At 40.1% G+C, this 60948-nt stretch overlaps 2 protein-coding genes across 2 annotated transcripts in view; one reads left to right on the top strand and one right to left on the bottom strand.

Moving 5' to 3' along the window:
• Window positions 1–781: 781 nt before the first annotated feature.
• On the top strand, window positions 782–19720 carry DCT (dopachrome tautomerase). The gene is made up of 8 exons (XM_042867785.1): window positions 782–1135; window positions 8746–9045; window positions 12032–12132; window positions 12837–13003; window positions 15697–15876; window positions 15971–16106; window positions 17132–17333; window positions 19539–19720. Exons 1-8 carry the CDS (start codon window positions 835–837, stop codon window positions 19718–19720), a joined length of 1569 nt encoding a protein of 522 aa, XP_042723719.1. The 5' UTR covers window positions 782–834.
• A 21750-nt stretch (window positions 19721–41470) lies between these two features.
• Window positions 41471–60948, bottom strand: part of GPC6 (glypican 6) — a 738606-nt gene continuing 719128 nt past the window's right edge. The window contains exons 7-9 of the mRNA XM_042867958.1: window positions 51052–51188; window positions 42409–42584; window positions 41471–41977 (exon numbers count right to left, since the gene is read on the bottom strand). Of these exons, the coding sequence (XP_042723892.1) occupies window positions 41775–41977; window positions 42409–42584; window positions 51052–51188 (516 nt within the window). The 3' untranslated portion in view covers window positions 41471–41774. The remainder of the gene's footprint in view (window positions 41978–42408; window positions 42585–51051; window positions 51189–60948) is intronic.

Below are 60948 nucleotides of genomic sequence, written 5' to 3'. Positions count from 1 at the left end.
TGTCAGCCAGACCAGCCCTACCAGTTATCTCTGATGTAATGATGGGGGAAGGATTAGGGAGCAGACGAGTAATACTAACCCTTTTAAAAACAATTAAATAATTTATTTTGTATGTAAAAAGGCTATTAAGATATGAATCCTTCTCCACTTGCCACTAAAATATTTATGGTACTGGAAGCACTGGAATTCTACAGTCAGCAGATGAAGTTTCCAATCCAAGTTGTTACTACTGGGTTTATTAATTTTCATTAATGATGCGCTTATATCCTCTGCGCTTCCAGTTCATTTTCTACTGTCTGCTGCTTTCACAGAAAGTGTTATCTAACAGTGAATGAACTACAAAAATAAGAGATTTTCCCCTTCTGTTTATCTCTGTTTATAGAGTTTTGTTTAAAAAGTTTCTTCAGCCACCTCACTAAAACGAGACCATCAGTTTCTCAAAGTGCATGAAAGCCTGACGGAACCTGGAGAAATAAATCCGAGGCATTCACCCTCTTGACAAGTTGCCAGAGCCCTCAGGACTTGGGCATCTTTTCTGCCCTTGTTGTCATGTGCAAAACACGAGGATTTACGCTGTGCTAATCCCTCTAATGAGGGCTTCTCCCAACCTCTACGTAAGCCCTGCTTAAAGCTGTGGCTGTAGGGCAGGCATTGCAGAGCCAAAACTCTGTCTTTTAAATGGCATTCAAGGCAATTAGAGACCAGGATTAAACAAACACCCGACACCAGCATCCTCAGCAGTGAGAGGGATTATCCCAGCCAGACCAGGTTGTCCCACAAAGGAGATCTCCGTGCTTCACTCACTTGGGTCTGGTGGAGAGGCTGCTCATAGCAATGAGTGCCCTGAGGTGGCTTTTTTGGGTTGTGCTGAGCTACCTGAGCTGCTGTAGTCTTCCCTGGGCAGAGGCACAGTTCCCCCGTGTCTGCATGACGGTGGAGGCCATTCGGTTGAAGCGTTGTTGCCCAGCCTTGGGGCCAGATCCAGGCAACGTGTGCGGGTCCCTGCAGGGCAGGGGATGGTGCCAGGGTGTGCAGGTGGACACCCAGCCCTGGAGCGGTCCCTACACCCTTCGAAATGTGGATGACCGGGAAAAGTGGCCTCTCAAGTTCTTCAACCAGAGCTGTTGGTGTACAGGTGAGAGGGGGGTGCGGGTTGAGGGGATGGGGAAGAACGTATCTGTGAGCATGTCTCTGTAGACCGTAAACATCCCAGGTGGTGTGAGGCATCGAGAAACCATCAAAGGGACTAGAAAACAGGATGTGAGGAGTGACTGAAGGTACTGGCATTGTTTAGTCTGGAGAAAAGAAGTCTGAGGGAAGACCCCATCGCTTTCTCCAGCTGCCTGAAAGGAGGTTGCAGCAAAGGACAGAGTCAATCTCTTTCCTCGGGACACAGATGATAGGCTGGGAGGTAATGGCTTCATGTTGCACCAGGGGAGGTTTAGATTGGATATCAGGGAGTATTTCTTCACAGAAAGGGTGCCCAGGGAAATGATGGAGTTCCTGCCACTGGAGAGATTTGTGGACATGGCATTTAGGGACATGGCTTAGTGGCAGACTTGGTAGTATTTGATGATGATGGTCTTGAGAGTCTTTTCAACTTCAGTTATCCTACAAGAGGGCTTTTAATATTATCATTTTCCTAAAAATATGATAAAGCTTATCGCTAAGATATGATAGTTCCTGTCTGGGGGTTCCAGAGCAAAAACATAAAGGCATTTTGCCTCATGCAATCTTTTGGGCACTGAAGTTTTCCTCTTGTCCTTCATCACCTTTTTCCATGGAGTTTTGGACCGTTCAGTGCTGTGTTCCAAGCTGATTCCTTGGGTCTACATGATTGCCAAAAGGCTACCCTGTCTTTTCTCTCTCTATTCTCTTGTTCCACACATGACTTTACATGGGCCTTTGTCTTCATGTTTTGGGAGGCAAAATGAATCAGGAAGCTGATGTGTTTGAAGGGTAACCTGGCCCAAAGAATTATTTTTTTCTAAGACTAGTTCACCAGTCCTGGCATCAGGGAAGGAATAGGAAGGAGAGGTCAATGTAGGCTAATGAGGCAGGTCCTTATTTGAAGTGCAGCCCTCGTTTAAGGAGGGTTAAAATCAACAGGAACCCAGACTCCGCTCAGACTCTTTGCAAGGCTGGGAGGGCATGGTGTAGGCAGTCAGGCAAAAGGCACGTCCCTAGCACTGATGGTGCCTGTTAGATGGATTTCAAAAGCACCTTGGGATTTCTTGTTGGAAATATAAAGTGGTTTGGAGTCCCCAGCATGGGGAAAAATAGCCTACTTTTCTTCCACCTAACTTTTAGAAATAGCAGACCTATTTTGTCTAAAATGTGCCTTGGCTCTCACTATCAAAAAAAGCTGTAATCAATCTGATAAAGATATAAGATTTTAGCCCATGAATTTAAATTTAGCAATTCTGTAATGAACTCAAAGCAGATAGGTGGTGACAGATGACTTACATACCTCCAAAACTAAAGTCAGGCATCACATATAGACACAGTCTCTGAGTTAGAAGAGTGCTAAAGCATGCTGGCATACACTAATATTTACACAATCTGAGTAATTAGGGCATCAAAACCTGGGATTAAGGTGGGGAGAAGGGCAGGCAATCATTGATTTGTTTGTCCAAATAAAAGTAAGCACCAGTATTTAATATTTGCTGGGCTGAGTCTTAGTTGATGTGATTATAATGCTGTGTAGACTCACTGATGAACAGTATTTTCCATAAGGGGATTCTAGATCTTGCAGGAAGTGCTCAGTCTGAGCTATCTGCTAGAAGCTTAATAGCTAAAGATAAAAGGATTGCTGAAAATTTGGCTGTATGTTGAAGAAAAATCTGAGAAAAATATCCATCTAGGACTGGCTTCTGAACATTTCTGAAAGAAAAAAAAGAAAACATCAAACACAAACCAATATTCATGATTGGTTGGTTATTGTTTTATTGATTATTTTTATAGTTTTCTCATGTTAATCTAATTTTCATATGGAAAAAAAAAAAAAAAAAGCATTTCCTTTCAATTTCTTGGCTTTAACAGAAAATATACGTTAGTCTTTCCTCCACTGGGGACAAATGCAACAGAATAAGATTAGAAAAACAGAAAGATCCAGTTTTTCTTCCCTTTTTTTTTTTTTTTTTTTTTTTTTTTAAACAAAGAGTCATGATCAAAAAGACAATTGCAAGGCTGTTGTCAGCTGCTTGCTGTATGTTCCTAGCAATGTATTGCTGACATCATCTCTAGGAAAAAGCTGTGGTTATGGCATGAATGTTGCCAGGAGGTAACAACGTATGCTCGGGGTAAATGTTCAGTTCCTGTCTAATTTCAAATTGAATCTATTGTATGTGTTCTGAAATTCCTTTAATTCAGTTTATATAAATTCTTAAACTGAAATGACATAATGACAGCTCCTGACTGTGCTGTAGTGTGTGAAGGGGAATGTGATCATTTGTTGTACTCAACGCATATAAGCTGTAAGTGTTGAACTGGGCAAAACATTGAATGTCCTGTTCTAATTAATCCTGAAAATGGACATTTATAGCTAGTTATACAGAAAAGTTATACAGCAATAGGATAGTTAAATTTGGTTTAGAAGAATACTATTTTGGAAGATTTATGAACTAAGTGCTGTTTTAAGTTCTAAAGGATGAAACTGTAGTGTATGGATCTGGTACAGCATTATAAGAAGCCCCCTACAGTAGTGAAAACATTACTGCAGTCAACAGTGGTTGTTAGTACAGGTCATGATGTTGATGCACTGAGGGATGCATCTTGAACTTTTTATTCAATAAGGAAATTCACGTGTCATTTCCCTTTGGACTTCAATTTTGACTCTGTCTTGTAGTGGTAACACCATGTCTTATCACTGCTAGTGATGCAATTTAGAAAACTGTCACTTTTAGCCTTGTACTGGTTCATGTTCATTAGGACCTGACATACTTGCATACGGTGTTCTGTCTGTCCTTGTGTGAACATCTGTGGGACCCAACTGGTGCAAATTTTGCAATATTACCACCATTGTTTCTAGTGCACTGAGATACTAAGTGCACTGATATTCAGATCTGTACACAGTTCCCTGGTCATAATCCACTGATTCAAGTGGATGAGCTGATTGAGACTCTGTTCATTTTGTGGTGTGACAACTGTGCATAGCCATCCAGAATGTGGCATGTCTTTCATGTCCCTGTCACCACAGCTGAAATGCACTCACTGTACTCATAGCCACTGTTTGGTCTCCATAACCATTCAGCAAGCATTCTTAAATGTCAGTGGATGCCATTTTTCACTCATGGAAGAATTCAGTGATACCCCTTTGCTTCATACATACTTCCATGTCAAATGCCATTTTGTCAGACTAGCCCTCTGCTACCATCTGTCACATGGCAACAAAATGTAATGGAACATTGGTGAGAAGGTTTAACCTCTACTGTCATACCATCAACATCCACTTCTGATGTCATGGGCCAACAGAATAAAGTAGGAGGCATTATTTTCAAAGCAGCCCTAACATAACAGGCCCTGTTAGCATCTGTAGTAAGTGCAGATCTTCCATAATCTACAATCAAAATGTTTGTCTGAAATAAATGCAGGAAGAGCTAGAAGAATTAACAATTTGTCTTATATGGTAGCAATCCTGATCCTACCTTTGAGATACTGAGTTATGGTTGTTTTTCAAATTTATTGTCTCAGTGAAAGTAACAGTCGTGACAGCTGCTCAGTTTTCAAGGAATTCTAGAATCATTTGGACTGGAAAAGATCTTCAAGATCATCAAGTCCATCCACCAACCCAATGTACTGAGTCCCATGGCTATACCATGTCCTGTAGTGCCATGTCCACACATCGTTTAAGTACCTCCAGGGTGGAGACTACCATTTTCCTGGGCAGCCTGTTGTAGTGCCTCATGGTCCACTCTGCAAAGAAGTTATTCCTGATGCTTTATCTAAACCTCTTGTGGTGGAAAGTAAGGCTGTTTCCTTACATCCTATCATTTGTAACCTAGGAAAAGAGACTAACACTCCCTTCGATGCAACCTCCTTTCAGTTAGTTGTAGAGAGTGACGAGATGTCCCCTTAGCTTCCTTTTCTTCCAGACTAAACAATGCTAGTTCCCTCAGTTAATCCTCAGGAGCTATTGTTTTCTGGTTCCTTCTCCACCTTCTTTGCTCTTCTCTGCACATGCTCCAGTAGCTCAATATCCTTCCAGTAGCAAGGAGCTCAAAACTGAACACAATATTCAAGGTTCCATCTCACCAGAACCATGTACAGAGGAATAATAGTTTCCAAAAGAAGGCAGAAAATGGTCAGTTAGGTGGGTTCATTATACCAAAGAAGAGACACTGAGTTTATGACATTACTAACTTATGTTACTCCTGGTGAGTTACTCTCATGTTTCCAAAGGCCAACCACATGCACTAGGGAGAAAAGTCTCTGTGAGCTCCTGCAAATACTGAGGTAAAAAGGAGCTACAGTGGTGTGTGATAAATAGTGTTGCCATACACCAGCAATGTGTAAGAACATATACCAAATATTATGTCATAGGAAGTGTCATTTTTGCAGTGTCATGCCCATGGATTGACTCAGTGGAAGAAGTAGCATTACATAGTGCCTTAAGAAACAGCCAGATGCGCCCAATTTGACCAGGAAGAGCGTCATTACTAATGGTGAGAACAGACACAGAAAAACTCCTGAAGTATATGATCCTATCTGTAGGTAAAAGAGTTAGTGGAAAAGACACCCCAGATTAATTTTTGTTCAGCAGCAGTGCAGTTGTTATTTCTAGCATCAAGTTATCTTTAGGATAGTTTCAGAGAGGTAGTACCTTGAATTGCTACATATTAGTCACTAAAGGCAGAAGGCATACCCACAACTTCCAAGACCCAGAAAGGGTCTTGGAAGGCTGTCTCTGTCTTCATGAAAATGTCTGTTGTGTGCTTCATCCTGATAATATGTATTTACTTCTCCTACTCCATTAGGAGTATATCACTGAGGTCCACCATTGCCAGAGTAGCAGACATTGGAATTAAATTGTAAGAAACTGAGATATACATTTCACAGTGCTATCATGCGGGAAGTCCACAAGACAATGAAGTTTTTTGAAGTCAGCTATGCATTATATCCATACCACTAGCCCAGTAGAATGTTTTAGAAACAACTACTGGAAAAGTCCTTTGGCTTAAACATAAAAAAACCTGCATCTGTCTACTGCAGTCATTTGTATTTGCAGACCTCCATCCACTTCTTGCTGTTTCAGCCACTGCATGGTGATAGTTCCATCATGCATGGAGATTGATGAAAGAAAATGACGAAAAGCATCTTTTGATTTCATGAAGTATTGTGTGCATTTCTGACAAGACAGTATTGCCAAACAGACATGTGGACATTAAAAATACATCCGACACAATCAACAGAAATAGTGAGAATGAAATACTTCTTTGCCTGGAGATAGACTCCAGCCTCTTCTAGTCTTCAGTCCTCTTTCTTGCACATAAAAGTTCATGTCTCATTGAAAAATGTCTGGTGAAGTGGTGGAAAAAAAGACCCCCAGGATTACACTGTAGATCTGACTGTAAAGGGAGAAAATCCCACAGAGCACCAGCTGGATATAATTAACACCAGTGTGAGGACAACAGGTAAGAAACCATTGGTTCACTTAACTACAGAAGCCACGCCTATAGAGCAAAGTTTCTTTTTCATGAAGATGACTCACAATTTCAGAGATTTTGCAAATCTCTTTTCATAGTCTGAAGAGGTGCATAAAGTATACCTAAATATGGCTGTTTAGAGATAAAGGATGCTCACTGAGAGGTGACTAGGACAAACCTGGTCTTGTACTAATTTTGTTTCTGTTAGTGCATCACTTCAAGGATGCACACAAACAATTCAATGTGATGCTTATCCAATGCTGCAAGTGGATGAAAGTGTGACTGCTGATCTCAAAAAAGGTTGTTGGCAGAATTTGTCATTGGTTAACTCCTACTTTGCCACTCTGCTCTTAAAAAGGATTAAGTTGTACCTTTGGATGTGAGGGACAACAGCTACAACTGTTTATTTTTTTTCTGACATAAGCCATCAGCCCCCTGAAATTATGCAGACCCATAGGCTTTTGATTTCTTCTTTGCTTGCTGGATCATGACAACCAAGTCCAGCTGCTCCTACCTGCACTGGGGAGGAATCTAAGCAATATACTTGGAAACTGTCTTTGTGATATGCCACTGGGTTTTGTATGATCCAAAACCTAATTAAAAATCTTCACCCTCGTGGTCTCTAAGATGGACTTGAGCTTCGTGACAACTTATTGATCTTCTTGCCTCTGAAGTAACCATAAGCTTTCTGAACCTGCAGTTAAGTTCTCATGACCTTTTGATATGACTCACAGGAATCTGTCACATATGTTTACAGCTCAACATCCCTTACCCTAGAGCTAGCCACAAGCTATATAGCCTTCTGAGTAACATCCTTCATAACCTTGGCAGTCTTTGAAATTGGTATTAGGCCCTATAGGCCCTGACAATCTAAAATTCTACTTTTGTGTTTTCTGTTGTTTTGCTCACAGACTCAAGCCTGTTGCCTAGGAACATCTTGCTCCTCCAGGAGCTCTTCACAAGCCATTTCTCCATTTCTGTATTAACCCCAAGACCATTTGGATCTGTCTGCACAGATATGTGTGGGAGCAGTGAGGTTTTACAGCATTTTGATAGAGAGTTGGTATAGTCATAGAGGAGCATGTACGTGTAGCTGAGGTTGGAGTGAGTTTCAGTGCACTTTTGGAGAACTGAAAAGAGATCCCAGAGGAGCCCTGGCTGTCTGCTCGCACCCTCCTTCCCCCTAGCACCAATACTCACCATCCCACACTGATGCTTTGCAGTCAGTACTCCTGTGCACGGAATGGAGGCAGATATGAACTCCTGGAATGACTGTTCCCCTCTCCTCCAAAGCAAAGGGAGTTGCAGCAGAGCCATTCTGCTGCTTCTGGCACTTTGCTATGGTGGGCAGAGAGCCACAGAGCCTGTGCTTTGCTTAAAGCAAGCTCTGTTTCTTCAGGATCTTCCATTGCTTTGGAGGATCCAAGTTAATAGAGGAGAGCAGAGCTGATTACTTGCCTAAGGAGTGATGCCAGTGGGGAATGATGGTGTTGCACTATTTCTCAGGCTCCTGTTTCAGCACTATTTAATTCTTAACATTCCTAAAACGTGACTAGCAACAACCCTGTGCCTCTACCAGACTGTGCTAGTTCCTGGATACACTGCTAACAGACATTAATTTTTCCTAGGCTTTGTCCTTAAGAGAACTGTTTTGATTGTTAGTGGACTTTTTTCTGTTTTGTTTTTTTTTTTCTTTTTTTTTTTGAATTTGATCCTGGAAGTCTGGGAGCACTTGAGAGCCAATCAAGCAAAGCGTTTAATCACCAGCTTAACCTGGAGTACTTAGCCCTCTGTTCATCTAGAGACTTAGACTCCTCACATGCCTGAAGGCTTCATGGAGCTCTTAGCGCCTTGGGGCATCAAGCCCATTATCCAGTGCATTTCCTCCCCAACTAGCTGAGTGATTCTTGGCCCTGACCCTGCTCTGGGACGCAAGCCATCCTTCTAGTTAACCAGCTGGCAGCTGCCAGTCTGTTCAGTTGCTACCCCTTCCAGGAACTGAAATGTCTGGGAAAATGAAAGATAATTCGCAATTCTCCTGCATTTCAATGTTAGTTCCTTCTGATTCATAATTTCACATCTTCTCTCTCTATTCATTCAGGCAACTTTGCTGGCTATAACTGCGGTGACTGCAAGTTTGGTTGGACTGGCCCTGACTGCAGTGTGAGGAAGCCACCAGTTGTCAGGAGAAACATCCATTCCTTGACAACAGAGGAGAGGGAGCAGTTCTTCGATGCTCTAGATCGTGCAAAGACTACCATCCACCCAGACTATGTGATTGCAACTCAGCACTGGATGAGTTTGCTTGGCCCCACCGGAGAGGAACCACAAATTGCCAACTGTAGCATTTATAATTACTTTGTTTGGCTTCATTACTACTCTGTCAGAGATACACTCCTAGGTTAGTGCTTTTCTTGTCCAATGGGCTTTGTTGGTAGATGAAAGGGTGAAAAGTATCATTGCTGAACAATGGTAAGTATGCTTACCACAGCTGCATTACTGCAGCAAGCAGTGAAGCCCAGAAGAGGGTCTGTGCAGTAAAACAGTTGGTGCTGACAAGCCAACAGTTTACAGCTGAGGGTGGTTCAGATTTGCTTCGGGCCTGCTGTAGTCTGGTCCCAATGAATGAATGCTCCAATGCACTCTGATGCCTCTGATGCCTCTTCTGTCTGACAGGGAGGCAGCTCACAGGTTCCAAGATAACTCCAGTGGGTGAACCAAAATGTGGTCTGTTGACCCATTTCAGAAGGGCATTCCCAGTCCAGAATACAGCGTAGATGCAGCAGCAGTGGGAAAGGAGCTCTGCAGTGATGAAAGCAGAGACTCTGGGGACTGGCATGCTGTTGCTTTCTCTGTTTTTCAGCAAGTCACTGAGGGTTGGATTTACCTGACCAGCTACAGTAAGCTTTTAAAACCAAATCAGGTTAGAGGTTTAGGTATCTATCTGCATGCTTTCTCCCAGATCACAATTCCTAGCCCTCGTGGCTCTTCTAGACTGAAGTACCTATACCTTAATACATGATTTAACAAAGTCCAGCTTCCACAGGAAGAGGCAGCAGTGTGGCTTTTCTACTCAGCAGCCCTACATACAGGCTGTGGAGTTTAGCATTCAAGTATTTCCATGTGAGTGAGATAGCTGGTGAAATTTGCCTGCATCTACCTCCTTGCTAGAGGGCATTTGTTACCCCACAGTGGATTTTATCCACTTTCCCCTTCTGCCACTGTCCCATTTTATAAGGCTGAAGGGAGTAGAATCATGGAATCACAGAGAAAGGAAAAGACCTTAAAGATCATCAAGTCCAACAAAGACCTAACCATAGTACCCTAACTCTAACAACCCTTTGCTAAATCATGTCCCTGAGCACCACATCCAAATGGTTTTTAAACACATCCAGGGATGGTGACTCAACCACCTCCCTGGGGAGCCTACTCCAATGCTTGACAACCCTTTCTGTAAAGAAGCTTTTCCTGATATTCAACCTAAACTTACTGTGGCACAACTTGAGGCCATACTGAGTACTCTCTAGTCTAGCCAGAGCAAAGGTCCTTCAGGTGATAGGGCAGTCGTGGGAGAAGGGGAAGAAGCAACTTCCAGTGCTGCTGCAGGGATAAATAAACCTGTATGTGAGTTGAAGCTTGCTGCAGTAATAAGCGAATCCAAGTGTGGTTTGAGTGCCCTACTCTTTCAGTGTCTCATGTGTATGGTGGAATTTCTTCCACTTGACTGCTTTTCTCCAAATGCTGTAATAAAGAAAAATGTGGAGAAGGGTGTCAGCTGATCAGATATCAGACTTATAATGGTGGCTGCACCAAGGAAATGCAGGTGGGTGTCAAAGCACATTTCTATGTGATATTTTGCTGATGCCTTTATTGCAAAATTACTAGATGTCTTGAAATAGTTCTTGTCAAAAGTGAAACCATGAATGATAACTAATCCGTCTTTGTAGAGATCTATATATTTGAATTTCCATGTCTTCGTGAATACTCAAGCGAGGAGAGAAATGGGTTAATTTTGAATAGAAAATAGATCTTCCCAATCTTTGTGGTCAAGTACCCATCAAAAGACGTTGTGCATTCTTTATGGATATTTTTGCAGCTTAAAAGCATATACTTTTTAAAACTTGCTAGATTAATTATCATTTTCAAAAACAACTCCTGTGTCAAGCAGGCATCAATCAAAAACTCTCTTTGGAGAAGAATTACTTGCCTCCAATACTATTACTCAGATACTGGGAAGCTTTTTGTATTCTGGGAAACGTCAAGGTGATCTGTTGTTTGATCTGTGTTGTCAGATCAAACAGCGCCTGAGAATCTGTTCTTGTGGATCACTTTTTGGTATGTCTCTTTTTTTCTGTCTTCTCCCCCCCCCCCATTATTACAGCTATTGTGGCCCGTTAGACACTACAAATTATCCAGTCATGTAAAGAAATAAGATTACAATTTTTATGGATCTCAGAAGGAACCTCAATATTTGTTGGATTTCTAGAATGAGAAAAATTGGATTCCTCCTGAAATCTAGCATGAGACTTAATTCTAAAGGCTTAACTAGCCTTTATGTTCTGCTCAGCAAAGGGTATTTCCATACAAAAGGCATTACAGATTCTTTTGTGCTTTCTTTCACATAGAGCTAAAATATCATCATCATGCATCAAGTAGTGCTTTTTTGCTAAGGTAAGAATTTATTTGGAAAAATGAAAAGGTGGTGGGATCAGGCAGCTAAAGAAAGATGGATCTAATCTATCATTACACTTTTTGAAAAAAAAGCACCCTGGTTTCATTGAAGATAGGAGAAACTGTACGGGCAGCTCTTTTGCTGAACTTCTTGAGTCCAGTAAGGGAAGCAGTGATCAGGACTGCAGCTATCCAAAATGCACAGCAGCCGCCAAAATGAAAACTACCAAATTTCCCCTACCAGGTTCCTGCTTCACCTCCTTATGAATTGCTGTAAAAAACCCTCATCACTTTACCTTTTTTCTCCAAAATCTTCTTTAGTGGGAACCAACCCTGAAGAGAAACAACAAGCAGGATTTGATGAAAAGTGGTAAAGGATATGTTGAATTACTATTGGCAGGCTATGGAAAGTGTTAATGCTCTCTTAATAGATAAGCTGTGAAAGTCCTGCTGCTGAACATGAGAGAAAGCTAATATTTCCAACAGTAAGACTGTTTAAAAAAAAAAAAAACTCTGAAAACAGTTTAAATGAGAAGAAATGTTCACAATACCATTCTTGTCCCCTGTAAGCATTGCAGCCTTTGATCTGTGCACTCTTTCCAAAGGAGCAGAGCTGAAAGTTCTCATTTAACTCAGCTACAGGCAACAGAGGAAGATGCTCTCTTTACTTCTAGCTTCACTTGGTGCTGAAGTGCTTATTTTATCTTCTTTTGTAGGGCCTGGCCGCCCCTTCACAGCTATTGATTTCTCCCATCAAGGACCTGCCTTTGTAACATGGCACAGGTACCATTTGCTGTTGCTGGAAAGAGACCTGCAGGTTAGCTAAACAGCCTCTTTCTTTTCTCACACAACTTCTCTCTTTTGCTACACATTTTTGTTGCTTCAGCCAAGGGTGTTATTTCCTTGGACTGATTCTTATACAAACTGTCAAAAGTGTTTGCTCACGGATCCTTCTTTATGTAAAAGAAAACGATTGCTTTCAAGATATTGAGAACTGAATCGTTTCTTACTGTAAACAGTGATATGAATGCTATTGTCAAGATTTTTCTTCTTCATAATGTAGAACAGAAGATGCGAATTAGCAATGTTCATTAATAAAAACAAAATAAACAGAAAACACCCACCTACGTAAAACCTGTGGATAGCATGTGCTGGAAAGCAGACAACAAGCAAGAAAGCCACATCGAGGATTTCCCTCTTCAAATATAGTGTTATATATTTATTAGTTTCATATATTTAGGTGTAGGTATTTTTACTGCTCAGTCTCTGAGTTGGTACAAAAGCTAACATGGCCAAAAAGAGGGCAAGCCAACAGCAATTTAACTATTCACAGCATATTTTCTGGGTCCGACTTAACACCCCAGTGTTCTGAAAGTGTGGGAGCAGCACTGTGAAGTGTGTGTAGTTACCTTCAAGTGAAAAGCAGAATGCAGAATACCCAGTGGCATCACCTGCAGGAATCACTTTCTTTCTCTTTCCTTTGAAGGTGATCCTCCATTAATGTGTCTCTGTCCATTGCAGCGACTGATGGGCAATGAGTCCTTTGCGCTTCCCTACTGGGACTTTGCTACAGGTAGAAACACATGTGATGTGTGCACAGACCAGCTCTTCGGAGCACCGCGGCCAGATGACCCGGGGCTGATCAGCCTGAACTCCAGATTCTCCCGGTGGCAAATAGTTTGCAACAGGTATGGAAATATCTAAGGAAAGCCTGCATACTGACCAAATCTTGTTTTGGCATTATAATTAGAGATGAACTGAAAAATCTTTTTCATTTCACTAGGTGAGATCTTAACTCTGGTATGTTTAGTGCTGTTTTGGAACTATGGAAACTATGGAACACTCTGAAACTTTGATATGCCTCAAATCCACGATAAAGCATGTGGAAAGATGTGATAGTGACATCCAGCATGGCTCTACTAAAGGCAAATCCTGTCTGATAAATATGGTGGCCTTCTAAAATAGGGTTAAAGTGTTTGTCAGTAAGGAAAGAGCAACTGATGTCATCTACCTGGACTTGTGCAAAGCATATGACTCTGTCCCACAAAACATCCTTCTAAAATGGAGAGACATATATTTGATGGATGAACCACTTGGTGGATAAGGAATTGACTGGATGTCCACATTCAAAGTACTGTGGTCAATGGCTCAATGTTCAGGTGGAGACCAGTGATGAGTGGTGTTCCTCATTGGTCTGTACTGGCAGCAGTACTGTTCAGCGTCTTTTTTTGGCAACGTGGACAGTGGAATTGAGTGCACCCTCAGCAGGCTTTCAGATTACACCAAGCTGAGTAGTGTGGTAGACACACTGGAGGGAAGGGATGCCATCCGGAGGGACTTGGACAGGCTTGAGAGGTGGGCCTGTGTGAACCTCACGAAGTTCAACATGGCCGAGAGCAAGGTCCTGCACCTGGATTGAGGCAATCCTAAGCATAAATACAGGCTGGGCAATGATAGAGAGCCGCTCTGCAGAGGAGGACTTGGAGGTGTTGGTTGATGAAAAACCAAACATCAGCTTGCAATGTGCACTTGCAGCCCAAAAAACCAAACATATCCTTGGCTGCATCAAAGAAGCATAACCAGCAGGTCAGGGGAGTGATTGTCCCCTTCTTCTTGGCTCTTGTGAGCCCTCACTTGCAGTGCTGCATTCAAATGGGACCCACAGTGGAAGAAGCATGAGGAGCTGTTGAAGTGGGTCTAGAGGAAGGCCACAAGGATGATCAAAAGGCTGGAGTACCTCTTCTGTGAAGACAGGCTGCGAGGACTGAGATTGTCCAACCTGGAGAAGAGAAGGCTCCGATGGTCTTCCATATCTGAAGAAGGCCTGCAGGAAAGAAGAGGAAGAACACTTTATCAGTGATAGGACAGGGGTAACAGTTTTGAACTAAAAGAGAGTACATTTAGAGTAGATATTAGGAAGAAATTCTTCACTGTGTTGGTGATGAGGCACTGAAATACATAGCCTGGAGAAGCTGTGGATGCCCATCCTTTGAAGTGTTCAAGACCAGAGTGAACAGGGCTTTGGGCAACCTGATCTAGTGGGAGGTATTCCTGCCCAGGGCAGGAGATTGGAACTTGATGAACTTTGGTGTTCCTTCTAACCCAGAACACTGTTATTCTGTAATTCTATGACTGATTTCAAAGTAGCTGAGATTTCACACAGGAGACAACACAGAGAGAACTGCGTTCTTGCTGTCAGCTGTCTGTAGGCGTATATTGATTTGGTTAAATGCAGGGCTTTGTTGATGGGTTCATGTAGAGGACTGGGGCAGAATAGCATAAGATGCTGCCAGTTATAATGCTCATCCTGTCAGATCTGGGGCAGCGTGCAGTCAGCCAGATGAAGGTACTAGGAGCTCTAGGCTTTTCAGGAAAGAGTCTCTTTCTATGGATACCTGAATTGCTACTTGAAATTCTGCCTTTAGGCACCAATTAGCTTTAACCCTTGCCCATACTTTTTCTTTAAGATAGATTTTTTTTTTTTTTTTCTTGATAACTGAAATGACTAAACTCTTGTCAAGGTTAAACAGCAGAGGGCTTTTGTTTATTTCAGGAATTCATTTTACACTGAATAGCAGTTTTTTTTTCTCGAGTGTTTCACTGTCTTTCTCCTCTTCCTTCTCTCTTTCCTTCCCTGATAGAAGGGGCTTGCCCTTTACTAACTATTAGGCAACATTTGCAACAGTTCCTGAAAAATGCAATACACTACCATTTCTTTTCTTCTAAAAGAGTGAAGGATGGAAAGTAGAAACTTGCCTTCTGTCATACTTTTGTTTTCTTTAGCTCATCTCACAGAGGGACTTTCCTACTTTTTTTTGCCTTTTTAAGAGTGAAAAACTACCCTTGCTCAGATTCTCTTAGACTGTCTGTCAAAAACTTCTTGGGAGGAGAGGAGGTATGAAGGGAATTTCACTTGCTTTTTCTGAAGTGTTCCCTCTGCAGAAGATGAGCCTAGGTACTCTGTCCAAATGACTGACCTTCACCAGAGTCTAAGTCAGAGGAAGCCATGGCATGGGGCCACTTCAGCAATAACTTCAGCTTCTAGTCTGTGGGAAGTGAACTGTACCTCCTTACGGGATGCCTGTCATGAAGATCTGCCCTCCCACACCTATAGCCAGGGCCACAGAACCCTATTCTGGCTGAGGCGGGCAGGGCTCTCTGTGTCCCAGCCCCTGCTCCAGCAGCACCACCCAGAGCAGGGTGCCCAGGCCCATGGCCAGGCGGCTTCTGGAGAGATGCAGGGAGGAGACCCCACAACCTCTGGGCAGTCTGTTCTTCTTTTATGCTATAGCAGAAAAAGAAGGAAAAAAACCCAAACAAACCAATAAAACAGGCTTCAAGCCTTTCTCCTAACTTGTGCTACTTTTCGTTTCATGCTCAGCTTGGATGATTACAACCGCCTGGTGACCCTATGCAATGGGAGTGATGAAGGACTGCTCCGACGAAGGCCGCTGAGGGACTCGGGTGAACAGCTGCCCACTGTGGAGGACGTCAGGAGATGCCTTTCCCTGCACGAGTTCGACAGCCCTCCGTTTTTCCGCAATTCCAGTTTCAGCTTCAGGTTTGTCCTAGCACTAGCCGAATCATGGGTATTTTTTATTTGTGCGTTTTTCAGCAGTATCTTGTTACTTAATGCTGCTTTTACCTGTCCACAGGAATACGCTGGAAGGCTTCGATACACCAGAGGGAGCCCTGAACTTGCCAATGCTGAACCTCCATAATTTGGCTCACTCTTTTCTGAATGGAACCAGTGTTCTCCCTCACGCAGCTGCCAATGATCCCATCTTTGTGGTATGGCTTTTTCCTCCAGCATGAGTGCAAATGGCTGCATCTCCGAGGCAGCTGTCTCACCAGAAATTAGCAGAAATAGCAGAGAATTCCCTAGAAACAAATTCTTTAATTACAAAACGACAACTCTTTCCTTGAACTTTTTCTCACTTGTGTGGTGGGCAAATAAAGATGGAAAAAAAAATACAGGATGATTTGTAAAACATACAATAAATTTATAAGAGGAAGTGCTGCCTGTCAGACTGCCCCTGAATCCTTTTATTAGGTGGTATCTGAAGTTAATGTATTTTGCCAGGTGATTTTACAGCAACAAGAAAATACTGAAAATTGGGTTAACTATTTTAGAGCAGCAGACTGAGAAGTTTGTTTCTCCGTCTCAAACTTCAGAAGCTAAAAAGAATCACATTTAATATCAAGGTCTCTTGAGGAATAGAAGTGATTTCATTGGTGCATGGGTACATTACTGCACTGCAGTATGAACAGCAAAGTGCAAATAAAAAGCCATCAGCTGACTCTGCTGCATATCTTCCCCACCTAATGAATTCATGCTAATTTTGTCTTCCTCTTTGTTAAATTAAACCACAGTGATTATACAGAGACACTGTAAAGCAATTCATTACTTTCTTACCTTTATTTTTAAGATTGCAATCTTTTGATGGAGAAATTAGCCAGAATACTTATGTTCTCCAGTTTGTTTCCTTAAAAATTCTTGAATTCCTACGTGAATTCTTTTTTATATTATCAAATCTTTAATTTACCATACTATAATTTTATATGCAGGATTATCCATGAAATACTTTCTAAGTTTTTTTCCATGGCGATAAATGAAAAGCATAAGTACACCAGAAATTAATCTGGATTGCCCCAGACTGTTTTCTGAACCCCTACATAAGCCCTGTAATTTTAGCATCCTCACCGATCCCTTGTGTGGCTGGCCCAAGACCTGTGCTGAACTAAGGAACTGCTTTAAATGCTTTTGAGCTCAGAAAGAGCCTAATAAACATGCGTGCCCATATATCAATTTGCAGGTTCTTCACTCCTTTACTGATGCCATCTTTGATGAGTGGATTAAACGATTTCATCCCCCTGACAATGCCTGGCCTGAGAAGCTGGCTCCTATTGGTCACAACAGACTGTACAACATGGTCCCTTTTTTCCCTCCTGTAACCAATGATCAACTCTTCCAAACTGCGGAGCAGCTTGGCTACACCTATGCCATTGACCTGCCAGGTATGTCTCAGAGGCCAAGAAATGAGACAGCTCGACTTTTCAATGACATAGACATTTGGAACATAGGGCCCTGCTCCCCAAAGCGTGGGTCCATTCACCTGGTCACTAACAATCCCATAGCATAACTTAGGCAGTTGTAACTCATTGGGTAAGTTGTGATAGCTGCAAAAATGTCTATACTTAGTTTGCTTCTGCTCTGCAGCAGAATGCATGAACTTGAAGTCCTCTGGCACTGAGAATGATGCTCCTTTGGGGCTAAGGAACATCTGATTTTAGCTCCTCTTCCCAGGACTAGTGATGCCTGCTACAAAATGCTTTAATCTGTCACAGGTCAGGCACTCTGCCAGAGAGCTGGTTTCTTGACATTTGTTTTGCACACAGCCCTGGGTCATACTGTCCCATGAAACACATTAGAGATGTACTCTGTTAAAATTTGAATGCCCTGGAGAGATATCTCTAAGTGCTTTGTATTATAAACCCCAAATTTTAAAGATTTTCCTTGCCTGTATGCCTATAGGGTTTCTCTGCTCATTTGAAATTACCTTTGACACAAATTAGACAAAAGAACGTCCCCTCGCCCCTCCAACCAAAGTGTTCATGCACAAAATCAATGAATTTGGAAGACAGGCTACAAATATTTATGGAAGGCACAAGCGTAAGAAATGCATGAAAACCATGCTTCAACTGCTTTACTAAAGATTAAATCTGAGCAGTTTCTTTCTCCATATCTGTATTCTTTTGAGAGGCAGTTGGTGCTTATCTAACCTATGTGGACAGAATTTTCTTCTAAGTGCTTTCCATGTATCTGTGGTTTTAATCTGTGGAAACAGTTAAAAGGTCTACAGATTGTGATGGATCAAAACCCCTCTCCTCAAGCTGCGTTCATGCAGGGGAACCCTGATTTATGGAGGCATGCTGGTTGCCTTGGAAGTGCTTTTCTCAGAGACATTTCTAGAATTTCCCCTGAAAATGGAAACTTCTTTTACAGAGTTTCAGTTTTCCTCCTCCTGGGCCACTGTCCCTGCTTCTGCTTTGGAACTGCTGCCAGCCCTTTGCCATAACTTAGCTAGAGAGGAACAAAGGCAATTTACTATTCTGCTGCTTCTTAACTCCTGCCTAAATAAATTATTAGTTCTCCATGAAGCAGTGTTCCTGTCCCTGTATGGATAGTTAATGTTAGAGAACGATGGTTTTTACATTAAATCCCCCTCTTTTAACTACGTGTATAACTTCCTAATTCTTCTTTACCTAACCAAGTTATAAATTGACATATGTAGTGCATTCCTGGCTCTTATTTGAGAGACAGCAGCAAACAACACTGGGAATTTACTTCATTAAAGAATGATTGTTTTCAACTCTTTTTTGGCAGAGAAAGCACATGGGGCACGCAACGTTTAGTTGCTTTTATAGTCAATGTGGCATCTACTCAAGCACTCTGGAGTTAAGCCTTAATATCTAAACATCTTCTGAATACCTTAAATCCCACTGGGAATTTTTTTGTGAATATTTATTCAAACATTATTGGTACGGCCTCAGTATCTATAGTATTTTTCAGAACAGGAAAACAGGCAATTGCTGCTGCTGAAAGCATAAAGGAAAAGACAAAATAAAGTCATTCAATCAAGTGGAGCTGAGATGAAGTCATTTATACAGGATTGCTGTAAGAGTGGACAATACTATCTCAGAAGACAGTAGCTCCTTAGAAGTGGTTTGAAAGCAGAGGTTGTGATCCAGAGCTGGCCAGCAGAGCTGTGCTAAGCAGTGTTTTCTGTTAAAAACTTGACAGTGGACTGCACTGTGGTCTATTAAAAAAATAATAATAATAAAAAAGAATGTTTTCCACTGATCAGAATATCTTGAAACAGCTATATAGAAATATCCCTCCAGGAAAAATTGCTTAAATCGTTCATAATTTTGGCCAAATTAAATAAGACCATAGCTTAATGTTAATCTTTCCCATTCCCAACACTTTCATTTGTTTGAAAGACTGGAGCTTAAGTTCAGCCATAGATTTCTCTGTCAGGAAATGTCTCTGGCGATGGTGTATTGGTTACACAAGGCATTACCACCTTCCACCGTGGCCCTTGGTTCTCTTAGACACACAAGCAATAGCAAAGAGCAGGATGTGGGCAATTTGCTTCCTTCCACATGATTTGAGAAATGAAATCACTGTCTGTCTTCACTTCAGATATTTTATGTTTCCAGGTTCATTTGAAGAAAGCCAAGCGTGGGCTGCCATGGTTGGATCCACAATTGGAGGAACGCTGATGGCTTTGGCTGTGCTTGTTCTGCTGCTTGTACTTTTCCAGCACCGAAGGCAGAGAAAAGGTTTTGAACCACTGATGAACGTGAGATTCAGCTCCAAAAAGTACATGGAAGAGGCTTAGTGCCTTGGCTTTGTTCCCTTGCTCATTCTGCTGAGAAGTGACCTTGATTGATTTATTCAAATCTGAGCAGAGTTTAGCCAACCTTATCACACACACCTTTGGCAGCTAACTACATTGTTCTCTTTCAGTTTTTCCAGTTATCTTGTGAATTGTGATATATGAAGTCTCTGGGTACGCGTGTGCAAGGCCCAAGAGAGACCAGAGTTTTCTCATTACCAAACATTATCTGGAGTGTGTGACACTTAAAAATCATCAAATCTCTATAGAGTTAGATCAAGACAGTTAAGAATCAAAATAGAAGAAAAACGTCTTGAATTAGCGAGATATTTTTTTCAGCTCAATTTGGTTTTGATTTCATTTAGCAGCCCTGTGATGCGCTGAAAGTTTTAAACTCTACATATACATTTGAATAGTGTATTATTTTATGGTTATCAATAAATGTTCTAAAGAATGTAGTTCATTTGCAGGAGGTTAAAAATGTTTTGTGCAGTGTGGCAAAATACTGTGGGAACCCCATTGTTTTGTTCCAGAAGCACAATCATATCATTTCGGAGAATCACAGAATCATAGAATGGCCTGGGTTGAAAAGGACCGCAGTGATCATTGAGTTCCAACCCCCTGCTGTGTGCAGGGTCGACAACCACCAGACCAGGCTGCCCAGAGCCACATCCAGCCTGGCCTTGAATGCCTCCAGGGATGGGGCATCCACAGCCTCCTTGGGCAACCTGTTCCAATGTGTCACCATCCTCTGAGTGAAAAACTCCCTCCTAATATCTAACCTAAACCTCCCCTGTCTCAGTTTAGAACCATTCCCCCTTGTCCTATTACTATCCATTTCATATGATCCCATATTTTGTTTCTGATCAAGCTAATGTTAGCAGTTGGTAAGCATCCAGGCTCAAATTCTCCTAAAATTTGTTTAGAAGCAGGAGTTCTCTTACAGCTAGATAGATATTTGTGTTTTAATCCTGTATTAGGAACCTGTAACAGAAGCTGAAAATGATGCTTGTCCATCTCTATTTTAGCTCTTCTACACTGTTTCATGTATTCATGTTTCAAGACCCAAATACTGTCAAAAATCTGGGATGCAGAACTCAGCGTAACAAACAGAGATAGCCTCTGTTAACTGGGCCTGCAGAGAAGGGTCTGAATACAGCACTCCCTAAACCCCCATTTTAAAGATTTCTTTATAAATGTCCCCTATATTTCTTTATTAAACACAGATTTGGATCACATTTGGGTGGCTCTCCTATGTTTTTTTTACAAAACAACTGAAGTCCTAAACAGATTGTTGGATTTGGTGTGTGATGGGTTGTATTAAGAGGATGCTCTGATTTTCTATTTTCTATTAGACTTGAGTCTAATAAAAATACTGCTTTGGTAGCCTTGAATAAAAGATCTAGTTAATAATGATTTCTATGAGAGTTCTTCGAGGCCTCATTTTAATAATAATTCGTACGGTTGAAGCGCAGAGAGCACGGCCTGCCCTCTGTCGGCTCACCGGGAAACTACCCGGAGACAAGAGAAAGCTGGTGTAGTCCAGATGGAACAGCACGCAGAGTCGACTCTTCAGTGAAAGGAAGAAGCAAAGGTAAACTTCATGCAAAGGTAAACTTCATGTAAAATGCTTAAAAACAAAAAAGGTTGAGCATGCAAAAAGGATGGAGGAAATCCTGTAGCAAGCGCGATTTGAAGGTTGGTTTAATATTTGTTACTGTTTCAATTTATATTTTAGTGTAAATATGGAAAATACGTTTTTCAATGCAGGTGTTAACAAATATCTTCAATCTATCATTTTGTAAGTTGTATTGAAGCTGTCCTGGCAGGATGGAGAGAGTCTCTTCTGTTCCATGAGAGGAGATGAAGTGTCCCATAGACTCCTCAACTGAGCAAACAATCCTGAAAACACACCACATTCAGTGTCCAGAGTTCAGGGCACTCAGGGGTTTTTGCAAAGCTTGACCTCAGCTCATAGGGCTGGCTTGGTTGGGGTGCTGAGGTGGTGCTGGCTGGAGTGTCCCACCCTGCCTTCACATCCCCAGCACTACCAGGGTGTGGACACCAAAATGGGGACAAGGAGGGGTCCAGCTGGTGAGCATCACTGTTGCCCATGGCCTATCTCTGCATGTCGCTTTTACCTCTCATGTTCATAACTGAGCAACCCCCAGCCTAGCCCAGTAAGGGACGAGCACTTCCACCTCTGTGGTCGCTCTCTGCAGGTGGCAGAAGGGAGATGCACTCTGGGATGCCTTCAAGTGGGTGCATACATCACTTCCCACCCACCTTCCTCTCCATCTTTCAAGGTAACCCCTACTGAATTGGTGCTTACTTCTGACAAATGGCTCTGGATCACACAGGATTATGTAACATGCAGCTGCAATGTTTAAGTTCCAGAGAGGGAGAATTACTCAAAAACATCCCTTTCTCAGCCATTTTATTACCTAAACTTGTGCAGCTTCCAGCTCTGCGTGCTGGGCTTTTGAGTGGATTATCCTTCTGAGAAGTTGAATTCTCTCTAGTCAATAGCTAATTGCTCTCTCAGTTGACTGTGTAGGTTCTGTGGGCAGCTAATGCCTTGCTCTGAATCACCAGTGGGTCAGGTGTCTAATTCTTCAGCTCTGCTGTAAGCTGGTGGCCACATCATTTCTGTCAGGCATGGACTGTGCTTTTGTGCAAAAGCTTATCATGAAAATTCTCTGAAGGAATTAGTGAGAGCTTAAGTCTCATTGCTGGCTGTTCAGCTGATTGCTCAAAGAGGAATTTGCTCTGATTCTGCCCCTGGTCTAGGAAAGAAGCAATGTAAAGCAACCACATCTAGTGACTGCTACTGTAAAATTGTAAGTGCAGTGCTTTGACTGACCTTCTATTAAATGCTTACTTCACTTTGCTTTTGAGAGAAATTTTTTCCCCTATGGGAAGAAAAAAGAAAGAAGTGAGGAGATTCCAAAGCCATCAGCTAAACTTAATAGTGAAGATACACACAGAACCTACCACGTAGACTGCTGACATCCAGTAATTCTGAAGTACCTCCTTCACTTTTTATGCAGTGCATGCAGACCTCCACACTACTGTGTGGTTATAGTTGGGTTACGAACAAAGTAGGTGCTATGATCCTGCTCTACTTCAGTTCTCCTGCAGCTAAGATACAGTTCAGTATCTGTAAGTATTCGTTATCCAGATTTCTTTGCTAAAATTAGCTTTCTAAGACCTAAGTGGACAGAAGAGGTGGTACCAGCACTGGACATATTTATATACTCCAGCTACCTCTTTTGGGGCCTTTTCCCTGAAAGAGCATGAGCATCAAAAGCTACCTCTGCACTGTCTTGCAGAGTAAGTCCATGCATAAGCTATTGTACAGATCCAAAATCACACTCTGATATTAGCAGGGGAGCCTCCAAAGAGGAAACATGAGAAGAAAGCGTGACCATCAACCTTCCACTTAATAGGTCTCCAGATTCACCTAACAGGAGTACCTGCAGGTCTGACTGATGTAGAATCACAGAATTGTTTGAGTTGGAAGGGATCCCTAAAGGCCATCTAGTCCAACTCCCCTGCAGTGAACAAGGACACCTACAGCTAGATCAGTGTGCTCAGAGCCACATCCAGCCTGATCTTGAACATCTCCTATCTTGATTTTCACTGATCCCACTTGCGCTCATAGCAATGCTACCATCACTCCCTCAAAGTGCCCTGATGCCACTCGTGTAAAGGCAGATGGGATTTGCAAACTAAGGTAATAAATGTCATGAGAGTGAGAGATGTGTCCATTATGAAGAGCAGCTCATCCTGAATGTACCAAACTACTCAGCAGAGGGAATAAGTGATCAGATCTCACCCAGAGCAGACGGTCCCTTCCTGTTCACCTCTCCTCCTTTCAGTACCTTGCTGCCTCTGGCCTGTTGACAAACCCGTGAACTCTGGAGCATCTTCATTAGGCAGAATGGAAAGAAATCAGGTGCTGACTCCAGCAGTTGCCTTTGACAGCACTTTTGAGAAGTGCCAGAATAAAGGAGGCAGAAACTTTATCTGCAGCTCAGATGAAGTCTTTTCAACCCTTATCTCTGCCCTCAAGCTTTCTCACATACTAGATAAGAAAGCTTTTTCAGCACTGTGGTGGGGCTGTGGTAGGTCTCCTTCTGTGGTTCCTGATTCTCTGCGGTCATGTCACAGAGAGCTCTGCTGTCTGTTTGAATTACATTAGATGGATTGATGCTTGGCAGGGTAAGGCAAGATTACAGAACGCTCTTCTAATTCAGGAAACACAACTCCTTCTCCTCCAGCTGTACCGTGTGTAGGAAATTCCTGCTTGAAAGAGCAGTCCTTTGCAACGTGATGCTAAAGCTATGCTTCAGGAGCACCTCTGGGTGACCGTGTGCCTACTGCTTCTCTGACTCCTGTACTGAGATGATAAAAGTGCTCAGCTTTTTGAAAATGTCAGAATTGGTACAAAGGACAACTCCAGGCTTGGCAATAGGAAAATCACTTGATTTTTTATAAGGGTTTACATTCCAGAAAATATCATCAAGGTAGCTGTGTCATATGTCCAGTCTTTTCTCATGGAACTGCTGAAATGTTCAGTGATGTGGTCACAATGCCCTGTCCCATGGCTCCTTTCACTTGGTGATTCCATGGCTGTGTCCCAGGCTGCTCCTAGGCCTGCTTCCCTGTCATCTCTTGAGTGATCACCCAGTCTCTTTTCAGATTTATTCCTATCTGCCTCAGAAGAAAATCCCCCCCAAGGTTTCACTGTATTACTATTTTTCTTCATTATATATATCTTCTTCTGGGTGACTCTTGCTTAAAATATCTTTCAAAAAATCTTATCTTTAAAAAAAAACCAAAAAAACACAGATGCATTATTACTCAGCTATCTGTAACAGTTTCACAGTTACCTCCTCTGCCAGAGTTAACTGAAAAACATGCAACATGGATTGCCAGGGATAAGGTTGATGACTGCCTTCCTTTGGGCTGGCTGCCATCGATCTCAGGCAGAGCCTGAAGTACTTATTACATTTTGCTGGCTCGTTTCTTTCTCATTTTTACTGCAGAATTTCAGACTCCATAAGGGCTTTTACCAACGCATCTTTCCAGCCCATGCGTGGTACCTGCTCAGGGGAGGGAGACCTGGCTGAAGAGCTGCTTCTGTCTATGTTGGCTCCCCTTGGGGTGCATGTTGTGGAGATATGGTGTGCTCGGTCCTTGCAGATGCATGTCAAATTCACTTGTAGTCCTTAGGACCTATGTCAGCAGCTGGCTTTGTGGTTAGCAAGTGTGCTCAGGCTTGGCATTCCCTGCTCCCACTGGTCCCTGTGGTTCAGCTGCCCAGCAGAGAAATGAACAAAATGGACTCATTTACAGCTGCTCTAGGATTGCTCAGATTTGTGTCACATCCCAAAGCTGCTGCATCTCCTCCTCATGCCTGGTAAAAGAAACTTCAGTGAGGTACAGAAAGCCTTCTTCTTCTTCTATAGAAGTATACACCCACTCGGTGTGCCAAACCCTACAGATTTAGAATTCAGCTCAAAGCTTTGAAAAATGCCACTTGTGTAGGCAAAGCACAATCCTTTCTGAGAAAAGGAAAAGCTGGATTTTTAACAGAAAGAAAAATCATCCTTTTATTCAGGACAGATATTCTCTTTCCTACCTCCTTTTTTTATTCCTCCCCCCTCCAACTCTTGCCATCTGTAATCTTAGAACAAGTCTCATGATCTTGCAGATACATTTTATTTTTTTTTAATGTAGAATTTTGTTTAAAGTAACATCCCGACTGAAAAAAATTTGATCATGACATATGGAGAGAGTGGTGACAGAGCTCATTTACACTGTGTCTATCTCCTGGTAAGAAAGAATACTCTTGTGACTGCTAGGATGGAAAAAAAAAAGCAGATAGAAGTCTTATTTCTCCTCTAAACTGAAAAAGGAGCAAAAATAAAGGTATCTTTCATTTCAGCCTTGCCTGTATTTTTGTTTTTTTAGCTTGGTCTGGGTATTGTCTAGTCATTCTTTTCTGATGTATACTTAATTGTGTTATTCAGATGGATGAATTTGTGTCAGCTCATCACATCCACTGCCTCATACTCATTTTTGCCTTGGTTGCTCTCAGTCATTCAGTATCAGCATAGTTGCTATCTGGTAACCACTCTGCTGCTAGCACTGTGCAAAATTGTTCTCCTCTCCCCCCCTCCCCCCCGGCTTTTCTTGCATATTTCACAACTTTTTTCATTCAGAAGCAAAGTTAAGGACAGGTTTCACAGAGCAATATGAATGGAAATGAGAGTTTATTGCACAACGATTGCTCAGAATATTACTTTTCTTGGCAAGTTTCAACAAATTCACTTTGCAGCCAGAGAATGTCAGACCTGTTTCTTTCCAAATTCAAAGGAGTATGTAGCGGAGCAGGCTTTCACTGGAACAGAATTTCCTGAGCTGAGCTTTCAGCTGTGGCTGTGGCATGGTTAAGGATCTTTCAATTTGTTCTAAACGGCACTACAAAACATGTAGCACAAAGAATTACTCCCTGTATTAACTGTTTGTGTTGTATGCACTCAAATGTTTAAAGACTAGACAGGACAGATGTTAAAGGATGAAAGTTCTCAGTGAAAACTCTTCTAATTAAGAGTTTGTTTTTGTATCTGTGAGGAATTTGTTGTTCAATTTGCATGAATCAATTTCCATGCCAAAAATGGATAAACATGCAATTGAAGAAAACCATCAACCAGGAAAAAAGCCAGGAAATAAAAACTCCAAACCAAAAAGCACAGCACGTCACCTTTTTCTGTATTATTCTAAGTGCATTTTCACTCGACTCATACTCTTCCTCTTAATTCAGTTGTACTGTGACTCCTGGGCTTCTTTCTTTTCTCCTCTCCCTCCTGTCCCACACTTATTTTCCTGCGCTTACATCATATTGGCAATGCTCAAAATCTGCACATTTTTATATTAGCTTGGTATCTTTATCTGATGGCCTTCTGCTACGTTCAAGGTTAGCAATGCACCAGAAAACATCTTAAGCCACAGTTTTTCCTGGATCACTGAGGAAAATTGTATTTCCTGGATTTATTAATGTTTGTCATGGTTTCAGAAAACCACCTGTTCTACCCATACGATCAAGAGAATGGATACTCAATTCAGAGGTGCAGATGTGACAGTACGTTCAGCAGAGTATTAAAACAACAGTGTGCTAATAAATTCAGAAAAGCCTCTGGATTTAGTATATCAATATCATTTCACTGCTAAAAACTGTTTTTCAAATATCATCTCTAACAGGTAGAAGAAGCCAGAACCTTTGCTGGGAAAGCATCTGCTGTTTTCAAACAGTTAGCTACTTACAATTTCAGTTTTTTATAATAGCTCCTCACATTTCATTCTCCTTGAATTTACTTGCATGTTGATGAGACAAAAATATCACAACAGACTTGCAGTGTTTCATACAGGCATGAAACACATATCAGAAATCTGATAGAGAAAATGGTTGCTCGCCATAGTATTACATTCGGTTCCAGCAGGATTTGAAGCAAGGAACCAATAATTAATAGAACCCTGTGGTAGGTGCCTGAGAAAAGAATAATAATTAAAAGGTGTTATTAATTATCATATTTTTCATTATTTATAGAAGAATCTCCGCATCATTGCAGGTAATGTCTTCTTAGGGAGGCAGCAGAATTTCAAACTGGTGCTTACACTTAGTTCTCAGATGAGTAATTGTTTTTCCTCCTTTTAGATCATGAAGCATGTACGGCAAAGTTCCCCTTGCATTAAGAGAATAAAGAATAGTGCAAAATTATTACAGCCAGAAAATCATTTTTCAGAGTCTGAAAACTACAGAAGAATTATTTTGAAAGCTCAGGTTTTCTTTTGTCTAGAATAGAGAGCACAGCACACAGTGCACTTTAACAGAGCAAATGCACTCTCAACTCTGCTCAAATGTTTCTTTCACTCATGCTGTTTCTAAACAGCTGATCTCTCTCAACTTGGGGACAGGCATCTCTTGAATGGGACATGCTTCATCTATCTTAGATACTCACTGTGGGTACCCAGAAATAGGTCATACAGTGCCATTAGAGATTCTTAATGGTTCCATTCATTGGCTCCATCTCCTGCCCCAGAAAGACATGGGTTTCCTGCTGCTCTACCAGGTACATAAAGAAATGTAATGGAAACCTTGACTTGATGAGCCCTGCAGAAGTGTCCAGGACATAACACAGCATGTAGAATATCACCGAATGTACTTATGTTTGGACCCAAACACCAGTCTCACGATTCAGTTCACCTAAACCTTGTACCAGGTAAGGGTAGGATTCAGCTCACCCGGATTTAGGAATTTGATTCTGATGCCTAATCTTGGTTGCCTAAACTTCATTTGAAGATCTTGAGCACATTCTGAACAATGCCTATAAACTTAAATCCAAATAAACAGGAGAATATTAAAGGGGCTGCATCAAATGTTTAAAGACTTCTTTTGAAATATGAGACTCCTCTGCAAGAATTAAAACAAGTCAAACAGAGTAGAGAAATGAAACAAATCCTTACAAATCCTTTTTTTTTCCTCTTTTTTTTTTCTTTTTTTTTTTTTTTTTTTTTTTTTTTTTTTTTTTAACAGATTCCAATATCTTAAAGAAGTATATTGATTTACATTTTAAGATTTGTATGCCGTGGACATTCATGTAAAAAAAAAAAAAAAGGTGTTTATTACAGTTCAACTGTTGCAATGGAAGCTATCATTAAATCAGTTTGTAATCTTACTGACTCAAAATTAAGTGAAAATAGCATGTCATTTTTTAAACTATCTATCTCACACATAGTCAGAGAGTGCTCCTGTCATTTTCAAGTGAATAAATAAATTACTACTGCCAGAAATTTCATCTTTAGATGCCATGACTTCTGACACTTCCACAATAGTTTTCACTTCTCTGACATATTTTAGAAATGCATTGTTTGCACATAAATATAACTGGAAAAAGAATGCTGCAAAATGAACTCATAAACTACTTTAAAGATTCATCTTACCTCATGATTCTCCAGTAGCTGGCAATCATGAGGTTAACATTACTGACCTGCAGAGAGCGTATTTCATTTTACAGCCAACAAAACACAAGGCACGAGGCATGTTCTTACTTGAGGAATTTATTGTAGTCCATCAGAGAATATCAAATCCCTGTTTTCAACCACCAAGATACATTGCCTTCAAAGTGTGAGTGAAAGGTGATGAGAATGAGAAGAATTGATGAAGATGAATAGATTTGTTTAACACGGCTTGGATAAAAATGAACTGGACAGTTTTAAGCCAGAGCAGTTATGGTTTTATTCTTTATGCTGTAAAGCAATCTAACAAAACCAATGCTACAAAAATAACTGAAATGAATAAGGCATGTCAATGTCTTCACTGAGGTGTCAAGTATTTATACGTACAGTACTGAATATTAAGCAACAGTGTAAAAGATTGCCCCACACCTCATTACTGCTGTAATTATAACAGAATAAAGTGTGTGTTGTCAAGTGTTGTTTGAGAGACACTGAAGATATAAGCACAAATCTTAATAGTTAGTAAAAAATTTGTTACATATGCTTCTCCTAGAACTGGAACCAATGGCAAACTTTCACTAAATTCAATGAAAGGAGGACCAGAAAGGCTGGGGATTGTGTTTCTGGTCTTCCATTGCATAGTCTTCACAGGGCAGAAATTACATTGTCCAGATTGCTGTACCACTTTCTAACTTTAGGTTGAAAGGAGAAGTTACATTACACTGTCCTTATCCATAAACCATGGGAATAGTTACATTTCCATAAATCTTCTGATCAGCTGTCCTTAATGTTTGCATTAAAGGGCTGTATGCAAGCCACTTGCTAGGGCGTTGTGCATGACTATAACAGTTTCTAAGCTGAAAATAGCCACGAATCATTCACACAGTTTATTATACTATGGTGCCAGACCAAGGATCATTGGTACTGCCAACAGAAAGAAGCAAGAGCAATGCATAATATGTGCATCTATATGTGGGGAGAATGTTTTCCTAGTTCTGTCTACTGAAAGCATAGCCAGACAAAATTTGGTGATGTTGGGTGGCAGATGGTTTGACTCTCTCATTGCTCTCTTGACGTTGCATGCTGCAGTAGTTACTGCAGTGAGGTACCTATAGTAGGCAGTGTGCATATGACTTTTCTGACAAGAAATCTTTTTCTTTTGAGATATTGTGCTCTCTGCGTGTAGCAGTAATTAATCACAGGTTCTATATTTTAATGCACTATCAATCCAATTATGGCAAGATTGATATCAAGGTCAATGTATCTTCTTGTTCAACTGAAGATAGTCTCTTTGTTTCTCATAATAAAGGTAGCTAGAAAAACTATGGTTTCTAACATTTTCAACACAGTGTTTTTGTGGAGATACACTGATAAAGAAATTGCAGTGATTTTGAAAAGAATATCCTTAAGATCTAGTAAGCAGAATTAAGCTTTCATTTAATGATCAGAATTTTATGTACTGGTGTCTAAACAAAAGCAAAGCTTCGGCTATTAATCAGTGACAATCAATTAAACTTTCCAACAAGCCATTGCAAATTTAAAATATGCACATGAATAAACAGTATAATAACACTATTAAAGGAATAACTTGCTTTATACTGTTGTCAATGAAAATACGTACTCATTAATATATGTATACCATAAAGCAAGAGAACTGACAAGGTACACTTTCTTCTGAAAAGCATTATGTAGATAACATTTGCAGGCAAAAGGCAGGGCAAATAGAATTAATCTTTAAGAATGCTAGCTATTGTCTCAGTCTGTTATTGAATATTACAATCCTATCCTAACTCTCAAATGGGTTGTAAATACTAAAAAAGGATTTTTCAGTAGGCAGCAGAAGAAAGTATTGATTTAGAAAATAAAATGTATGTCCTTTTTCAAATGCCTTTGTCTAGTAACACAATATTGCACCAGGCAGAATTGCCTTGGCTGAGCAGCAATGTCTTCTAATGCCTATATTTTAGAAAGATGCATTACAAAAAATGAGTTTAATAGAAGGTAGTTCATTATCTGGTAGTAATTTAAGGTATATGAAAGAAGCAGGCATAGCACTACAAATATATATATATATTTATATATGTAAATGACTGTCAGTACAACCCTTCCAACAAAATACTCTTGCAGTCAAACTTTTCTTACTGATGGACAGGAACACAGCAGTTCATGGTTTAACTGTTCTATGATTTCCTAATATCATCTTTAACATCCTTGACATGACAAACTGTGAAAGAAACAAGCGTAAGAAACACAGAATTCATTATAAGTCTTAAGGGAAGAAATGGTATTTACATTACTGATCAGTGCTTTGTGAAAATCACATTAACTGTTGTGTACCGGACTTAGAATAAGACTCAAGGGGAAATGGAAAAGCGATGGATTGAACAGTACCATCTGAGGTTGTCTTAAAAATGTCAGACACATCCCATATTCTTCTCCCTAGAGAAATCTGAATGCATTTCTACTAATCAAAACATTGTGGAGAAAAGTGCTAGGAAAGGAAAGATGTGGTGAAAAAGATCCAGTGGCTGCATGGGTTATCCATGGAGTATTGTGGTGTCATGTCGTTCCTGGATGATGGACAGCGGTGGTATGATTACAGATATGTAATTCAGCATCAGGTGATACCGTTAGAAGTGAGAGCCACTCTCTGTGAATCGTAAATTTCATCTTGAAAGGACAACCAAATAGGATGGTAGTTCAGATAATCAGTGTTTTAACCAATCCACTGAATTACCCAAGTCATCATTGACCGATCATTGTAGCCTGAAAGAGAGGAGCCAAGGGTTCTGAAAAGCTTAGTGATCTTTTACAAGTTTTTTTTTTGTGTGTTCAAAGCAAAACCAAGAAATAATGAAATCCATAACATTAAAGCCCCCAAATACTGTGAATGAGATACTACCTAGATTGCTGTTTTTGTCTGGATAGTTCTCAGTAGATGTTGCCAAATAGCATCTGCAAACTCACCATTTTCACAGTTTTTTTTTTTTCCAGAAAATTACAACAGCATTTCTAGACACAAAAGTTATGATCATCTCTAAAGTAGAAGACCCTGTCTGGGACTCTCCTCATTAGATCTGTGTCAAGTATTGTAGTAAACTGAGTCCTTCCCTTTTATAAAATACTTGTATATTACTGGCTTGTGACTGTATAGATAGGTATGTGTGAAAATAAGTATACATAATAGGGAGGGACTCACACACATGTAATACATGAGCATGCCATTCTCAGAAATACAAAATTTGAAACGAAGTGGAAGAACAGCAGAAATCAGACCTAGGAAATCAGACACTGAACGAGTGTTTTACAAGTGGAACTTTTGGTTTCTGATACATTTCAAGTACCAACCCCAAAAAAGTAGGCTGATAAAAGAGAAAGGGTTTCCTTATTATGGAGTTCCATGAGAAAGCAGGAGGATACAGGAAACTGCACTCCGTTAGTTTCTGTTTTTCTTCATTAGTTTCTGTTTTTAAATGGTTATTTTCTGCAATAACTACCAGCTATTTTGCAAGAGGTATATTAGCGATCAGTCAGTATTATTCTATACGTATTACCCTTGCTTTTTTCTAGTGACCTCTTTGAAAGCATGTACTTTCATTGATGCAGTAAGGGCTGAGACTGACAAAAAACTAAGTGCATTAATGATTAAACCTGATGGGTATTTTTTATCACTGCTGTTGCTCTTGAGGTACTTCAGTAATCTGCTTTCTGCCCTCCACAGATGTGCACCACACTCCTCACTAATTTTCTGAGCCAGCTCTCACCAGCCTTGGGAAGGCATCTAGAATTTCAAGAAAGAGCTGTTTGAACTTCATCCCCTTGTGCATATGCACACTGAAGCCAGACATAGCTTCAGTGTCAGGAATAGTTGACAGGTTGAAAAATCTTATAGGGAAGATTGTAAAAGAAACAACATTAGGCAGAATTCAGAACAGTGAATACACATGGATTTTATGTCAACATTAGGGTTGGTTCATTAGGTAGCCCAGAAATGAAGGAGTCATAGCATAACTTTATCTCATGGGATCCCTCTCCAGGCTCCTCACTCCAGCACTGGCATGAATAAGAGGCAGTGTTGTGCCAACAAAGAGGAAGGCAGGAGAGAGTCTGGGAGAAACTTGGATCACCTCAGTCTCACCAGTGACATCCACCTACAGGCACTTAAGTGAGGTCTAAATGACAGACCTTGTTACCCCAGGTTGCCTGTGTAGGGAATAGATAAGCTCCAGCCCAGCTACAGAGATGCCCATATCTTTGGACTAACTGTGGAGGTCTAGAAAGACAGTCCTTCCAAATGCTGCGCTCCCTGAAATGCCTAGTGCTAGATGAGATGACCTTAAGCCCTAAGACAGAGCCAGTTTTCATGAAAACTGATGGGGTGAAAGGAGAAAAATTGGGTGGGAAAAGATTTCAAGCCTGAGAGAATGGAAAGGTTATCCATCAGAAAGGCATTGGTGCTCTTGGCACTGTCACACGTTCTTGCTTCCAAGTTCTAAGTCTTGAATTGGATTGAAAGTGCCTTTACAGATAATAATGCAGAGCTTTCATAATCTGTGTATCATAGTAATCGTAAGGCTGTATAAGATTGTAGTTGAAAGAAATGTCTAGTGTTGCATCCGAAGTAATTATTATAAAAAGCTATATACAGAAAAAAATTCAATTGCATTAGCCCTACAGAAAGTGACTTAAGGCATTTTACACAAAAAATACTGGGTTCTGTGAAACATATCTCAAAAATATATCAGAACAACTGTATATCAACAGTATGAATTTTTGATTCTGTCCATAGTACATTACTTCTCTGAAGTTACAAAGCCATGAAGAATCTTTTCTTTGAAAGTTCAAACTCTGCCTCAATACACTATATATATATGCTATATATATGTAAACTGCTGTGTGCTACTAAATGATGAAACATTTTTAGTAGTATTTGGAAATGGGAGAACTTGAGATTTTGCTTTTACTCTGACTGGAACTCTTGCAAAACAGAAGACATATCATTTAGCTTCAGGTATGATCTTTTAAAATTTAATTGTTTATTTAGCCTCAGGTTATGCCGAAATGTTAAAATTGGATCTGTAGAAAAGTAGGCTTAATATTAAATGAAATTTTCTTTACTCAGCCCTGTTTCTGTGTAAATCTGATTTTATTCTAAACTTGACTTGCATTTGAACATCCTCGTCAGCAACTCACATTTAACTATCTTAAATACTAATCTAGAAATACAGCATCAAATCCAGACCTAACAATTTGCATGCTTTCAAGCGATGTTCATATGTCTGGAATCGTAAAAGTTTAACAAGAAACTATAAATGTCAATTGGAACAAAAATAAAGACATCTGACCTATTTAAATAAAATGCTTTCTTTGAATTTACTAAATGTAATAAAATTGCAAGTGGAAATTAAATTGCTTACCAACAAAGCAAAGTAACCTGGAAGGAGTGCATATATAAAAGTTCATCATTTAATTTGTTTGAGATCCCTGAACACCTGAATGCAAACTCTTCATTTGTAAATTTGTTTTCAGATTAGGAAAACCTGCAAAGAATCTTTAAAATATTTTGGAGATGTAAGTGCTCCTTTTCCTGCCTTCCCATGCACACATACATTGACAGATGATTTGCAAAATATCTTTCCTGTCTCACGCTCAACTAATAGAAGGAAGCTGAGAGCTAAACTCATCCAATTTCTCTTTGGGCAGATTTTTGAGAGTATTCATGACTCCTGAGTTTGTGCAAGAAGATTAAGATAGACTGACTACTTAATTTTTGTCTGTGCTTTCTAAAGACTGTAACAGTTTCTCTATAGCTATCTTACATGCATATGATAAAAAATATATATATACATGCAGCCAATATGAAAATAAATCAAATGAAGCTCAAAATGTTTAAGTAAAATAAGAGGAAAAAAAAAATCCAGCACCAAACCTCAAAACAAACACAGAACTGACAAGAAATTTTCCTGATGGTGCTATCTGTTAAGATAATCCTGATATAGAAAATCCATAAATTTCTTGCCACTGGCTTTGTTGGCTCATCAACACAGCAGAAAACAATGATGTACAAATTATATTCTATAGCTACAGGGAAGACACAATGTTTTGCCACAATTAAATGAGTGAATCACATTAGTCTATAAGCTATAATGTTATATTCAATTGAAAAAAGGTTCATCAGAATTTATGACCATCAGGATGGTCAAGAGCATTTCCTTGAGCATACGCTTAGAACAGAGAATAAAAGCTAAAGGTAGATTCTGATAGACAAAAAAAAAAAAAAAAAAAAAAAAAAATTAAAAAAAAAAAAAAAAAAAGCCCTATGAAAAACAAAAGAAACAAACAAACAAACAAAAAAAAACCCAAAATAACAGCAAGTACAAAAAGAAGTGGATCAAATCTCTTTGTTTGAGAGCTACAGAGCTACATTCTCTGTCCATGAAAAGAAAAGAAAAGAAAAGACAAGACAAGAAAAGAAAAGAAAAGAAAAGAAAAGAAAAGAAAAGAGCAGCTTGGCATTATTCCAAAAGCATAAAAGATTCTACCAAAAGCTCTGGGGAAGAGAGACAGAAAATTCATTGAGTTAAAATGGCTGAAAGGGGCTCAACCTGGAGAAGAAAATGGTCATAGGGCGGCTGGTAACTCAAAGACAGAAAAGGATGTGTGGCGTGAGGAGACGGGAGAGCCAGATGGGAATCATAGAATCATAGAATTGCTCAGGTTGGAAACAACCTTCAAGATCATCAAGTCTAACTGTAACAAATGTCAGTCCAGGGCCAGAATGATGCTTTAAGGTGTAGAGTGAAAAGCAGAGAAAAATACCACCAAAGCTCTTCTATAACCTTGTGTTTGGGGTACTTGGGAACTCTCTGCTAAATCTTGGTTTAACTAGTAGAACTGGATTTCTCCTAAAACCACATGAGGGTCATCTTGATAAGAAAACACACTAGATGTGTAGTGGAATCATGTTATTTTTGTGAGAATGTGAAGGACTCTTGTTTCGAAATAATTGATATTGTTGTGTAAGACGTTAGGAAAGACAAAGAAAACTGCTTTAGGTAGCAAATTCTTCCTCATGCTCTGAAAGATAAGTAGGTAAAGTACCTGGAAACAAAGAAGAGGGAGATAAAGTTCTTGTAGAAACATCATTGATCTGTAAAGCTGCTTTTGGATCTTTGCAACGTACACAAACGGATGGTTAGAATTACACAAAATTCACTGACAGTTGATCAAAAGAAGTGGACAGAAGTGAAGAGTACTAGAAATCCTTAGTGTGACTCCCAGTCTCTATTATTGTTAGTCCTCCTATGGTCAGCTATCTGCCTGGCATTCCTGTGCAGTCTTTGCTCCTCTCACTCATTCTTCAATTGCTACATATATATTTCTACCAAATAATAAATTTGTACTTCTTTTTTTCTCTTTCAGATGAAGTGGATTTATCATCCCTGGAGATCTGGCATTTAAAGATCCTCTGAGTTACTGACAGAAGGCACTTCACTATATCCAAGATAAACAGTTGCCATTCTGTACCTTCTTTTTGATATCAATACTTTCTTTTCCTCATCTCTCCCAAAGGAAAAGACAACTTCTTTTGCTAAGGCATCTGTTCTTAGTTTGATAAACAAATGACACCACTAGATACTGCCTAGCACTTAAAGCACGAAGTCTCACAGATTTATTGGTGCCAGAATAAAGGAGGAAAAGCAAGAAGAAAAAAAATAAATCCAGTGGGCCATGAAACAAGAGCCTTTCATCCATGTTGCACTGTTAAGTATCAATGCTATAGAATTAAAAGTGAGTTGAAATGAGAGCTGTTTGGAACACTGACCTTTTTTTTTTTTTTTTTTTTTTTTTTTTTTAACTGGTTTGATTTAATGATGTAGACTTCAAGCTATGGACAAATCCATGTGACTTTCTTCACTTTCTCGGCAGTATAGAGATCTCAGCTCTGAGGAAGATGGGCATGAACTGCAACTGCTTTGAAGTAAAACTTGGACACACAAGGTGAAGACAATAATGTTGACTTTATGTGGATAATGTTGTTGTCTTACTGAAAGTCAGAAGGACATTAAATATGAGTAACTTCCATAATAAGGACTTATTTTCTCAGCCTGATTAAAGTGAAAATATTTTTCTGAAATCAATGACAAAGCTCTCATTTTCCTTAGCAGAGATGTGATTTCACTCAAACAATACACAGTTTTCTAGACAGTCACATGGGATACACAATCAGAATTGTAAACTATGTAGTCATTTCAGTAGAGAAGTAGTAAGTACTGGTAACAAATGCTTCATGTTCAAGTTATGTTGGCAAATAGCCTGTAAGTGACTGCTTACTTACATTGTTCAACAAATTTGAATATAGTGGACTGGAAAATATTCTGACATAATAAATTTGAGATCATCTCATTTGCCTGATACTAGAAGTTTATTTTTAAAGTCAATATAAAAGTTCTTTGTTCTCCATTAGGTCTCCTGTGCTTTCTAATGGATGAGAAAAGAGTTACAGTCATACTGTTTTTCTTTCACACACCATATTACTGCAGCGCTAAGGGTCTTTATCACCATTTTTCAAAAGAGTCATAATGTCACATTAATACAGTCATCACAGCCAGTGTGAGTAGCTGGAAGGGAAACACTGCCTTATTTGCTGCATCACCTGCCCTAATTTTCTTGAAAGTATACATTACATTTCTATCGCATTTTGACATCATACTCTTAAATCCATAACTGTGACTCAGCCTTTCAACTTCCCTTCGAAAATAGGGGTTTTGCAATGCTACACGATGTTAACTCTCTTAATTCTCAGAGAGCAAGTTTGAAAACCTGTGGCTTCATGAATAAATACTAGCAGTTTTAGAAATGTGAGTTTATTCTTAGTATCGGAAGTATATCCAGATGTTTGCTTCCATAATGAAACCTGCAGAAACCTGATTTTCACATCAGAATAATTTTCTGCATTCATTTTTGATGGCTTATCTTAGGAAGTGAATTAAAAACAGAAACCACAACTCGCATCAGTGCTGTAATTTATTTTGTCACGTTGAAGTAATAAAAAAAGTCTTGGTGAATAAGTATAGATACATTTGGTAATGATTCAGGGTCCGTTAGTAAACTGAAGGCAACTGCTGCCCGTTGAGACACTTCACGCAGCCCATCTCCCAGCAGCAGCTCTAGCTCGTAGCCATCTTACATGGAAGCAGCTCAAACTGGTTCACACAGCTGTGGGAAGGCACAGCTGTAACAATGCTTCCTAAAATCACACAGAATTGGGACGATTTTGTATGAATGACACTGAGATTTTGGGAGCTTTCTCTGGACAGAGCTCTCTGATGCTTTTAGGGAACTGGGATAGATCAGCCCTTACCAGAACCCTTAGGCACAGGTTATTACTGTTATTACTGTTCTGTAGGAAATTTCTACCCTCCCTTTCCAACTGCATTTCTGAAATGCTTGAGATACAGCCAGACCCCAAACAGTCTGCACTGCAGTTACAGAAGTGTGTACTGAGGCATGAATAGAAAAATCTGCTGTATACTAGACACTAAAACTTTGGGGACAATGCAAAATGGCTTTAATTAATATTAATACAAAGATCTCTAGCACTGGTTATATGATTTGTTGCATCTAATTTTTTAAGAGCCTCCACCTTAAAAGAGCATAAAATGGCAATAACTGGGTTGCACCACATAAAGGGGTTATGCAGTTAAAGTATTTTCCCTTAGAACTAGAATCCTCTTTCTTATGCTGGTGATTGTCTTCTTTATTATTCCTTACTTTATCAGCTGTTGGCAGAAGAGAAATATTTGAATTGCAGCACACTGAAAAAATTACCTTGAAAGAAGAGTTATTGGATGTAAAGGAGGTGCAAACAGAAGCATTGGAAATTATGTAGATTCTCACATTTATGAACATTACCGTTTTTTCTTTTCTTTCCTTTCTTCCCAATTTCATTTGCTCTGTAGATTTAATAGCTCTCTTAATCTCAGGAAAATGCAGTGCATAAAGAGAGAATTCAGCCTTCTGGGACTATTAAAGAAATGTATGCCTAATACCTCATGCAAAGGGATCTCCATCTCCTGACAAGATATCACCATGCATAGTAGGAAAATAAGCAGAGAAATAATAAGGAAGACGTACATTTCTGACAGAACTCCCACAAGAAAATCACATTTCAGCAGAGATTAACTGGGCCTGTTGTTTCATCAGCAGTTTGTAAGATACAGTGCAAGTAGAGCAGGGCGTTTCCTACAAACTGATTGCTAGAATATTTACTTCCTCCCCCACTGAGAGCAGACTTCAGCAAAGCCCCTTGTTCTTGGTGATTCCTTTTACTCCTTCACATGATCCGAGGTCTACAAATAGGTGGAAGCACAATGGATAGCCAGTTTGGTCATCAGGTTGCCTAAACCTAGGCCAAAGTTCACACAAAGACCCTAGGAATCCATCAGCATCTTAATGTTAATCTCCACATCACAATGTGGAGAAGCCACAGTGGAGGAAATGCCTTAGCAGCTGGATTTCATTATCTGTGGATAAACTTCAAGAATAAGGATAAACAGATGGAAATAGTATCAGTTTCTACTGAATAAGAACACAGTGGGACAATAAAACAAGGTTGTAGCGGATTAAAGGCATGAAAAGGATGTGTACATTGGTAGATACGGAGGGACCAAAGAGCTCCCTCTTTGTAGATGATATGCAAGTTCAGGAAAAACGAAAAGGAAGATTCTCTGCTTGGATCCTCTGCTATACAACAGTCAACAAACAAAACAAAACAAAACAAATGCTTGTAAGAATTGGTTTTAATACTGTTTAACTTTCTGAAAACATTGAGTGCTGAATCATGAGATCCTCTCTAGAGTGAGCTATCAGAGTGGCAAGCAACACTGCTAAGTCAGGTGTAAAACATGCTTGGTCTGAACATATTCCAGTTACTCCTGCACACTAAACTGGGCCAAGAAGAATAGATCATTATACTGTAAAGCAAACAAATTAGAAAAAATAAGAATAGATTATGAGTGGCTCAAACCTATGCATTTTTATTAGACATACTATACAGTTAGTTTGTAAATATTTTTTGGTAAAAGTGCTTAAGCATCCTTTATCCTCATGTGCTATGTGTTTTCTACTTTAATGTCATGCCTAAATCGATATCTAATTATAATTTGACAAGAAAAAGAGATTGCAATGGTTATGATCTACCTGCTCTGTTGTTAAATTGTAATGTGGTTGGCTGGCTTTACAGTATTTCCATAATTTATCTATACCATTTCTAGAGTCACCAAAAGAATCAGAAAAAAAGCTTCTGCAAAATCTTTTCAGCACCACATGGAATTGTCACAGAAGCTCTTTTTCTGCAGCTGATGGAGGAGGGAAATCTTTGATGTCTAACTGTTTACTCTCATTTGTCCAGGATTTAAATAGCTTCCATTTCAGGTCTTGCAATCAGATAAAAATCAAGGAAACTCCAGCCAGAACAACAGCCATTCAGGCAATGATTGTTAAAGCAATGTATCCTTGAGGAATCTGAGAGTACATTTGCCATCACAAATAACATCTCTGTCTTTCTCTAGGCCTATCACACAAACTTCCATGCTCACACAATTACACAGAGACGAGAGAGATTTTCTCCCCCACTCTGCAAATCTGTTAAGAAATGGACAACTGGATATGTAAAAAATTCTCTTCTTTGATTTTCGTGCTGACCAGTCATTAAAGGGTTGCTTTTCAGAGTAGCACAAAAGCAGAAGAGCTGGTTGACCAAACATATTTTTTTTTCACAAAGAAGTGTCAACCCTGAGCTTGTAATTAAGAAGTTAAAATCTGCGATTTATATATATTTATATATATAAAAATAGATGATCATACTAAGACTAAAAAAGTGAAAGAAATCTCCATGTCAGTACTATATATTTGTTTGTTCAGAAATTTGTAGAAGAAATCCCTGTGATACTGAAATTAAGTGATATGAAAGATGTAGTTAGATGTGAAATGCTCTATTGATCTGGTCGCCATTGTTAGTCAATTAGAGAACTACCATCTTGGTAGGATAATAAACATAGTAGCAGAAAGCCCTAATTGATGTCAGAACAGTGATGAAAGGAACGAGATTTTATCACAAGAGACTATTTTCTGCCCAAACCCTTGAGGGGAGATTTGTCAGGAGAGTTGTTTAGCATTACCACCGTGGCTGATGGTGAGCTAAGTGGAAATCTTCGTGCCAATTGCATAACATGAATAAACACTAAAAGCAGCTAGGCAAAATCATGCTACTACTCTTTTTCTTTTTTTACTGGGCATTAGGATTTAAATCCTAGGGAACTGTAACATGATATTCTGAAGATAGCGGAGTTACTATCATACTAAAAGAAGAACTTGCTTTTCAGCTTCTCTACCTTCATACCAATCTGAAGTGGTTGGCAGGTGGATTGCAAGACATTCATCGTTGAGACAAACTCTTGTGTTGGAAAAAAATCCAGACTGCCTCTTTATAGCAATGATCATTCTGATGACCTGAATTATTCTACAGAAGTCCCTAAAGGAAATCTGGCTGTCAGTGAAGAATGGTTGCATTTTTTTCATTCTTGTCTTTTGTTCTGTTGATTTTTCAGACTTACAGGGAGCAGCTAGAGTTAGACTCAACTCAGAAAGAAAACTGCTTCATTGGTTTCTTCCCCCCACCCCTCCCTTTTTTTTTTCATTAGGGAAAAAAAAACATTCACGGTAAGATCTTTTTACTTCTGCAGCATAAAAGGAAATGAAGCTTAGAAAGTCTCCTGTAATAAAGATCTGAGAAAGAATTCTCTCAAGAGTGAATATTCTCTTCAGAGATATCTGCAAAAAACAGGAAGCAGTTCAGTCTGGCACCTGGTGCTCTTTGGGAAAACAAAAAGGGAAGCAGGTTGCAGTACTGCTCTCTTCGCATACAAAACTGCAAGTGTTTGTGGCATGGTCCATTGTCCAAGAGTGTAAGAAAAGAAGGAAGTTGACTGTTTCTGTAGCTAAAACACAGTTTTTCCGATCAGTTTCAAGATTATCTCCATTGTCTCTGCAGTACGAGGCTGATGAAGGCGAAGAGCAATGTCTGCAGTGACTGGCTGGGTCGTATGGCCGAAGCCTCCACCTCCCTCCTGTCTGAGTCAACAGGCGGTGCTTCAGTCATGATGAAATCAAACTCAGTGGGACAGATGTCGTCTGTACAGCCGCTTCCACTGCCAGAGCCACTTGTCTCATCACCTGGTACAAGGGAGTGAGGAAAACAGGGTGAGTGCCTTGGGTTGAAATGGTTGTCCTTTCTCCATTCCTGTCCCACCCAGTGCCCTGGTGGGGATGAACACCTTGGTGTAGTGTGTGGATGGTAAATTTCATTCAGCAAAGCATCCAAATGAAAGCTACCATGATGGATGCACCTAATTAGGCACTTAATGTGCTGAAATGCCCTTTTGAAAAAGGAGCAGACTGCTGGCGTAATGGAAAGCCCTCAGTGTCTTGATGCATTTGAAATGATGATAAGCAAGAAAAGAAAAAGAAACAAATGGGACAGAAGATTTTTTGTATGTTGTCATCAGCAGAAAGCACAAACTCCAAGGAAAAACTGTTCAAATGGAACTGATTTATGAATACATTTGAAAATTACATTTATTTAAGGAGAGCTAATGGTTTCTTACTAGTGTCCTGGAAGTTGACATCATTTCCATTATATGCATTCTTCAGTTTATTTGTCATGACACGTAAGGCCATGATTTGTTGCCGAATGAAGGTGTCTGGCCTTGTGATGTCCACATCTACTTCTGGATTGTTGATCTGGTTGGTCAAGCCATCATTCATAATCTCAGGCAAGTATCTATAAAACAAGATGCATAATTAGTTTAAATGCAGTACTTGTCAAAATAAGGACTGTACAGTAAACACTGTGCTAAGCAATTTGACACTGACAATGATTACGCAGTTCTTAAATGGCTCCAGTGAAACCATGTTAAAAATATGTTTTTAATTTTACAGACTCTAAAGGCTCTTTTTAGTATCCTGGCTGCGTGGAAAGCAGAGAGGATTTAAGCTATCCAAACTCATAACTATTCACATACTCCCCAGCACGTGCACTGACTGTAATCCATAGAAGAGATTCACCAGCCAGCAGTAAGTCAACGCACTGCTGTACTGACATGAACAGTAGTACACTAAGTTAAGTATTCAACAATGCATTCTTCTGCTTTTATTTCTTAGTGCATAAAATTCTGAATTCCTTTTTCTGGGACAGTTCAGAAGCCAATCTTGAGGCTTTATTGCCTTCCTCATTTAACTGAAGCACCTAATTCATTTTCTTCACCAGTCCATCCTTGCATCCCTTTTTTGACTATAGTGAACATCATATCCAGCCTATCTGACATCCAGACCCACAAATGGTGGCGTGAACTTACCAGTCTCCAATATTCTCTTTCATTTGGTCCGTATTCTTTATAAACAGGCTGTGCTTTCTTATCCCACACACTTTGTGCATAACATATTTAAGGCATGGCATTTGCTATCCATCAACACATCTGAAATTTTATTCAGGCTCCTAGCTTGTCGTTCCTTGATTACTGCAGCATTCCCTTCTATGACCTTGGCTAATGCAGTCTAATGCTGCTCACAGGCACCAAGTGCGCTTTTGCAGATCTCTCTCTCCCACAAAAATCAGCCCATTACTCCTACAGTAAAAGTCTTCATCTTCTTTTGTTAAATATGCACACTTTGTCTCCTGCTGCTCTCTGCACTTAGGAAACTCTCCTTATAGGCATCTGCAAAGCTAGCTTATTTCCTGCTTTGATTCCCTGTTAAAAATTATCTGTGCATTTTACGACAGCTGGGCTGAAAAAGGACTGGCATTATTCTCTGTGCTGGTGTGGTATCCTGAGAAAATACTGTATTGCCGCTTCCCTGTTCTCTCTTCTCTGTCTTTTTTTTGAGTATTCTTTGCCTCATATTTAGGTTGCAAGGGATTTGGGGTAGATTGTTCATTGTCAGGTTATGATCCACTTTGTAATTAGCTAACAAAACAGGCTAGTCTACCGATGTCTGTGGGAGATGTCCTGTGGGTATATAACACAGTCTAGCCTACTAATGGCAAAATTTCATGATGTCTGGTACCAAATGTAGTTTTAAAAGTATTTTACTTCATCACACTGATGCCAACCCAGTTCTCTGTATCCATATTCAAATTTGGCTCTGGTATCTGTGTTTTGTTGTTCCGGCTTTGGAAAATAAATGTATTCCTTAAAAGCGTATCTGAAAGTAAGAAAAAAGAAAGGACTTTCCCTGCTGAAGTTGTGCTTAAGGGAAAATCACTTTTGTATTTCTTCTGGTGATTCACAAAATGATGACTGCTTTGCTGAGCCAGGGAAGGGTTTAGTCTCACCGTAATAGGTACTCGCATCGCAAGATGAGACTCATCTGTCACCAGTGGCCTTTGAAAGCTTACAAGAGAGTAATCTTGAGGGGAGTGTGAACACAGAAGAACAAAACATGACTGCCAAAAATGCCTAACCTTGAAATGCATTTCCTGATGTTTCAGTAGTACCATAACAAGAAAAAACAATGCTGCAGGGATCCCATCCAGACTCCTGGGGTACAGACTTAAGTACAGTGAGAATACAGAGCCACTTCCTCTAGTGTAGAAGAATGCAGACCGCAGTGTTATGAATCACCAAAGATAGAAATTGGAAAGAATTCTGCAGAGATACCCAAAGGCAGCAGGACGGAGACCTTGGCGTTCAGGGAAGCTCTGGGCTGCAGAGAAACAGCATCTCCATCAGTCACACATCTCTACAAATGAAATGGCTGTTGTAGATAAATTGCTCAGCCTAGAAGTAAATCAGTGACTTCAAGGTGCAGTTGATTAAAAAAGTAAGAATATAAAAATTGCCCTGCTGGCTTGGAGAAGATGCCCAGTATCTTGTCAAAGGCAACTGTCATAACTGCTAGCTAAAGTGATTTGAAATCATTGGTCATTTTTGTGGATGGCTTTCTTTGTTTAATAGTATGGTCTATCTGCTCTCTATTGCATAAAGTCCATGAGAAGTTATGGCTAACTCTCAACTGCAGTTCATAGGCTTTCTTTAACTAATTTATGTTTGATTTCCTCATCTTGCTGTAAAAAATAAAATAAGAATGTACTGACTTCTTAAGTAAGCTTTTTATTTGGAAAGAATATGAGCTAGTTTTAGAGAGTGCTTTTTACTTAGGTTTATATTCTGCACTGTGATTAGTGTGGTTCTGATGTCATTCTAAATTTAATTGATGTCGTCTAAATTTAAATGTACCAGCCATTAGGTTGTAGAAAGAAATTCAATCTGTCATCCCTTTGCCGGTACCCAGCTCAGGATCTGAAGATCCCTAGAATGTTTCCAACATGGAGGAGCTGCAATTTCTTTCATAGGAAAAACTCAATAAATTTACATAAAAAGACATTTTACAACTTATTTGAAAATGCATATCATGGTTTTATATGAGATGCTAGGGACACAAAATCAACAGCTTCATTACGATAGATCCGTAAGACAAAACTTTCTTTTAAATAGGGAAAATATAAGAAGTGATGGAAAGCTTAGTTTCCACATAAGCTAGGCTTACATTGAATTATAAAATAAGGCATCTAAATCTAGGCTTTATTATCTAAGTTTGTTTTTAGGGGACGTGGGTGTTAACACAGTTCTACAGAGAGCATCATGCAGATCAGTTCATCAAGCCTGAGGTAAATTCACCAAATTTCAGGCATTTTAAAACCATGTTAGTATAGCTAAGAGATGTTTTTATGTTATGGAACAGTATAATCCAGCATGAGTAATATGGACAATGTATTTAGGCAGGGATGCACCTTGATTTTGAGTGTTTTACATGGTAGGGAAAGGATGGGAGCTGGCCAGTAAAGCTATACCTTTGATGTGTTCTTCAGGTGACAGAGAGAATGGTTCACCTCTCCTGTTCTCAGTGCATCTCACCTTGGTGGGTAAGTTAGACATCCTGGGTGTGTGTCACAAGAAATGTGTTACTGTGTGATCACTTAGAAGTTAGGTGGATACTTTAATTTCCGGGCAAATGAGCATTTAGGCATTAAGGGTGTAAGAGAAAAAAAACTGGAGATTTAGGTTGAAGACTAGTCTTTAGGTTTATGTAGATATCAAAACTTGTATGTGTAAATGCAGCTGTGTGTTTATGAGTGGAGTCCCAGTTTCATCCAATCTGGTTAACACGAGATCTAGTCAATACCAAACAGAGGCATATTTATCAGTGGTGTGGGGACAGGTGTTGGGATCCCATACGTCTTTGGCTAGATGACTAGTTCATTAGATTTCATCTACTGGGATTTAGTTGTGCAGACATAGACATCTGGTACAATTCGAGACGCTCTTGGTTATTTCTCCACCTCTCCAATTACCATCTCTGAAAGACGAGAGTTTCCCATAGATCCTACATCATTTATACAGCCTTGAAGGGGAGGTCTTGGATGTCTAGGGCACCAAAAATAATATTTCTCTAGTCAAGTGAATTGAGTGTTGAATTCTACTTTACCTAAAAGAGGTACACTGCTTGGTATCCTGTTGTCACTCCAGTAAAGTTTGAACACAGTGTAGGTCCAGCATTGTATTTGCCAGCTTCATGACAGGTTTTCATGACAGCATCTCACATGACAGTAGCTGAGTTTAGGCAGCTGGAACCTGCTTCACTGACCATACTGACTAGATGCTGGGGCTCTGTTCAGGCACCTTAACAATGGTGACTTTTTCAAATGCTCTAGCAGGTATTGCCCTGCCTCTGGGAGGTGGTCTCCTGTGTCAAACCTGTCTTACACACTGCTCTAGCTTGGGCAACACAATTAACTTCTTATTGTCTGCAAGCTCACCCACAGGCATCTACATTTAAATGTATGAATTTGTATGTCTGAACGTGGAACTGAGTTCTGCTGTCATTACTGAACTAGCTGACCTGCTTCCTCAAGGGGAAAAAAAAAAGTAGAAAAGCCTATATTGAATGTGCATATCTTTGAATTGTTTTCCCTTTTCTTAAGGACTGGTATGGATATGGAAACACGCAGCCCAAAGGTGTTTTTTGAGTGACAGTCTCCGAGAAGCAGCGCAGCACACATTTTGACAATAGCATTTTGATGTGTGCGGGGTAGGGTTAAGTCACACAGAATTGGAAGACTTGTCTTGGGACTGCGTCTTGACAGAAGATTTGTTGCTGGCTGGGCAAAGTTGTTGCGCACAGCTGCTTTTGCTGCAGTTCTGTAAGCGGAGACACCCCTGTGAATTCTAAGCTTCATTGCTGCTTCCGCTCTTGTTAATGATCTCCTTGTATGCCTGGCCGTTACAAGAACTATATGCCCAAATGTAAAAAAAAGAAAGCCAACCTGAAGCCAAATCTGCTCTTCGCATTCTCCTAGAAAACAGAAAGAATCAGCTTTCTTAGCCCTTGGCCTGCAGAGAATTTGAATAACGCTGTTTGTTTTCTGCTGTTTGCTCCTTGCTCAGCTATGTCAGGAGTTTAGTGTAATCTACATTGTTTTCTAAAATATTAATGCTTTCTATTCCTCTTAGCCTTTCTGCTGTTCTTGCTTGTCTCAGCAGACACAACGAAAATGCCTTCTGGCATACCATACCTGAGCACCACAAAACCTATTTAAAACCACTTTCTCTTTCTCTCTGTCCCTTTCTTTTTAACATCCATTTAATGTTTTAGAGTATTTACTTCCTCTTTTTAAAGTCTAGAAATGACTGATGAATCTTTCAGGCAATATATAAAAGTCCTAGCTATCAAAAACACCCAAACCAAAACAATAATAACAGGAAAGGAGGGTTGCCCTGTTTGTTGAAAGACACCTGCAGTACTGTGCCAGTACTGGCATTTTTTTTTCCAGGTGCCCCAAGCCATTGGGAATATAGAACAAAATGCAGCACAGGATTATCCTGAGAAGGATAGGGTTAGGCAGTCACATCTGGTCTGGAAAGATAAGTGTGGTGGAAAATTGGTTGTGTGGCTAACTGGATATCCTCATCCGATTCTGCTTGCTCAGAAGGCACTCAAAGGGTGTTTTCAGTGTTCTTTCAATAATTTCTTCTCCATGTTGGAGCAAAGCTTGAGGAGTCAAAAGGAGAGGGAGATAATGATTCATCTGCCAGTTTTTGTTTGAAGGAAGAGTCCACAAAAAATAAATTTGGGCCTTCAGCTAATAGGCAGTTTTCGCACTCAGGAGAAGTGGTTTATTCACAGTTACAGCTGTGGTGCTTACTAGTTATCTTTGTCTATCTGAGTAAAGCACTTTCACCTCACTCTCACTGCAAGTTTTGCTGTTGAGCAAGGAGTGGCATTCCCAGTACAGGCACTGTACAGGTGAATGCTTCATCCCATCTGAATCCACCAGGCTGGAAGTAGGTGCTCACCCACGTGCAGCAAGAAGAGAAAATTTCAAGCCAGCTGAGATGCAGTCCTGTGCTCATTTTGGTGAAATAACCTGTAATTTTGAATTCAGCACTGAAAACAGTAGTGTTCCTTTCTCCTCTTTTTTTCCCCAGCTTTCTGTGTCTTTTCTGTTCGCAATTACTTTGTCTTATCTACTTATTGTTGACTTGAGCACCATCTCTCATGTGGGTTGGTTGAAAGCAGTTGGTTGAGGTAGTCAAAGCCATTTGACGCTCTTCTCCCATGCATCTTAACAGTTGCAGATTTGGTTACCATTCTGACTTCAGTAACAGACACTTTGTTTATTCAAGGGATAGTACCTGGGATTTGGTGTAAATCCTCCTAAACCCCAAATTCCTTAATTCCTGGGAATATTCCTTAATTTCTAGGAAACAATTATTTTTGAAGAAATTATCAGCTGTTCCTAAAGATTTATTTGCAGATAGGAAAACACTACATTTTCAAAGTCTGGCTGTAGTGATGATTTCAGATTCTAAGTGTCTTTTAAAAAAACTCGCCTCTGCACAGCTGGCAGAAGATATTCATTATTTAAACATAAAATTACGTTCAAGTTTATGTTATGAATATGGACATGATGGGAAGCTCTGCTTGGCGTCTCTCAAAGGCACTTTATCAGAGGAAGCTATTTTTTTTTTAATTATTTTCCAAAATAAGAGTTTAATGTGTTCCCATTTCCACAGTACCTGATTTCTACCTGATGTGACCTCATTAAAACCCCTCTTCACAGAGGATCAGCAACATGCCAAGTGCAGCCTTCCAGAACACTATAATGGATCACTCTGTTACCCTATGATTATCTGTGAGTTGGCAAACTTCATTTAGCCCCTGCTGGTGTCACTGTAAATTAATCATGGCAGCAGAATGATACCTGGGGACCGCAATAACCACAAGTGACCTTGGCATAATGCCTCTCTCAGGAGAAGGCCTTGCTTTAATTTTCTGTGATCTCTTGTTTTCCTGCAAAAGCACCATCAAAAGGTGATGTGTAAAATGAAATGTGAAGCACAATGTGCATCTGGCAATTCAAAGTTTCTCTGTACAGCCACAGGATCTCATCAACAATGAGCTACAATCTCCTTTCCCAGCAGTCACCAACACCATGTTGTCTTCTCATTTTTAGTACTAATGTCTAGGGGAAATAGGAGGTGACTAAATTTCTTCTTTTTTTTTTTTTTCCATCAAGAGCTGCTGTGATGTTCTCCAGAACTCCAAATGCAACTCTTCATACTGCACAGGGGTACTTTTAACAGGTGACACAGTGAAGAGAAATAGAAATATGCACAGTGGACAGATTTTGCCACCCTTGCTATTGCAAGTTAGCATTTGCTATCAGATGCTAGTCAGTATGAGTATGGAAATATTTATTCGTTTTTCTTTAAGCTGCAGTAAATGTTCACCAAGGCGATCTTGCATATCAAGCTAATTACATTTTCAATATTATTTCATATACAGGCCATGGAGTCCTATAGTATCTGTCTGATTTATTACTATTCCCTCCACCTCAAGCATTTATTGAATTCTGTTACTAAGACAATAATCACACATTTCCTTTGTGAATGCATACAAAATAGAAAACTGAAGAGCTGTGATTGGGTCTGCTGAGACCGTGTTGTCAGGTGATGCTCTGAAGCTGTGATTCCACATCCACTGATATGTTTGTGTTAAATTAATCAAGATTATCAGCATAGGAGAGAGGTACTGAACGGCTTCAGAACATTAATCCGAGGAGTTGCCATGAAACTAACCAGGCTTTTCATAAGATAAATACTGCAAAAGGAGGATAGAAGTCTTAAAACTCATCTCCCCCAAACCATGGAGTGTTTGCTAGCCTCTTTGATACAGAAGAGAGCTAAAAGGAATAGATCAGATATGGTATGAATACTAGCATTGATCATGGGAAGCAGGAGGGATAGCAACAGGTTTGTTTAACTGCTCATTTATAGAAAGAGCAACACATACTTCTTAATGTATGCGTGTTGATGTGGTACGTGTGGTACCATGGGCACTCAAATTTCTCAATACCTCCTTTCTCCCCCCAGTCATGAGCACTGCTGCAGACCTGAAACCTGCCTGCTCCTGCTATGGTCCTTGAGCTGGTCCGTCTCTCCTCTCTCCCTTTCTCAGCACAGTTGATCAGAAAATCTCCTCTTTCAACTGACAAATCCACACTGGGACCCTCTCACCAGCACAGCCACAGCCAGAGCTGAAGCAGCCTCAGAATTAAAACTCACTGAAAAGTCATTGCTAACAAGGGCAGATGACTACAGTGTCACTGACAAATTAAGACAAGGTCAAGCTTTCTGCACAAGATAATGAAGAGTAAGACTGTTACATTCATTCTGTGCTGGCTATTTTTCTTCTTCTTCTTCTTCTTTTTTCTTTTTCATTTTTCTTTTCTTTTTTTTCTATTTTTCCCAGCAAATAACCCTAAGCTCTGCCAGCCAATAGCCAATAGAGCCAATAGAGCCAAAATTCCAATTTTCTGTTTCATCCCAGTATGGCATCCCAAGAGTGCAATTGCTTCACAAGCTGTCAGTCCCAACACAGGGATGCTAAATGGAGCTAAAGAGCTCTCAGAAATCTCAGTATAAATTATCCTTCTGGAGCTGAACCAGTGAACATTTTCTGTGTTCACATGCTGGCACGCTGCGCGCATTTACAGTGACTCATACTCCAGCTTTAATGGCACCTTGACAATAGATAATCTCAGCTGCAAGCTGCGTGTGGACAATTACTTGCTGTCCCCGTTTCTGTTTCACTCTTACAAACTGTTTTGTAAAATACTCTGTTTTCTGATTTTGCTTTGTGCCTGGTGGGAGTTTGGATTGAATCCAGTGGGAAAGGCTCCACCTCACCTTGCCTTGGTGTGGCCGTTCCAGCAGTCCTCCTCGTTTGATGAGCCGGCTGTCACGCGCTCGTCCTTGCAGATTGTGTAAGGGAATGTTGACCAAAACTTTTTAGAGAGCTTTAGTTTTTCTTTAATGTCTGTTACCTGATTAAGAGACAACGAGAGGGAAAACCAGTTGAAAACATCAGCTGCATTAGATTTCATTTTAAATAAGAGGTTGTTCAGTTCAGTTCCATAATAGATGGTGGTGGAAGTTAAAAGGACTGAAGGTGCTAAAATTGAAATTCTTGTATTTATGAGCAAGGCACAGTGCCTTTGGGTTCAGAGAGTGCAAATAATTAAAGTCACCTTTTTTTTCTAGGCAAGACATTAAGAAAAAGCATCTTACATCTTGCTCTTTCTATTCTCAATTTGTCTGAGGTTTTCTAAAATATACATCTTTCTAAGAATTAATATGCCTCACAGTCTGCTGAATGTCAGTTGAGTTAAACAGTGTTCATCAAATAAAATATCTCACCCACCGGCTTGGTCATGTCTTAAATAAATATTATATTTAGATCTGTACATGCAGGCTCTAAAAAAAATGATGCATGATGTGCAGGTTCTAAAAAAGTGAGCTGGTGTTCAACTGATTTAAGACACACAGGCTGAATACATTGCAGTACATTTCGATCTTGGTAACAGCAAGAATTTTGTCTATACATGCAGGCAGAGACTAAATCTATCTTTGCTATTAGATACAGATAAATATCTGTAGCTGGATACAGATTTTACATTCAGGAAATGTTGGGACAGTATCATAACCATTCCTTTATGTTATAAACACCCTCTTGAACAATTATTTAATTTGGCAAGATTCAGGCAGCAAGCAGGAGCAAACTGAATTTCCAGCACCAACTTAACACATGCTCTAGCTGAAATGTTATCACTTCTTGTTTAGTGATTGGTTTACTAGAGTGGAAAAATCTACAAGAATAGATAGAGAACACAACAAAGAACAGACTACAAAGGATGACTGGTGCTGCTGTTGTTCTTATGGAAACATGCATTTCATGTTAAGCTATAATAGGATTTAGGAGAGCATGTTGAATAGCTTTCAAAGGAAATCACTGAGCTTTATTCTTTAAAATATGAGAAATAAAAGCTCTCCATTGTTCCATTCAGCTTTGAGATTGGCTTTTAGGTTGTTGAGGTATAATATTGTACTTGGCTATTTGTCTGTTTTATCTTTTGTTCTGAAGACATGATAGCTCTCCGAGCAAATGACCCACACTGCTTTGCAGTGCTTAAACTCTGTAGAATGTCACTTTATATGCCAGGAGATAGAAACATCCAAGGATGTTATTTCAGAAGCTCTGTGTGCATTTTCATTCATAAGAAATAAGTAGGACAGCATTTGGCTGTGAGTTGTTGACATCATTTCTTGCCATCCTATAAATCTCCTCTATATCCTACAAATCTCCTCCATACCCTTTGCCAAGCTCTAGTTGCTTTAGTTTCGTAATACAAACACTAGAAGTGTTTGCAAATCTCTATATGCTCAGTAGAGGAGCCTCATCAAGCCAAAAATTAAATCCCATTTTACAGACTGTGAGCAATGTTTCATTATCAGTGGGGGCAATCTCAGGATGCTTCCTTGTAGGGTGTCTTTGAGCAGCAGGCAGAGAGCATCCCTTCCTTCTCCCCTTCTGCACATGCTATGGATAAAGAACCCACAGCCACCAGTGGTGCAGATAACCAACACAAGCCACTCAATTTACTTCCTGTGGCTCACAGAGAACTGTGTAAACTCCTATTAGGAGAGGAAATTGGTCAGAGAAATCCTAAAGAAACTGCTGAAAATATAGTGAAAAGGGTCTGTAGGAAGTAGGGTCCATTCATGTAACCTTGGGCAATAAAAGAGCCTAGTGGATAGACTTCAATCATTTATTGTGTCTCCTGGGTAGCCATTTACACAAGTAATCTGATGGTGGTGAGTAATCTGTTTTCGGAGCAGTAACTTCCTTGCTGCCTAGAAGTTATTTGTAGCTATTCACAATGCATATGCTAAGAGTTATATTCAGATTTCTACCATAATCAGACTAGAGTTGGTCTCTTGGACCTCAGACTTCTATTCAGAACCACAATTGACTCAACACCCATTGGAAAGTGATTTTCCCCTTCCTGCCTCAGCAAGGACCAAATTACAGAGAAAAAACTCTATATTTTCATAAAATTCAATAAAATTTGAGAGAGGCTCTCACAGCTGACACACTGCACAGGCTCCTCAGAAGTACATTCTGAAAATTAAAATAAGGAATCTCACTCCCCAGTAACTTTTGAAGATATTAAATAATGCTGGCATATTCTATATATGTGCTGCATATAGTGTCGCCTTTGTTTCGGCGACCCTGACTGAAGTCTCCTTGTGAAAGTGTTCCGACAGCCCCGGCCAGTTTCGCACACTTTTCATGACACCAATATGGTGAGCGGCAAAATGGACCTAATTGCAAGGAGCACACCCTTCTTAAAACTTTCCCCGTGCCTTAGGGCTACTACCATTATCTCTGACCAATGGACATGTGGCATGTCTTGTTTCCTCCTTATTTGGTCTAACCTGTACTTGTCTCTTATCTTCAAGACATTTGTTGCCATGGTTTCCCAGGGGCCAAGGGGCCCCTGTCCACCCTGGCGACTGCCCCAGGCCGTTCAGCTAACTACAATATAGATAACGCATTATTAAATTTCCTAACAATAAAAATGTTGTTGTGTTACAGAAGCATGTCTGGTAAAGATGATCTTACTTTACCAGTGATTATTGGTAAAACACAGCTAATTAAACTTTCCAGGCTTCCCCATGAGGTGTCTCATTTTAGAGCCTACAGAGAGGAAGGCATTTGCTTGACTCAAAAAACAAAACAAAACAAAACAAACAAACAAACAAAAAAAAAACAAAGAGGAAGAAATAGGAAAAATGATTACAGTTTAGGGGGAAGTTACCATTTTCAGCCCTCTCTTGATGACTCTATGATGTGCAGGTAGTCAGTGAGTTTGAATTATAGAATCATGAAGTGATAAAACCCTTAGAGTTGGAAGGGAAGGCCATCTAGTCCAACTCGTCTGCAATGAACAGGGACACCACAGCTAGATCAGGTTGCCCAGGGCCTGATCCAGCCTTGCCTTGAAAGTCTCCAGGGTTGGGGTATCAAATCACATCACTGGAAAACCTATTTCAGTGTCTCACCACCCTCACTGTAGAAGATTTTTTCCTTATATCTAGCCTAAATCTACCGTCTTTAAGCTTGAAATATTTATAATATAACACATTATATTCAGAATATATTATATATATATATTCAGAATAGATTTGGGTGATGCAATGCATGCCATGATATGCAAAACTTTTGCCTGTGGGTTCCAGTGCCTTCAATTTTTGGGAACTCAAGCATAGTCACAGAAAATCTCTTACTAGACCCCAGAGTTACATGTTTCCCACCATACATCATTTTGATCACCACCAGCATTTAAAAAATAGGTAACAGATGTACAGTCCCTTGAAAATGAGATAAAAGAGACTAAACGTTCAGTTAACCTTGCTTGCCTGTGATTTATGAATTCAAACTACTGCATTTCCCTAGTGATCTGCGGCCATGTAAATGATTCCTTGGTATTTCCCATGCTCTGAATTAAAGATTAACTTTCAAGCGTAGTTAGACTTCTGTGGAAACATTTAAACACAAGATGTCTGCAATTCTTACATATTTCCTTCCCACTTTCTCTGACAGAGATTTATTCAGATATAGACAGCCAGATCTCCGGTCTCAGCCTGACTTTCCCCAGCTATATCCATGACATTGCCCTGACATTAATTTTGAACTATTCCTCAGCTACTTTGAAGATACTAAATTTATTTTAAGTATGTTCTCTCATAAGAAAACGTATATACCAAGGGCTGTGCAAAGAGTTACGTTTTTATTTTATTTGAGGACTATATAAAGGGATATTAAAAATAAGTGGCTATTAAAATAGCCTGGCTTTTATCCATTATTACTAACAGAAGGGAAGTGCTATTACGTAGGTGAGAAAAATTAAATGTTTGCATCATTTCCAAAGAGAAAATCATATCCAGAGTCATGGAAATATTATAGTTACATGACCCACACTGAGAAACAGTTAATCTCTTATTTTTGCCACTGACTTCTGTGACCAAAGCAGTCACAGGCTGTGCAATTCCTCAGCAGAATTTACACCACCACTTATGAGCTCACTTCTAATCCTGCCAGCACAGATTCAATCTTAAGCAGGTAAATAGAGCTGACCAAGATTTTCGTCTTCTTTACTCACCTTGGACTCCAGAGAAAGGGAGTGAACTAAAAAGCAAGCCCATCATTTTGTCAGGAATCAAACCTTAGAATTCTCTGTTTTTAGCTCGGGATATCTGGATAACTTGAAAATCTCACTGAGATAATTCAGAAGAGCATTGGACATACCGTGAAGGACTAAAAGTGATCTGATGATGTTTTAAAAAGCAAGAAAGATCCAGAAAAGTGCCTGTGAAGCCAGCAGCTAATTTCCTGTGGAATTTGCTTCAGTTTAATTTCCAATACAAACATGCTTCCTCAGCAACGGGACAAGGCATGCCCAGAAGAAACATCAGCCAAAAAGCAAATTTTTAAGTTGATACTCCAATATTTTTATTTTTAATTTCCCTTATTTCCTCCTCCTCTCTCCATGGCAAGTCTGTCTGAGATTTCTTCCAGTTTTATCAACTCCATCAACATAATCCCTACTCACACAGCCAGAGGAGCATCTTGGGATGCTAAAACAATGTTCAAAGATGTGTCCAAAACCAACCCTGGTTCAATGTAATAAATAAAATACGGGTCTTGCTTGTGTTAAGAACAAAAGGTTATTAACTTTCTTCTCTTCCTCAACATTTTTGCATCACACTTTTTCAGTTTGCTCTACAAATTTTGGCAGATTTTATTCTGAAATGCCAGCAGGAGATCCAGCTTGCCTTTCTGCTGTTATCTTCTACTTGGGGATGCTCAGAAACATCTGAACACAAAATCTCAATGAGGGTTAATCCTTTATGCCCTGGAAATAAGCAATTTCTTGCTACTCACTGGACACTCTTTCTCTGACGGGCCACTCTGGATGACGTAGTGTGGGCTGTATGTGTCAGCATAGCCACTCAGAAGATGTTTCAAGTGGATATTTGTGAAAAGGTGCTATAATTTCAGGGACTTGATTTCACAATCAACATTCAACTGATGTCACTTCTTCAAGGTGCATTACTCCTAGATGAACAACCATGTCTTCCATTGCCCGCCACTTGTTTTCCCCTAGATGCATCTAACATCCCCAGCCAGACACCCAGTACCCTTGCAGTCTTCATGAACAAGGATGCAGAGTTTGTATAATGACGGGCAGCTTGATAGCAGATTTATGGATAGGGAGCTTGACAGCATGAGCTGTGTTTGAGATCATGAAGAACATACCCTTTGTCACAGACATGGCAAGGTAGCAAGAACAAGCAAATCATTATGTACTGATTTCTGTTATGCCATACCAGCAGAAAACTACTCAGGACTTTCATACATCAATCAGTATTTAGGTCCATTAGGGGCTTAATCTGAAAGCGTTCAAAGACTAATGGCCAACAATTTGTTTAAAAAGACTTGGTCAGCAGGCTTAAAACACACGTTACGTACTGCCTGTATAACTGCATAACTGCTTGTTATGTTTATGCCTCTGCTGCATGTGAATGTCACAACTGATGCAAGAGCTACCTGTTACAAGCAGATAAGTGCGGGGTAGCTGGATATTTCAATTGATACCATTTTCCTTGTAAAATGGGCTTAATCAAAAGCAGTTAATTCAGACTCCTAAGTTTTTGGGGCTGTTCCTCAAGGAAGAACTGTATCTCCTGTATGTCCTTTGCTACAGCTGCCAGCTTTCTATAGGTGTCTCAGAGACACAAGGCACTTGTACATAAGCAGCTGAACTGTGCTCCTACTACGGATACCAGATGCTTAAATTTTGTTAACAAGGATCTCTCTCTCAGCATTTCCAGGCACTTGCACTTCTCCACCAAATAGGTGTGGGGGGATTAGGTGCGTATTTTTGTTTGGAATGCCTCATTAGGTGCTCAAAACTTCTGTGCACATTGCGTATTGCAATGTTGATTTGCTTTGACTTGGGACAAATGAAGCAGAGCTGCATTTGCTCTATATATTGATTATTTTTTTCCATACATTCGTACATTTTCCCATTACCTCACAAAAAAAAAAAAAAAAAAGAAAAAAAAAAAGAATTAAGTGCTGAGTAGTTGGGGAACTCTGCACTTCATCATGAAGTACTTTTCAGAAGCCAAGAGAAGCAGGTCCTGTGTGGGCAATGCGGACCTGGAGATGGTGAGGACCTGGAGGAGATGGTGAGGACTTGGAGATGGTGAGGATCTGGAGGAGATGTCAACGGCCTAGGGAGGATGGCGAGGACCTGGAGATGGCGAGGGCCTGCTGAAGACGGCGAGGACCCGCAGATGGCGGTGTTGCTCAGCTTCCGACCGCTGTCAGCCCGCTCTGTGCACGCTGTTTTGCGGAGAGCATAGCCGTAGATTGTTCCGCTGAATATAAAACTGACAACCCTGTTATTTTAAACTCGAAAGTGACAGGCTGTTATTTTAATGAGGTCTGCCAGTGCCAAGGTTAACCAAAGCTTTATTTCCCTACAAAATGTTAAGGCTGCGGATCTAAAAAGGGGGCCGTGAAATTTTCATGGTTATTGATAATTTCTCTGCGCATCCAAGTTCTGAGAATTTCACCCGGGCCTTCTTGTGCAACAAATGTTTTTGTTTTGTTTTTTCCTGCTTTTCCTTTTTAAAATTTGACTTTGCAGCTTAAAATGATCCAGAGCTCTCCCAATAACTGCCTGCTCATGATTCATGTTTCTGCTTAGAAAAGCAGGTGACAGCTCTTCTAATCAAGAACTAACGCTGAATCCCAGTTATAAAACACAAAAGGGTGCTTGGGTAATTTGTGAAATAAAACAAATGAGCTAGGCGACTTTCCAGAGCAAGATGATTCTCACCGGAGTATTTTAAAGTGAAATGAAAGGGGGGTTTGCTCTCATTATCTCTAAGGGCTATTCATGTCTTTGACAAGAAAAAGTTTAAGTTTTTAATAACAGGAAGTAAAAAATTATTATTGGCCCTTCTGAATCCTCAAAGCAACAGGTATAGAACTTTAGACAGCTAGGGGTGGATTCAGCTCCTGTGCTAATACTCCTGAACTTCTATGTCTACATTCACAGCAGCCTACTCACTTGCCCACACTTAAGACTTGTTGTGCCTTTTGAGATGCTCAAGGTATCCCTCCTAGCCTGCAGTGACGTGTGCAAGACTCCTACAGGTTATAAGTGTCCCCAGTACAACTTTGGATCAGCATTTCATATAGCTTTGATCAAAATGCATCTCTGAGGCCTTTTGGCTAATTTAGCTTTGATCTAGAACATGCATTTTAATGAGAACCAGGTTGCCCATGGCACGCATTCTGAGGAAAATAACTTACAGGTTTGCACAAATGCTTACAGGAATTTCCTTGCCATCTATGGCCAGGCAATGCTTGTGCTACAACATTGTGTGTTAGCCCACTCCAGGGGCAGGTACCATGGCTGACATAAGCAGCTTGCGGCTTCTTGCTCAAAAATAATTTGATCAAAGCAAGTGCACGCCTTACAGCACTGCCACTTCTTTTGCCTTAACCCTAACATGGAAACCCTACCTCTTGCATTCTCCACACATCTCAACAGAACATAACACTGCAGCATATCATCAAATGGAGACAATTTCTTTTCTTCTTTTTTAAACCAGGGACATTCTTGCTACAGGCAAGCAAAGACTGACACCAAACACTTCCCATATTAAACATCTGCTTTGGCTGTGGAGAGAGGAGGAGGAATCTTTCAAATGGTGGAGCACACTGGGCTACATTTTTTTTCCTTTACAGAAATGTGACTGCAGACCCTTACTTCTGACTTATTTTGAACATCCACATCCTTAAGTAGGTAAGTCAAGACAACTGCACATACTTCCCCAGTAAGTAATAGCACTTCTTTTGGGAAGCAGGAACTGCTGTAAACTTCAGCACCCTGACAAAAAAAATCTGTAAGAACTTGCATCAGCTTTCACTTTTCCTGTAATACCTGGGAACAGTGCTAAAAAGCTGGTTCCTAAATCTGATTCAAGCAAATCCAAAGCACTCAGAGGAATCAGCTTTTTATTGCAGATAAGTATAAAAGTAGTACCAGAAATATGCTGGAATCTTTAAGATAAAATGCCAGAGGCTTTTTTGCGGCAAGGCTTAGCAGTTAAGCACTGATTCTTTCTAAGCAGCCCTTCGTTGTTCCAAACAAAAATGTTAATATCTACTGTAAACAGTTACTAATAGAGTATTTCAAGCTTATACTGGCTTTTGTTTGTCCTGGAAATGTTCATCTGGTGCTAATAATGAAGTGCCTGTTTCTTCTCTTCAGACTCCAGGGTTTACAGGGAATTGCCTGCTTTATAACAGACAAGTAGTTCAAGCATCCCAACAGCTATGAAAAGTGTATGATTTCTAAAGGCAGCAAAAGCTAGGACACATCCTTTCATATCAGAGCAAGAAGGATAATTGTACTTCATAGCTGAAGTAGCCTTACATTTAACTTCAATTCTTCTAGTGGTTTCTTCTTGACATAGCTCCATTGCCTTCCAAACTGAAGCAGCTCTCAGGGGACACTTGATGCCTTGAAAAAAACCCCAGATTCAGAAATATGATGGCTACCCTGGCAGCAGCTTCTGGGCTTCCAACTTTGCCCTCCCTCAGCCCATGAAAGCTCATCCAGCTCTTCACCCAGTGTACACAGAGAGATGGAGAAAAGGCTGTGCTGAGGTGACCAAAAAATGACACGAAGTAAAAAAACAGAATGAAAATGCAAAGCTAGAGTATGCAAGTAAGAGTTCTGATGATTTAAGGCTTCACCTTGAGATTTCAAAATTACTGTCCAGCAATGTAAAATATCAGAGATATCTTTATGATGCTAAAAATGTAATCTTGCCTACAGACTTCCGATATCTTTTGTCCATTTCTCAAAGCCACATACTTTTTTGAGGGAGCCTAGGTATAAACGATCTGCTCTTCTACATCTGATGCTGCAAAGTGATTAACTCATGAGTAAACCAGAGCGTAGCACTCTCCCTGTCCCCTTAAACCTGAGGCAGCATGCCACCCTCAGGGCGAGCTGGGGGCTGCTCTCCTCCCTGGATGAAGTTGTGCAGGCCTATTGGTAGGTATCCTTCTCCTCTCCTCCAAAGAGGGAAAGAGAGAAGCCAGGAAAAGAAGATGCAAAACCCTCGGGCTTGAGGATAGTATTGTCCCTGCATCAGTGCCAGGACCCACCTGCTTTGCGAAAAGAAATTAGAGTTGGCAAGACGCATTTCTTCACACTGTAACCTGTAATAATGTGTTATTAGAACATCCCAAACTCAAAGAATAACAGAACTGCAGGGGTTAGAATGGACCCGAAGATATCATTGAGTCCAACCCCCCTACTAAAGCAGGTACCACAATAGGTCACACAGGTAGGTGTCCAGATGTTTCTTGAGTATCCTCATAGAAGGAGACCCCTCTCTAGCAGCCTGTTCCAGGTCACCCTTACCATAAAGAAGTTGTTCCACATGTTATTATGGAACTTCCTATGTTCAAGTTTTAGGCCATTACTCCTTGTTCTATTACTACACACCACTGAGAAGAGCCTGGCCTCATTCATTTTCCTCCCACCTCCCTTCAGATGCTTATAAACATTTATCAGATCCTCCCTCAGTCTTCTTTTCCCCAGTCTGAACAGACTCAGGTCTCTCAGCCTTTCTACATACAGAGGATGC

The sequence above is a fragment of the Lagopus leucura genome, unplaced genomic scaffold (assembly GCF_019238085.1).
Source record: "Lagopus leucura isolate 7727_CA_CO unplaced genomic scaffold, USGS_WTPT01 Super-Scaffold_100001, whole genome shotgun sequence".
Classification (NCBI taxonomy): Eukaryota; Metazoa; Chordata; class Aves; order Galliformes; family Phasianidae; genus Lagopus; species Lagopus leucura.
This window is presented reverse-complemented; position numbering and strand designations above follow the sequence as displayed.

Bases quoted from the DNA above. Each gene is read 5' to 3' on its own strand.
- DCT (XM_042867785.1), top strand. From the start codon at position 835: ATGAGTGCCCTGAGGTGGCTTTTTTGGGTTGTGCTGAGCTACCTGAGC. The intron at 12,133-12,836 runs GTTAGCTAAACA...TGTCCATTGCAG, and splicing joins TGCTGGAAAGAGACCTGCAG to CGACTGATGGGCAATGAGTC. The intron at 16,107-17,131 runs GTATGGCTTTTT...ATCAATTTGCAG, and splicing joins CCAATGATCCCATCTTTGTG to GTTCTTCACTCCTTTACTGA.